Raw genomic sequence first — 72,089 nt, forward strand, 5'->3', positions numbered from 1 at the left:
GGTGTGGCAATCGAGGAACCTTGGTCAAAGTAAAGTGTGGCGATCGACGAACGTTGGTAAGAATAAAGTGTGGCAATCGACAAACCTTGGACAGATCAAAGTGTGGCAATCGACGAACCTTTGATGGATACTTGCAAGAACAATATTCTATAACGACAAAGGTAAGGACCATTATTTTCTGTAACCCAAGAAATTTGATTCTATTTGAGTGAAAAAGTATTATTTTAGACCATCTGAAATTGCATGAAACGGTCCATTTTTTTAGACTTTTTTGGAAAGTCTACTTTTTTTTTGGAATGGGTTATAAGTTACCCGCGTTTGTACATTAGACCATGCGAACTGGCGGCCATTTTGGATTTGACCTTTCCGGGTCATCAGAGGTCAAATAAAACTGTGAAATATACTACCTGAAAAGGAGTAAGGTGTGGGACCATGCAGGGGAACCATTCCTAAAGAAATTTGAGAATATAGGGGAGAACAAATGACAAATAAATGGGAAAACCTTTGTTTCCATTCAAAACTTGCAATTTTTTGGTCAATTTCGACCTTGACCTAAATGCAAAACCCTGAGTACTGGCATTCTCAGAAGTATTACCAAATGAATTGGCATCCCCAATTTAGTTGGAAATGAAACCTTAAACGTTTTCTGGACTATTTTGTTCAAAAGTTAAGCGTGTTTATACATTATTATTAGACCATGTGGACTGGCGGCCATTTTGGATTTTACCTCTCCGGGTCATCAGAGTTCAAATCAAACTGTGAAATAAACTTAATTAAAGGGATTAAGATGGGGCACTATGCAGGGGAACCACTCCTAGGGAAATTTGAGAACAAATGACAAATAAATGGGAAAACCTTTGTAACCATTCAAATTTGCTATTTTTAGTCAATTTTGACCTTGACCTAAAGACAAAACCCTGAGTTCTGGCGATCCCAAAAGTATTACCAAATGAAATGGAATCCCCAATTTAGTTGGAAATGACACCTTAAACGTTTTTCTGGACTATTTGGTTCAACAGTTAACCGTGTTTGTACATTAGACCATGCGGACTGGCGGCCATTTTGGACTTGACCTCTCAAGGTCATCAGAGGTCAAATCTGACTTCCCTCCACATCTGAAAATAAATCTTATGGTGAAAGCTAAATATGCTAGAAGTTTCATGCTTTTCTCAAAAAGTGCACAATTTTCTTGCTAAGCCGCTTCACGTTGTAGAGTGAGAGAGAAAATTTGTTAGGAAAAGACAGGTAAATATGATTTTTTTTTTCTTTTTTTAATGGCGCTCCTTCCAGTTAAACAATCCCTTCAATTTATTGGTCCCTGAAATAATATTTTTAATATCCTCTCCCATTCGCCTTCTTTTTTACCAACTATTAATTTTCTTCAAAATATCTCAACCCCTATTTCTCTATCTGTCATGATCTCTCACCATTTTACTTGGTAAGAAAGTCATTTGGAAATGGAACTTACTTTATAAATATTGATGTATATACATTTTTTTTTTTATATGAGTTCATTCTGCTGTACATTTATCAATGTTATTTTTATTATTATCTACAGTCAAACCTGTATTAGTGGCCACCTCTCTAGGAAGTCCACCTGTGTACAGTGTGAGTAAAAAAAGTTTACACCTAGAAAATTGCTAATTATTTTATAAATCATCTATAAACAGTAAATTATTATACAACTTATGAAAGAGTGTTTTATCCCGAATTATTTAGTATAATTTTTGTGTGGTATGTGTTCATGCTTGGATTAACAGGAGGCATTTTTGGCGAGAGTGCCAAAATCGACTTGCGCCAAAGTTGCTTGATGTTTGAATAAAACAATTGGGATTTGGGTATTAATTCGGTCATTGCAGATCCAAATAACATCCCTAACAAAATTAATCATGCCACACATATCAAAAATCGAATATCAAATATCAATGAGCATGTGAGAATGTGTGTTTGACACGCCAGCATAATCGTGTTTTTTCTTTCAAAAATATAAAATACAATGGTTATACTTAGCAGTTTTGTTTATCTTGTTCCCATAGAAAATATTCATGTACACTGTCTTTTATTAGCCTATTATCCTGCTTAATCAAATAATTCAATTTACTTGAAAGCCATTTAATTTTATTGTGCAAAAGTTCAGGGACTAATTCCAGAGACTGGAGTAATAAGACAATCATTGGAACAATTTACGACTGTTGTTATGTTCCCATAGAAATAAGAGCTCTACTCGTTTCATTTTCATCCATAAAGTACAAAACAAGGGGCGTGCGGTGGCGCCATGTAGTTTTATATGAATTAGTCACTGCATTAAAAGTGATTGCATTGGCCGACCTTTCTTCTGATAAATCAAATCAAGTGTAATCGAATGATAAACTACAGTGTCAGATCTTCAGCATGAAACACATGCACACACTACCCCACATACAGATACACTCTCTCAGAATTTGTAGATTAGTTCTATTAGTGCTTCACTGGGTATTCGTAATCCTTGAAGTCAGGATGTGTCTCTTTAGCGTACGTAATTTCATGAGGAAGCTTTTATTGTATACAATATAAGTGGATTTTATAGATTCGAGAAAAAAAAAATCGAAAATTTCGGTGAACCGTGTTCTGGCTACATATAATCCGGGATTTATTGCGTCCGAGATAAAGGGCTAGGGTTAGAGTTGTAATCGGGTTAAAGGTTAACATAGGGTTAGGGTTAGATATCACTTTTGGTCTAGGGTTAAAGTTAGGAATTTTGGTTAGTGTAGGATATTGACTGCGAAACAATATTATCATCGGAACAGTTTTCTAACAACCGATATATCGGGCATAATGTTATTTCAAGGAGATAATAGGGAGGTCTTCTTGTTTAACCAATGAATTGATATATCAGCATCTTGTTGTATTGAATTTAATGTTTGATAAAGAATTTCGTTTCATCATCAAAACCCTTAAAAGTTCATGTTCATTAAATGTTTTAGTCTTTGTATAACAAACGGCTCTAGTACGGTTTCCGTACATAGCTTCTCCCCCAAAATCAAGATTTGAAATTATAGTTTCGTCTAAGTTAAGTATATATCCCTAACTTGAGTTGTAACGACATGCAGGATATATAAAGGTAGGAAGTAAAATACATGATTTATACATTTCAATCTCAATAAATAATTTCAAAAAAAATACAAATTTAGAACAAATATGACTGTATTCTGGGGCAATGTATTGTTTGAGTTCGGAATATTATCTTGTTCTTGTTCAATCTATTTTCTGGATCAGATTTACTACCCAATCGTGCTCACTGTGATAAATGGAACCGGTCTACCAGGTAGGTCTTTACTATTCCTATTTATTTATCATTGTTATTGACTGCTGAATATCGGTCGGTCTGCACCTCTGCTACTTTAATATAAGGAATCCTTTTATTAATAACCTTTTGAAATGAAGTGTTGAACTAAATTTTTCCAAAAGAAATTGCCGAAAATATTTAAAATAAGCAGAAAGACCAATATATCACTTCATATTCAGAAAGATAACACGTGACCCCTTTTCGCAAAATCTCTAAAGATCATATACAAACACAATGTCAATATGAAGTGACTTTAAGAAATTCAAGATTTATCATTCAGGATAGAAAAGTTGAAGCATTTTGCTTGACTAGCGCTAATTGGAATAACTCGTTATTGTTCGATTTCGAAGAACCAATAGTCTCTTAACCACTGTTGATCAAAAATTTATGCTTTATATTTTCAGATCCCACCCTTTTTTGAATTATTGATATACATGTCAACAGTTGTAGGTAATATAATTACCATTAATATCTACTTTGTATATTTGAAATCAGAGTCATGTGGCGGATAAAAGATTCTTTAAACAGGGTAGGTGGGAACATAATTATGTCTCTAAAGTAGCCAAGAAAATTCGATATTCTACTCATTTCACCGTGCATTCCATTTAAAATTATTATCAAAACCCCCCAGAATGGGGTATAGTTTATTCTTCGCAAGTTCCTACCGCGGTGCCCCCCCCCCCTCTCTCTCTCTTTCTATTTCTCTCTCTCTCTCTTTCTCTCTACAGGTGTACATGCCCAGTCATGTCACGAAAGACGTGAGGATGCGTTAACGAGATTCTTTCGTCTCCGATGTCGAAGTTTTCTCAGTAATGACTTGATGATCGCGTCTGAGCGCGACCTAGCACCCTGGATTCCAATAGGGTGGGGAATAAGAAACAGAAGACAGCACGACATTTGCAGCGCTCTCGGTAAATACAGAATCAGATATGTCGGATAAATTAACAGATTTACCCATTCAAGAGCTGGATGTATTACAATAAATTTACTTCAAATGAAATATTGACTAAAGAGAAGAACTTCTTCTAGTGCCTGATCCAGAATTCTCTGTCCGGGGATAGGGGTACACTTCTCAGAAAGCATTCTGAAAAGACCAAATAAAGAGCTATGATCACATGTTACTTATTTTCTTGATAGAACATAACATTATACTCTAACCCAGGTTCCGTTCGGGCACAAAACGGCGTCCGGGGCACCATTAAGGGGAGGTTTGTGTTCAAAGTAAACGTTATACTTTACTTTGGCCTCGATTTTCCAATGTCTATACCTGGCATTTCTCGACCCACTGCCTACATGGTTACTGAAAAACTGCATCGAAATAGTTGTACCTGTCAAAAGCCAGATTGTGAATTCGTCCATCAGTTCTGGCGTATTTTCAGATAAGTTGAAGGAGGCTATCGTCCTCCCTCTGCTGAAGAAGTCATCGCTTGACGATCGTCCGGTATCGAATATCGCCTTCTTTCTTGAGCTTGCGGTGTCTACCAGACTATCGTCATATCTTCGTGATCATGACCTTTGTGAGCATTTCCAGTCAGCATACAAGCTCTTACACAGCACCGAAACAGCCCTGCTTCGTGTAAAGCAAGCACATTCTTCAAGAGATTGACCAGAAGAGGGAAGTACTTCTTGTGCCTCAAGATCTGAGCGCTGCCTTTGACACCATAAATCATTCTATTCTGCTGTCATGACTTCAGACTAAGTATGGTATAAAGAAATCTGGGCTAACTCGGATCAAACCAACTCGACCCAGCTGCAAAACGGTCATTTTTTTGTCATTTTACCCTAACCCTAACTCTAACCCTAAACCTAAACATAACCCTAAACCTAACCCTAAACCCTACCCTAACCCTAAAACTACAAAAACTGACCGTTTTAGCAGCTGGGCCGTGTTGTCTTTGGTCCGAGTTAGCCCGACTCCGGTATAAAGGATAGAGCCCTTCAATGGTTTACATCGTATCTCACTGGACGTAATTCCTCACGTGTCTCTGTGAAGGGGAAATATTCTGAAACTCATTACACGAAATACAGCGTTCCGCAGGGCTCAGTACTCGGCCTCAGCTCTTCACGATGTACATCCGACCTGTTGGAGAAATCATCAAACGCCCATGGTCTCCAGTATCATTTTTACGCAGACGATACTCAGATTTATTGTAGTTTTGATCCACGCAATCAGGCTACACTATGAACATGACTGGCAAAGAAAGCGGACAAAAACACTGATATTATGTAAAAATGTGTAGAACAGGTGTCACATGCATATTCACCTTTTTACATATTTAGCAGTGAAGTATTTTCCTTTATCTACCTGAGGAACTGTATATTTTGTCCGCTTTCTTTGTCCATCATATTCATAGTGCTAGTCTCGATAAAGCCAAATAAACTGGAAAATGTATAGGCGAGTCAGTGAGTCGATGAATGACAAGCAATACAAACTTAGTGAAGACATATCAGAAATCATCCTTCTGTCATCGCGCAGATTACGCCCTTCAGGTGATTTGAGCCTGCAGATTGGAAACACCACTACTGATCCATCAACAACTAATACAAATCTTGGTGTTTTAATTTGACCAGAGTTTATTAATGTCAGAACATTTTCCTAGAGTGTGCCAGTTGGGCAAATACCATATGAGAAACATATGTCATGCATGTGAGAAATTTCTTTACAGGTGAAGCTTTTAGTCGTGCAATACGTTCTCTATTTTTGAGCTGGCTTGAATACGGATATTCCCTTCTGGCAGATGTGAATGCCGGGAATCTAAAAGGACTGCCAACACACACAACAAAATCCAAAATCGAGCGGCTCTTCGGGTGCTTGGTGAAAAGAAAGAGTGCCAAGTGCTCTTCTGTTGAAACAGCTACATTGGCTACCCATCAAAGAACGAATTGAATTTAAACTAGCACTTTTATTGTAGAAGTGCATGACGCATACTGCTCCACTCTATCTGTCTAATATGCTAACTACTCCTCCAGCTTCCAGATACCATCTGCGTCCACGGAACGATCAGACACTGTTACTGATCCCACACATGTTGGACCATCTATAATATATGTTTTCAGTATCTAAATTTCATTCGTTCATAATATCTTAATTAATATTCCTTATTTGAATGTTATGTTGCGGTGTTTATTTTCATTGTAATAGCGCTCTGATCAGTTTTCAGTAATAGCGCTCAATAAGAATCAGTTATTGTTATAATTATTATTATCATTTTCTTTTACATGCAGTGCCCCAAAAAGCATCAACGCCACCTTTAGATGACAAAGACTGTAATGGTTCTCTCGCTCGTAGCGGTAACTTCACATGTAAGTAAAGTCATGTGTTTCTTGGGCAAGTCGAAGCTAGTCAGTGACGTATACAGATATAGACTTTAGGAGGGACAAGCAAAGAAACAATGGGGGCGGATACCACCCCGACCACAAGTGTTTGAGGGGGGAGAAAAGGGGTAAAAGGGAACTGATAGATTGGCAGTTTTAAATACCTAGACAAACGATTACCTTAACATGGGCGGGTTGTTTTTCTTCCCCCCTTGCCCCTTTTTCAACTACTGAACGTATTGGTGAGTTGGTGTCTCATACGTTTCCACGTATTGTGTTTTATTATGGCATAATAATTACGATATAATTCCCTAAGCGCTTTACATTATAAACTTGAAGGACATAAACATAATACAGAACAAATGCTTTGTTTGTTGTTTGTAGAGCATTTAATAAAACATTTATTGATTGAATGAGTGAGTGATTGATATTCTCCATTTACTAAACAATAAATCTGCAACAAGTTATATCATGCCATTTCTTTAGGTGATATCCATCTCCGGACTACGCCAGGTCATATTGGAGGGTACACTTTTGACCAATTGCCGCCTGTCCCAGCCGATAAATCCATGAATTTGAGTATTGGGCTTTCTACTCGGTCGGTAGGCACAACCATTATCGCGCTTGCAGAACGATCTACATACCATTCGTTTTACAGAGCAGATGAACCGATATACGGCATATGTAAGATGATCAAAATGATAATGAAATTCTCGATTCATTCAAAATGTATCATAATATTTTGATACTTCGATCGTTCATGTCAGTCTCGGGTGTTGCATTACGTAATCCTGTCATAGCATATGCATAGGATTTTGATCAAGGACACGACATGAAGAATAGAACGATACCACCTTTTTTCCACAAATAATGGTTGTCCAAATTTGATAGAAATTATGGGAGGGCACCAAAATCATCCTACCCCACCCACGGCAATGCCTATGTGGATGTTGATAAATACAAAGTTCAATCGATGAAGGGTGGTAATTTTGTAAGTTCTGTATATTTGCCCCCCCCCCCCCACCCCCGAAATGAGTATTTTTTTATGATTTACAGGCATCTACTATCTACAGTCAAATACATTGGCGTAGGTACGGTAGGTGCATAGGATCCCCGATCAAATGGTAAAAAAAATCCCCAAGAAAACTAAAAAGATAGCAGGAATATGAGGGAATGAAGACGTTGCGACACCTCCCATACCCTCCCTATGGCCCTCTTGAATTTCATTTCATCCATCGAGTAAGGCCTGTGTAGCCGCCGCCGCCGCCCCCACCCCCCCCCCCCCCCATTATGCCAGTTCCCGTATAGCGGTGGAATCGTTTATGGACCTATTGGTTATTGGCTTGAAAGGACTCAAATGTGCCCTCTGCCCCTCTGTTTATAAATTTCTGGATACACCGATGTTTGTTTAATGCGCATTCATGTTAGGCCTATCTGTTTTTGCTTTGTTCCCGCAGATATAGGGGGAATACCTTATCATCTTATTTGTCGGTGTAAGGCTAAATGTGTGGTAGCTTGGCAACCCAACCCATCTTATGGACTGAGTAGCAACAGAACGCTGTCAATCCTCGTCACGTACGAGCAGGGAGTCATCAAGGTGTTCAAAGATCACGACCGAATCCCGTTCATGACATACACCGATCCTCACCCGCTCACTATTCGTCATGTTGCAATTTGTAAATACACTACAGAGGGAAGATTTGTTATTCACATCTGTGATTCTTATTAATTCACATACAGTTAATCCGATCGCAAAGACTTTCGAAAAAGTCAACCTAAGGCAAATTCAATAGCCGTGGCCATTACCTATTGAAATGTGCGAATATTACAACGATTTCTTTTCCTTCTCATCCTCTTTCGAGGTATATATAAGCAGTAACATAATTATACACATACACTATGAAAAAAAAATCTTTTTTTTTTTTTTTTTTTACAGAAACCATTGATATCATTTTTTTTTTAATTCACGATCTTTTCCTTTTTTGTTCTAGTTACTTACACTTTCCAAAAATGATCTCACAATGAACTTAAAATCAACCCATCAAGAATTTGCGTTGTATGTTTTTGTTAACCTCTGAATGTACATTTTATATAATTTCGATAGACTGTATATTGGGCTATGTTGCAAAAAAGATTTAACATATCGTAAGTTACATCTTTAACTTTATAGCCACATCACTACAATAATTCTTAACTTGTATATATATTTATCTTGAAAAGGTGATATGACAGCCTTTGAAGGAATTTTCCAAAATAATCGTACGAGTTAACAGTGTAATAAACAATTAAAGGTTATTTCAATCTCCTCACACTGTCTACAAAATGTTGCTGTCATTAAGAACACACCATTTTAGCAAATTTTCTTTTAAAGGTAAAATATTGTTCGGAAATTTAAAATTAAATTGCTGATCCTGTTATCTCTAATTGTATACATTTTGAACTGAAACACCATATTCCAATTGAAAGAGCCTGATAATGAAAAAGCATTGGACCTAAATGATATAGTTGACGGTTATTGAGAAGGCATGCACTCAGTATTGAATATACCTTTTTTGTAGTTATAGAACCAAGAGTTATAGGTACAATTAGATCATCTTCCTTTCGTTTGCAACTAATTTTTTTTTCTTCTAGATCTCATCTCAATAAAAGATAAATTGCCTAATTTGAACTTGATTTATTTGGCGAAATTTTTGCAATTGTCTCTTTACTTCTCAAAGAACGAAACCAAATTTCCTCCAAATTTATATGTCATTAGATACGCACAACTAAAATTGTTAACATCACTAAAAGGAATCCTCTTTATCTTTTCTCATGATATCCCATTTGACCATCGTAGTAGAACGATAAAATAAGCAAAATCAGAATCGATTTGCGCACAAGGGTAGGATATATTCATCAAAACAATGAAATGCAATTCGTTTGTAAATCAAGTTTCATTTGATTCGTTTTTGTCTTTTTATGGACTCTTATCTCAATATAATTAAGGTTGAATAATGTATAATGAAAAATCATAAATAACATTTATCTTTGTTTCGATTTCTTTTACTTAACTTTTATTTATTAATTAATGTATATCCGTAACTATTTACTTGTGAATGTGCTTAAAATAATTACATTTTTAATTACTTCTGTGCGCACAATACGTTTGGTAATACTCATTTAAAATCCTTCATAATGACTTAAGTGGTGGGTTATACTATTCATATATATTAAGGTCGTAACCCCCTTATGTACATAATGATTGTTATTCAGTTTCCAGACTTTCTTGTAAACTTAAATCGGCCCAGAATAGCTGACTGTGTGTCACTATGAATGTAATAATAATTATTATAATAAAGATAATAAAAGTAATAATTATGATAATAATAATAAAAATAATAACAAAAATAATATTGATACGTCGCAATATCGCATCACTGGCGATATATATTTATCGGAGGATGGCAAGTGAATATTTCGATGCAAGCTACGCGATAGATAAGGTCAGAGAGCAATGGTGTTGCTCGTCGTATTGAGTCTTAATCATAATGATAACCTTAATCCTAAATCCTAAACCGTAAACGCACCCAAAACCATATTTAACCTACATCATAAATCTCGAAACCGTCATTACTACAAGGTCAACGACATATCGACGCTGTTGCTCAACTTATCCGCTGTTTCACAAAACTGCCTTTGCCAAGATGAGCGACAACTCCCCCGACAAAAGACATGCCGTGACATATCTCTTAAAAACGTCATCAAATTTTAAGTTGGTCTAGCGATAAAATTGAAACAAGGGAAACGCTCTCGGCGGTCTCGCCTGCATAACGCAATTCAATATGATAAACCAGAACGTCAATGACGTAGCGCTCATCCGCATCTCGCAACAACAAATATCGTAAATTTTATGTGGTACACTTTTGAACTGGTCAAAAAATAGAAATTTGATGCCCTGGAAGGGACATAATTTCATTTCATTTGCATAAAGTACCATAAATAATCAATGGAGCAAAATCTCACAATTCTGTGTAGAAGTTTATTGTTCCAAATTAAGCTCTACCAGATAAGGCAAAATCGGTCAAGAAATGAGGGAAAAGAAGCAATTTTTGTTATTTTTGGAATAAATTTGCATAAATTACCATAATTAATTAATGGACAACAATTTCAAAATTCTGTGTAGAAGTTTAGTGTACCAAAGTTAGCTCTACGATATAAAGCAAACCAAATCAAAATCGGTCGAGAAATGAAGAAGAAGCCTTTTTTGTGATTTCGAATAAATTTGCATAAATTAGCATAGATAATGAATTTCACGATTCTGTGTATAAATTTTAAATCCCCTCCTAGCCCTATCATATGAAACAATCAGAATCAAAATTGGTTGAAAAATAACGAAGAAGAAGCATTTTGAAAATCTTAATGTTGATGCCACAACAAAGTCTAAGTTTGTTGACCTTAAATGGCCTTTGACCTTAACTTAGTGACCTGAAATTCTACTCACATGATTGGGGAGACTTGATAACCCTATAGTCCAAGTTTCATTGACTAAGAACTTATACTTTTAAAATTATATCAAAAATTCAAAAACTTAACCTTAGGTTAAGTTTTCGATGATGATGCTACAACATAGTCCAAGTCTGTTGACCTGAAATGACCTTTGACCTTGACTTTGTGATCTGAAATTCTACTCACATGATTGGGGATACTTGATTACCCTATAGTCAAAGTTTCATTGACTAAGAACTTATACTTTAAAAATTATACCAAAAATTCAAAAACTTAACCTTAGGTTAAGTTTTTGATGTTGACGCCGTCGCCGTCGCCGTCGCCGCCGCCGTCACCGGAAAAGCGGCGCCTATGTCTCGCTTTTTGCTACGCAGGCGAGACAAAATTGGAGTACATGTAAGCACTTATTTGATCAGTTCCTATTGGTGTTAATATGATTATACAAGCATACAAACTGTTCTCATGAGGTAATAACGTGTACATACATCGGTCTACCATAGAAAAGTCACTGAGAATCGAAAAGTCTGTACTTACAGACAAATGAAAATGATGACAATTTTCGTGCAAGTCTTTCTCTAGATATTTTCCATTTTTAAGCATAAATTTGATACAAATAAAGTCACATTATTATTTAATAAAGTCATAAAATATCTTGTTTTTCATTATTTTTGAAATAGAAATACAATCAGGGCCTTCTTTCAAGTGAAAAAGAGTTATGGTTATATCTTACTTGCTGCAAAAGGGACATAGTATCTTTAAAGGCACCCCACTCACAGCGCGGTGTATCGTCACCCGATCCCCCAAAATATAGGGGCAAAGGCACAGAACTGGTATTATAGAACGCTCATCCCAATTCACAATACGTAGATCGACGTGTGGCCGTCGAACGCTCTGGGGAAATGCTCGGGTGGGTTAATTACTCCCTGGACAATCACCCCACAGCCTATTTCCGGCCGGACACTTACCCCCCGGAAAATGACGCCGGGAACAACCCCCCCCCCCCCCCGAATAAAATTACCCCCTAGTCTTCAAGCATAAATTTGATACAAATAAAGTCATATTATTATTTGATCAAGTTATAAATTATCTTGTTTTTCATTATTTTTTAAATAAAAATAAAATCAGGGACTTTTTTCAAGTGAAAAAGAGTTATGGTTATCTTTTACTTGCAATTTTCCATTCGCTCGTCGACAAAGTAACCTCCAATTTCAGCAATTATTATGAATTCTTCGATGTTATTAGTATCACATGTTTTCATGCAAATTGATGGACTACAGGGAGAGAGGAAGAGAGAGAGAGAGAGAGAGAGGGGGGAAAGATGGAGACAGTTACTCCCTGGGCAATCACCCCCTCCCGGCCATTTACCCGCGGGACAATAACCCACAAGGACAATACGCCCCCGGAAAACTACCCACCAGAAATTTACCCCCGAGGACAATCACCCCCGGAGGCAATTGTCTCCCGATAAATCAACCAAAAGGACTATCAGCCCCGTGGACAGTAACCCCCCCCCCCCCCTCCCCACTCCGAGGTCAATAATTACCCCTCGAAAAACATTTGCTTTTATAAAAACCAACTTATTATCAGGGTCTTCCCCTTCAATAAATGGGGGTCATTTTAAGGGGGTGTGGTAATTGTCCTAAGGGGTAATTTTTCCAAAGATTAATTGTCCTTGAGGGGTGGTTGTCCTCGGGGGGTCATTACCCAGGGGATATTTTTCTAGGGGATTATTGTCCTGGGGGGAGAGTATTTTTCGAGGGGGGTGATTGTCCAGGAGTAAATATTCTGAACCGCGCGGGGACAATTACAACCCCCCCCCCCCCCCTCATAGGTTATTACTCCCCGAAAAAATGTGCGCTTATGAAAACCAACTTATTATCAGGGTGGGCTTCCCCTTTAATGAACGGGGGGTTGTCCTTGGGGGTAATTATCACAGGGCGGGGTAATTTTCTAGGGGTTATTGTCCTTGGGGAGGGGGTAGTTTTCCGAGGGTATTTCTCCGGGGGTGATTGTCCAGGGGAAAAATTGTCCTGAAAGGCCCTGGGACAATTTTCCCTCTGAGAATTAACCTCTTGGACAGTCATCCCCCCCCCCCTAATTCTCCTCCGGGGTGATTGTTCTTGGTCGATCTGGGGGATTGTCCTAGGGGTTATTTCAGGGATGTGGCGTAATTGTCTTCGGGGGGGGGGGTAATTGTCCTGGGGGTGGTTGTTCTAAGGGGGTAATTTTCAGTGGCTAATTGTCCACTGGTTAATTGTCCTGATACGTGTGTGCGTGTGTGTGTGTGTGTGTGTGTGAAGTCGTATGTGTGCGTGTGTGTGTGTGTGTGTGCGTGTGCGCGTGTGTGAGTGTATGAGTTTTGGCGTGTGCGAATGTTTGAGACACCAGCATAATCGGGGTGGGTTTTTTTGCTTTTAAAAATATGAAATAAAAAGTTTGTACCAAGCAGTTTTGTATTTCTTGTTCTCATGAAAATATTTATGTTCAATTTTATTAGCCTATATTTTCCATTGACCTGAAAGCCATTACATTTTATTGTGCAAAAGTTTTCATGCTCTCATAGAAATAAGAGCTTTCCTCTTTTGAAACGCTCGTTTCATTGTCACCCATAACATACAAAACAAGGGACGTGCGCTGGCGCCATGTAGTTTTATATGAATTAGTCACTGCATTAAAAGTGATTGCATTGGCCGACCTTTCTTCTGATAAATCAAATCAAGTGTAATCGAATGATAAACTACAGTGTCAAGTTCTCAGCATGAAACACATACACGCACAATCCCACATACAGATACACTCTCTCAGAATTTGTCGATTAATTATATGAGTGCTTCACTTGGTATTCTTAAGCGTACGTATTCTCATGAGGAAACCCTTATTGTACACAAAATAAGTGGATTTTATAGATTCGGATATTTTTAGGAAATTTCGGCGAATCGCGGATCTGGCGACAGGATTTATTTCGTCCGAGATTAAGGGCTAGGGTTAGGTTAAAGGTTAAGATAGGTTTACAGTTAGATATCACTTTTGGTCTAGGGTTGAAGTTAGGAATTCGGTTAATGCTGGATATTGGAACGGTTTTCCAACAACCGATATATCGGGCATAATGTTATTTCAAGGAGATGAAAGGGAGGTCTTCTTGTTAATATTCAATGAATTTAAATACCAGCGTATTTTTTGTATTGAATTTAATGTTTGATAAAGAAATTCGTTTCGTCATCATAATCTTTAAAAAGTCATGTTCATTGATTAAATATTTCAGCATGTATTTATCTGTTTTTCCAGTCTTTGAATAACACACGGGTCTGTCTACGGTTTCCTTACTTTGACTCTCTCCCAAAATCTCGATTTGAAATTATAGTTTTGTCTAAGTTAAGCCTACATCCCTAACGTGAGTAGTAACGATATGCAGGGAGGATGTATAAAGGTAGGAAGTAATATACATGAACATGATTGTACATTAAAATCTCAATTTTTAAAAAAAAAAAAAAAAATAAGTAAATAATTACAATTATGACTGTCTTCTGGGGCAATGTATTGTTTAGGTTTGGAATATTATCTTGTCGTTTTGAAATTAAGTTCATGTTCAATCTGTTTTCTGAATCAGATACTCAATCGTGCTTACTGTGATAAATGGAACCGGTCTATCAGGTACGTCTATAATATTTCGATTTAATTCTCAGCTTTATTGACTGCTAAATATCGAGCGGTCTTCACCTCTGCTGTTTTAACATAAGGAATCCGTATATTAATAACCTTTTGAATTGAAGTGTTGAACTAAATTGTGCCCAAAAAATATTGCTGAAAATATCTTAAAACAAGCAGAAAGACCGATTTGGCACTTCATGTCCACCCTCGGCGGCCCCCTCCCTCAGTGTTGATAATGACCTGTCAATAGTTGAATTGACCCTTTTTCTGGGGGCGGGGGGGGGGCGGTCGATGACGCCATAAGTGTGAGAAAGAAACATTATAAGTTCATTTCCTGTTCATAAAGTGGGCCCTCTATTGAGAAATCTTAGTGGTGTTGTGGCCATTTGGACGCCATATTGGATTTCGTGGTTTCATGAGCCACTGCTTAACGTTCTAACTTATCCTAATGGATTCTATGACCCCGAAAACCATAGCATAGACACCCCAATTATGTCTCTCGGATGGATAATAAGTGACTTATGGCCATTTTTATGTTGTGGCGGCCATTTTGGACGCCATCTTGGATTTTGGGGTTTCCTAGACCATCATAAAACATTTTTACTTGTCTCAATGGATTCTCTGACCCCCGAAACCATAGAATAGACACCAAAATTATGTCTGTAGGATGGATAATAAATGATTTATGGCCTTTTTTAGGTATCGGCGGCCATCTTGGACGCCATCTTGAAAATAACAGCTTTCTGAACCTTCGATTTTGGTATACTTTTAGTATGTTATTCCTGATGTCAAAACCATGAGTCAAGATGAGGTGAGGGCTGATGAGGCGTCTTTTACCACGGCCTATGCTGTATGCCTGGTCTTCTAGGGAAAGTCTGCTGTGCATGTAGCATGCATATAGCCTGTGGCTGTAACATTCACCTTCGTGGCCAACACTCCAAAATCAGACCAAGATCAACAAATTCTGATACTCTCGAGATCTCCAAAGCATTTTGACTAACAAACTGCACTAAATCTTCAACCCACTTTGGATCTCTCAATAGTAAACTCCTTACAAATTATTCGTACTCCTCTCACTATGAACATGGCGGACAAAGAAAGAGGACAAAATATACAGTTCCTCATTCTACCCTCAAGAATTGCTGAGGTAGACAAAGGAACATCTTTATTTTCAATGTTCTGTATTTGGTTTTGTAGTATTTTCCTCATTTCATCTTTCTTTATTTCCCAATTTCATTTGTCACTTTGCAAACCCAATTTGGGAGGACATTGCCCTCCGACATTATGCCAGGCACTGCCACCCTATATGTGTCAACAAGTGTCAGCTTAATGGCGTAATGGCCCTGGTCACTGCAGTTATCACCAGTGACTCGCCCTAACTTCCCAGAATTCAGTACAGAACTCTCTTTGTTTTATCCTGCCTCCCAATTAGAAGGATGAAAACAACATCTTCTATCTAACTTTCTTTACTAACACACTTCTCATAGTTCTTCGATGAATTAACACGTCAATATGAGAATGTCACCTCTACCATCACAATTTGCTCAATGCATACACAAGGAGCAAATCCTTCTACAATTCTAACTCTCCTTCATTTCATTTGGAGAATTCTCTTCCGTGCCTATCACCTCTTGTATGGCACATCAACTCTTTATCCTGCCCTCTTCAAAGGACTGGCAGTCTTGCAGTGGAACGTCTAAATCAGGAACCGACATGGCTCCTGATTCTCCACTGGGAGCTGCTAGCTTCTTCGCTTCGGTAGCTCTTTTCACACACGAGCTCGATTCACTGTAGCTCGCCTGAACTTTCATCAATGAGTCCATCTCACTGCAACTCTGATGATTTCACTTCAAAGTCCGGCTCATCGATCCAGCATCGAGCGACTCACTGCTCTTCACGATCACCACAAAACCGGCTTTGATGTCTACATTTCAACCTGGGCCTCCGACATCGAGCGACTCACTGCCTCGTCGTCGAGCGCCATCATCTCTTCTCTTTTCTTCTCGCCCGAGCGCTACATTCATCATCATCATGAGCGCCGGCATCGACATCGCGTTCTTCTCGGCTCTTCAGCCACTTCAACGAAGTCGCGCTTCCATCATTTAAGCCTCCGCACAATCATCGCGTGAGCCCCTTTCTTCGTTTCATCCATCATCATCTTCATGGACTTTCGACGTCATTTCTACCATTGTCGTAAGCTCTATTCATTCACTGCATTTATTCATGTCCATCTCATTCATGACCATTTAAACTCCGTGCAATATCCACGATCCTCATTAATGTGATTCTCATTCTGAATCATTTATTTGCTTGCATGACTACACTTTGCAAGTGTTGTGTCTGCAAATCAGTACCCAATAAAATAACGAAAAGGGAATACTTTTTATCATGTATTTTATTGCCAGTGCAACCTTGTTTCCTCGTAGTTAAATTTAAAAGAGAGTTATGTTGTGTGATCAGTGAACACGCCTTTACAATTTCCATTCACAAATCATCTACACACCAATAATTCTTCAGTTAATTCATTTTCCACTGAGTATCATTATCAAGAATTCTACGTCAGAAATTGAAAGAAAAGAAATAAAATAAAAGATGCTGGGATTTTTCTTACATTTGAATAGTTAGCATATTAAGAGTACGAATCATAACGACTAATATCATGATACTGATTGCACAAACACGAATTTGATCATTACATTCTGCAGTGGACCGCGAAGAAAGACGAATTCGAATGAAATAACAAGCGCTGAAAATTGATTACACATCGACCAAATTGAATTATACAGGACTTGTATATGACTTGATTTCTTGCCATTTGGTCGTTCCCGGATTTCAAAGACGAAATTCAAGTGCAAAAGGTTGAATTTGAATGAAGAAAAAAAATGTTTAAATGGACTGGAAATTCGATATCACTTTTAGCAGCTGAAATTCTACAGTACCTTTTCATGTAACAAAAAGTCAGGAATTTGTTGCTGTTACGATCAAAAATTATCGCATTGATCGTTCTAATAATAAAAATTTGATTAAATATTCAGAAAGATATTTTGCAAAGAGTAATGCAAGAAATAACGAAAAAGTTAACCTAACATTGCGCTAATCTCAGTTTGATGAGGATTTTAACTTTTTAGTTATTAAAGGTAATACAAAGTTTTGAGACATTTTGAAAATTGGGTGGATAGTGATTCTTTACAATTTTGATATATTTGGATGCCCCTCTGGATGTATTACAAGCACTAGAAAATTTTGCCCCTAAAACACTTCTGCTTTTGAGAAAAATTGAATATAAAAATTTACCGGTGCTCCCGGTAAATATTGATGAATTTCAAATAGCGCTTACGGCCGTGTAATGGTAGCTGCGATCATCAAAATATCAGAATATCGGAATAGCTAATCGGTCGATTTTAGTCAAGAAACTTTGTTTTATAGCTTCATTAATATCTCGACCTTGAGAGAGAGCTATACAACATACACAGTTTAGTATTTACAATTTCATAACTTTAGACTCGATTTCAACCGCGACAACGATAACTGAATATTGTAGGATCGTATATGCTTCAAATATGATAATTTGAACCAAATCCATGACCCAATACCAAAACTCTGCATTACCTCTTAAATTTAGTACAAATATTTCAACCAAAGAACGAAATGATAAATACATGTATACAGGAACTAATGTAGATGTTTTACAAGCGACGTTGCGAATTTCTATCGGCAGAATTAAGATTGAAATACATGGTTCAACATGTTTCAACTATAAGAAGCCCTAATTTCAAAGCTTATGTCTTGGAATGTTGTAATAGGCTTGGGGTACCACGATATCAGACGGTATTGAATTCACATCACAACAACCTATAAGAAAGAAGGAAAACAAATTGTGAATGTTGCACCTACGAGCATTCAATTTTATAATACTTCATAGAACAATTTCTTGTTTAAAATCAAGAAAGGGAATTCTCCTCTTTTCGTTTTTTTTTTAGCTTAGACCCGAAAACTCCTTTTCATAATTTTGTTGTTGGAAACGTCCCAATAGTGAAACATATTTAAATATTTTTTTTAGGAAATATTAGTCTCTCGATTTTTCAGGAAAAGTTTGGTATAATGATAAAATAATAAGTTAATGCGTATAAATTCCAAGAACTAAATTCCCACTATTGAGGATTTTAAGGCTCAGCTGCGATCCAAAAAAGATTTAGATATATTAAATAGTTAAGAAGAAAATCACCCGCTCTCTACAAATCACACAGTGAAGATTTGATCTTTGTGTTTAGTATATACATTTTAACTCTATGAAATGTTCCTGATTTGTATAATTATGTAATTAGTTTTTATTTTTAAACTCTGTAATTATGTAATTTTATTTTTGTTTAATAAATATAGATTTAGACAAGAAAAAGAACTGATGGTATAGTTTGGTAATGTTAAGATAGATTTGGCTAAAAAGATATAGAAAAAAACCTGCCAGTTCAGGGTTATCTTTATCTGAACATACTATTCTTCTAAACGTATATTCATATTTATGAATCTATAAGCGAGAGGCAGAGGGAAACACAAAGTTAATTTGAGGGGGACACAAAAGAAGAAAAAAGACTCACCACACAATCCCATTGCGAATTCAAGCTCGCTCCGAAGTATGTTCAGGACTTCCTTTACTCCTTCAGCCCCCTGTACATACATATCAAGCACATGATGCACAAGTCACGTTTAAAAACACAAAAGTGAGACAATCATGAATTTTGAACTATAAACGTTATAGAAGTTTATTTCGAGCTAAATCAGGACTAATGAAATCGCAAACATTGTCGTAAAGGCTAAAGATGCAATTGTAATCAAAATCTCACTAGCTTTGTTCCAACATTTCCTGTGTTATCCCAATTGAATGTAATTCTATGCACCCTAATACATAATACATATAAAGACAAAAAAATGCATCGGATAAACAGATCGTTCATTTGCTCCCCAAGTAATCTAGAAAGTGAAATTGTTTCTAAACACATTGAGGCACATTCATTAATAATAATAATAATAATAATAATAATAATAATAATAATACTCAGTTCTTTTATAGCGCATAACACATAAGAGGATAGCATGTCCCTATGCGCTTCAAATAGAAAGGAAATAATTACAAGAAAACTAATTCATACAAATTCGAAAATCCACTTAGAAGTAAAAAAAAAGTACATGTAGTGTTGGACGCTGAGTTCATGGGTGTACACTTTTAACATTGAATGAATACGTTTTAAGAGAAACCATAAACTTGTTTAAATTATTGTGATTTCTCATGGAATCTGGAAGTGAATTCCATAAAACTGAGAAGGCGTGTGTGTAAAAGAACGTTCACCGTATGTTTTTGTTGAGGTGGGAGGGACAATGAATAATGATTTTGAGCTTGATCTTAAAGTACGAGTAGGCCGATACAATGGGGCAAAGTGTTTAAAATTTTGTTTTGTTGTTGCTGTTCTTATTGTTGTATCTTACAAGATATATCAAAATATCTTCTCCCAACTCGTCATTTTCTGCCACCCTTGTACACCTTTGCAGTGTGATTCCACTCGACGAGTTAATGTTCCCCTCCCAGTTAGTTCTTGGTTTCCCTCTTGGTCTGCATCCCTGCCCCCCACTCCGTGAATGGAGGGATATCATGCGTGTTCCCAAACTCTCCGGCTCGTAACAAAAGAAAAAGGTCGACCCGTATTGACTTTACACACCGGACTTTTGCTGAAAGTGGGGGGGGGGGTGCTGAAAAAGGCTCGTATAACAAAAGAAAAAGGTCGACCCGTATTGACTTTACACACAGGACTTTTGCTAAAAAAGGTGGGGGGTCGCTGGGAACACGCATATGCGTATCCTAAATAGCACTGAGTGGGGTGGCGAGGTATGCATGGTATCTTCTACTTTTCCTCCATAGAAATCTTTGTTGTTGTTGTTGTTTTTGTTTTTGTTGTTCTACATTACCTCACAAGCTAGACCCCAGAGGACAGGTCTTCCAACAAATACAGCCTTAGCACCTCTGGCTAAAGCCTTGAGGACATCTGAACCAGTCCGTATTCCTCCGTCCATGTATACCTCAAGGTTTCGATCACGAACTGCTTCCACGACTTCAGCCAGAGCGTCAATCTAAGCGATCAGAATTATCAAGAGAGAGGCATTTTAAGCTCCTAGCACACGGGGCGTAAATTCGATTGCGTTATTGCCTGCGCTAATATCGAGCTTGGGAATACAACTGCCCCCCCCCCCCCCATTCATAGCAACGAGATATTACATTCACCTGTTATATACTATCGCATTCCAATAGTCAGAATACGAATATAGACTGGTTTACTAAAATATTTAGATTATATGCATACCATTTAAACAAAGTTGATCTTTACAACCTGGAACCTAGCCCGAATGTATGCAGATTGGATTCCAAGTATTGTAGTCCTTTCATAATAATTCATGAATAACCGGTTTATGGAATCAGGCGCGGATCCAGGATTTCTTAAGGAAGGGGGCCCAACTTTTCTTTTTTTTTAGGCTCCCGGAAAATTTGAAAATCGCGCCGGCCGAAAAGTCGCTCAGTGGGGGGGGGGGGTGGGGTAAGCGGACATTTTTTTTTTTTCTTTGGAGTCCCAAAAAAAATCGCAACGACTCAGCTAGCCGAAAATTCGCTCAGTGGGGGGGGGGGGGTCCTCGAAAATTTTAAAATTTGCATCCCCCCCCCCCCCCTTGAGCGCCAGGGGGGGAGGGGGCCCAACCCCCCAAAAAGGTAAAAATCGCGTGATTTTGCATGATTTTTTTCTCAAGGGGGGGGGCCTGGGCCCCCGGGACCCCCCCCCCCCCCCCCCTGGATCCGCCGCTGTATGGAATAACTCGTCGCTAGGTCACAAGGAAAGAAACATCCATATATTAGAATATGTTAGTATTAAACCGTTGATAGTCTTGTTCAGACGGAGGCAAATTAACCTGGGGTACATGTCGTGTTAAGAGCTAGTCGTGGTAAATATGGTGAGGTAGGTATAGTGACGATGGTCGTGTTATCTACGCCTACCTTTACCCCGACATATTTACTCTTAGATTTATCCAGGAGTAATTCGCTAACACGACTAGAGGGTAGCGTAAATTAACCGTGTGGATGCTCTCATTTATACACGGGAGTATAATTATGTGACCTTTCATGAGGGTTGTTTGTGACAATCGAAAATTAAAATTAGATTTTGGCACGGTTTAGATGCGGACGGCGGGTTGAGGTCGACTAGTACGGGCGCCACCACTTCCGTTACGCTGGTCGGTGGAAGGTCGTGTTAGCTTAATCGTGGCAAGTTGGTCCGAGTACGAGCGTGTGGACTAATGGTATAAGTGAAATATACATGAGGTATTTACTACTGCAGGGATCAACTTACACCGACTATCTATACCCCTATACCCTGGCTTATAGCACACTATTATAATATATAGCTAACATCACGAAATGTATGCAATTCGCATTCCGATTATTGAAACACAACTATTCTTAACAGGTAAATGAAATAATTTTTATCGAGGAACTTCACAAAGATGTTTGCATTACGAAAATGACCGAAAGAAAGTGTGACGCAATATGCAGCACTCATATGGTCACCTTTCCATTTAGACACAAAGACGGAATTTTCTCTAGAATATCTTCTTTTTGTACAATTACATTATATTTTATTTATTTATTTATATATTTTTATTTTAAAGCTGCAGCCTTTTAGAACCAAACAAGAGAATCTACATAACATCAAAGAAGCCCACCCCTTACCCCACGAGTATTTTAGAATTACTAGAAATGACATGATTTTCCGCGATTATAATCTCACTTTTGCCCGTTATATGCCACCTAGTGGTGATGCAGACTGATTTTTAACCAGCCCCACCCCTCCACCCACGTTTTTGCTCATTACGCCACTGTACAGCAAGGTTGTCTACTTATTATATTCATGTACATTCCAACAAGGGAATCATAAGACACACATGATTTGTATTTCATACAATGCAACAAAAGATGCGCCTCACGTCTTTCTTGCTTTCTATTCTCACTGGTTTATTTTGTCAAAAAATCCAGAAAGCCGATATTCGGACAAAAGATGACATCTCTGATATTGTGCCCATTGTGTAAGCCAATTTACTCTAAAATGTATATTCAGTAACCCTTGCACGGCATGTATTGTACTTCGTTCTTCTAAGAATGGACTTCATACATGTGATATTTGAATATCTCTTGATGGCCTGTGTCATTCACTTTTATTGTTCACCTTTGGCTTATGTTCACAAATGTAAACATACTATATGATTATATTGCAGTGATAACATTGTATTTATAAAGCATATGAAAGACTGTTGTTAAAATCATTATCGATGGCATCGCATTTTCCGGAAAGATCACATATAATTGTTTTAAAGAAAATACTTGGCTTGCACCCATTAATTGAGGATCGCGTGCTCGACCTTCTAATTGAAAACCAGTCGAAAAGTTAAGTCAACAAAGATAATGTGGTATTAGATTTTGAAGAGAGCAAACAAATAAAGTGATGGTTTTTATTTGAAAAAAGAGAGAGAAGAGTCGGAAATAAAAAATAAAAGGATTTTCTGGAGAACTGGAAAAACAAATAAGTATACTACACGCGTACAGTATTGTAATCAGGGAATGCAGATGATAGTGCATGGTTCAATTGCAATTATAATAAAGGGCTACAGCCCGGTTGACCGAAGGCCCGCGAGACCGAAAACCATGTGTGCAGTTATACGACACACAGTACATAATTATGCTTGTGCACACATATTTGGTTTTTGGTTGTCATTTTTGTGATCGTATATTAGCTTGATGCTTATGATCCCTTCACCTCATATTCACAATGTATTATTTCATCGGCCCCTAGGCATTTTCAAGTTTAGAATGCATATCGTAGAATGATTCGGGCTGCTAAATTTGGGGGCAAACTAGGATGAAAAATCCGAAATCTGAAACTAAATTACTCACTTTTCATGTATGATTTAAAAATCACTCATCATTCAGTAGGCCATATTATTTTGATAACAAGTTGATGATTATAATTTCTAAATGTACCCAGTAGAATGTGAACTCCATTAGACCTACTTGTTTGCGCCAGAAAAAAAATCGTGTGCAATAGCTTCGAAGGAAGGCAGAAGCGGATCCACGATGGGGGCCCGACGGGCCCGACCTCCCCCCCCCCCCCCTCGAAAAAAAACAGGTAAAAAACTGAATTGTAACGTAAATTGTACCCTTTTTAAACAAAAAGGTAAAGCCCCCCCCCCCCCCCAATCTTACCGCCAGCTGGCTGATTGGCTGCTAAATATTTTCTCACTAATTTGAACACCCCCTCCCCCTTCCCTCCCCCCCCCCCCCCAAAAAAAAAAAACTTACTGGAGCTGGTACTCCATCAAGCTGCCGTCCTCCGTGGGCCGATACCATGATGGCATCAACACCAGCATCGGCTGCCTGTTTCGCTGCCCTGGCTGCAAAACGAAAGAAATTATAATCATGTAATGCCCCAGTCACCTCAATGAGACAAGCAACAGATCTACTACAAACATTATCGAAATGCCATGATCGGTTATCGAACGGTATGGTTTCGGGAGGTGGAGGTATGACCGAGTTATGATATTGTTTCATGAGTGTGTGTATTGGTGTTTTACAGACGTGTATCAATCAGATATGACTATTTACGTCTGGGGACCGAACTTTAAACGTCACCATCCGAAAGGCGTGACTCAGTTTCGAACCTGCGTCCTCGGCTGAATCATTTTGTAACTTCCATTGTTAGTTTGATTACAGGCGCACGCCACAACGCCTAGCTAGAGACAACATTGAATCGAATTATGGCTTCGATTGGGTTTTTTTTTTTTTTTTTTTTTTTTTCTTTGCCTCATCAGAGGATTTATTGATTATATATACATGGTTACATTCAAAGATACAATACTACAAATCAAATTTACATAATCGCAAAAACATTATTGTCATAACAAAGAATTGAAATTAAGTTTTGCTTTGCAAAGCAATTGAATCTGAATTATCATACAAATTATATTGATAGTTTTGATTCCCTTTCTTTTGTTTTTCTCTTTTCTTTTTTTTTTTTCTTTTTTTTTTTTCTTTTCTTAAATAACACCCAACAGTTCTTTTGGTAAAAGCTTTCTGTTCATATTTAAGTTTGATTTACTTTCCATTCTTTTTATAATTTCTCTAAGGATATTTTGTTTAGAAGCAACTTTTCTCTTGTCTATCCCAGTTATATTTCGTTTAACAACCAATTTATAAATGGTCCAAAATGCTATTGTAAAGAATAATATACAATGACTCTCACAATCTATTTTGAGTAGGTGATGGATATTGAGCGTCAGTATCCTTACTTTGTATATATCTCTTAATATTTCTTTGATATGTTTAATGAACGGCTCAATTAGTTTGCATTCTATAAATGCGTGATTCATATCCTCTTTTATATTACATGTTAGGCATACATCGTCATCGGATATTCCCATTTTGATTTGGTTATAGATCCCTCGATCAGTGGTGTATCCGAAGGAGGGAGGGGGTGTCACTGTAAAGCGCAGAATGGTTCCTTCAGTTGTTAAATGGGGGGGGGGTAATTTTTAACCTGTACATAATGTTAACATGCTATGACGCGCATAGCTTTCAACCCTCCATCTATGAATATCCCCAGTCATTTACAACCGAATTTACTACTATATTACGTCGTATCTGGTTACAGGTAATGTTTCGCTGGATCATCACTTATCTGTTAAATTTCACTTTATAATAATAATAAGAAGAATACTCTCTTTAAAAAAAAGTGTGAATTTCACTCTATTTTCACTTTCTTGGGAGTGACGTCCGTGATCACTTGTTTAGGAGTGAAAATCGATTGATTTTAGAGTGCTCTCTAAGAAGAAAAGAGTGAATGTTCACTCTATTTTCACTACATTTTCACTCTCCAGAGGAGTGACGTCCGTGATCACTCGATTTTTTTTAGAGAGTACATTACATTTATAAAGCACTTAAAGCCCATCTGCACTATAGTTTGGCAAGGAGGGATTAGACCTCACTGACACGTGGTAATTGTCTCCTCAAATAAGCTCTCAATTAACATAAGAAAGGGGATCATAAGGGACTAACGGGTACCGCTTAGGCATTGTTTGCTATCTAGAGGGCGCGAGTAGCTACAAGTAGTGCAGTGGGGCTTTAACACAATGTTTCAAAGCGCTAAATCCGTTCTTGGGATTCATCTGCTTCCACTCACATCAAATTAAAAAGAGGTTAATCTTGTCTTTGATTTAAGTACCTGTAAGGATTCCCTTGCACACTACTGGAAGGGACGTTTCTTCTCTGACCCACCTAACATCATTCCATGTAAGCTTCGAGTTGAGCTGAGATGAAAAATATTTTATTAAATTCAAGTCTCCGTTTTTCTTTGCTTCTATTTGTCCAGGTAGACCTATTTCCAAATTAGGGTATCTGCAATTGAGATTTAAATAAATGTACATGAACGTTATTATCATTATAAAAGCAGAGATTTTGTTGTGCTCTTTTGACTTTATTTTTAAATCATTGAATCTATCGCAATACTGCAAATATAAGTGAGGCCACATTGAAAACCTTTCTCCGGCTTTACTGTCTAGTTGATTTATGCACTGAAGGGCTTTCACACCAGGCTTTGCGTAGAGTTGCGTAGTGTTGCGTACCGACTACGCCAAAGCGTACGCTACACTACGCCGGCCTACGTAACTGTACGCGGAGGGACGCAAATGGGTACGCGAGATGGACGCAACAAATTAAACATGTTTAATTTTTTCGAGTACCTTCGGTGTAGACACTATACACAGAAAGTACGCAATTTGTACGCTATTCTACGCAGCACTACGCTAATGTACGCCAAGCCTACGCAACAGTAAAAGCTTGCTCACACAGTAATCAACCGTACGCAACCGTAAGCAAACCTGTAAGCCAGGCCTACGTAAACTCACGCAACCCTTATGCAGAAGCAACATTTTTAGGTACGGGTTGCCTATGCACAGGGTACGTAACCATACGCCATCGTACGCCAGCATACGCGTAACCTACGCAGGGACTACGCCGAAGCAACATTTTTTTCATGAATGCGCAGCCCAATTTCGCCGTAGTCGGTACGCCACACTGCGCAACTCTACGCAGGTCCGGTGTAAAAGGGGCTTAACCTCGTGTGTATTTATTTGGTCATGTCTTTCACACCAAGTCATCACCAAACATAATAATATAATACGTACGTAAACATCTGATAGTTTTTTTTTTCAAATAAAGTAAAGGCTTTAGAGTAAGAGTATTTATTTCATTAAAGAGTGGTGCAACATTACATGAATCGCATACATAACTATTCAAACATACCAGATATGGCCTGGGATTATGAATTCACTAAAGCAGTGTGTAACGGATAAACATACAACTTAAAGGTTTTACAAGGACAATATATTCAAATGAGATAAAGGTATAAATTAACATTTCAGAAAATTATATAAAAATGAAAGCGATAAACATTTAGATGTTTTTTTTAACAAAGGACTAGTAGAATATGGTATGTAACGTGAAGCATATTGGCATGACATATTTAATGATAAATTATATAATTTTTTTAACAAAAAGATCTTACATAAGCAGTCTGTCGTTACCAAACTTCTCCTGAAATTCGTCTATGTTCCAACCGGTTCCCGGAGAATCCACAGTAACTACGATGGCACTGTACCCAGCCTTTTCGGCCTGCTTGATGAGGCTTCTAGTCAGTTCTCGATCATTGAAGATATACATCTGCATCCAGCGAACCCCGGTTGGTACCGCGGTTGAGACCTCGGCCACGTGTGTGTTTGAAAAGCAGCTCTGAACCATCACTGTGCCAGCAGCCGATGTACCTAATATGCAACATACAGGTCTATATCGGGTAATCAAAGGTGCTTAAGGGAACAGAACAATCATAGAAAAGTGACGAATGGTATTACAGCACAATTTTGTTGTATCCCTCTCGTATGACAAAATGTATCTCTTCGTGTGTTTTTTCCCCTAAATTTCTTCGTACCTTTTGGAGTTGTTATCTCAGCCTTTTGTGTAGGCCTTATACTCTTCTTCTACATGAATCATTAATAAAAAAAAAAAATAATAATAATATTCAATTTTTATATAGCGTTTAATACAAATGTCTCTAAGCGCTTTACAAATATACTTTTACTTAATCTTTGTGTTTTTCTTCTTCTGCTTTTCCGTTTTTCTTTCTGTCTTATATGTTCTTCTTTCTTTCTTCCTCTCTTCCACCGTCTGGTGTTGTTTTTTTCTTTCATGTTTATTCCTTATTTCTTCCTTTCTTTCTTTTGCTCATCCTGTTCTAAGACATACCTTTAGCAGTCCCGATCTCAGCCTCTTTGTAAGCAAAGCGGTGTAACGCAGAGGGTGCCACTCCGATGGGTGAACTGATTGGCGTACCAAGCAAGGTCGTCGAAAGACAAATCGAAGACACATCCGCTAACACGCGAGGACGAAACCTATATCTTCAAGGTTAAGAAGGAATTGAACAATCCAGAAAAAGGATAACAAGTTTCAGAAGGAGTGGGGCAAGCGAAAGAGAAATGACTTTGAAAAAGACAAACCTGTATGATGCCAGCTTAACATTAAAACGATATTTCAGAAGTAGTTTGAGAATGGCGAACGGAAAAGCATGTCAATGAACAAGATCCAAATAACTTTGAAGAAATGAAGTTAGGAGCATTGTGGAAACCCTATTTAATTGCCTATAGAGTCCAATAATTAAACTGTATGAATATATAAATTGTTACGTAAGCTCAATGTACAAAAGGCAAGTACCTCTATCGGTTTTCCAGTTTGTATAATTCGTGAGATTGCATTTGAACTGAGCACATCATTGACTAAGATATTCACTTCGGCTTTTGAACTAAGAATTTCTCCTTAAAATGTGGAAATATGCAGAGATTAAACCTGTGCCAAAGCCTTATTCACCTACAATATGAATGTGTTAAGACCAATTGCATTAACTTTATACTTTGCGAAGATTGCAGAATCGTTTATAGCAAAATGATTGTGGGAGAATATTTCTAACAAAATAGATCGGAATCAATTTGGAAAAAGACGAAACCTGTCTACATGTCACTATTTGATTGGATTTCTACATGCTTTGGTTAGAAATGCTGACATCCTTTAACTAATAGACAATATAAACAAAAATTAGACTGACTTTTCGAAGGTATTTGACCGAATTAATCATAATGTACTTTACACTAATTTATTTTAATTTCATTTTTGACCTAATGTCATCAGTAGTAGACTTCCTACAATCGTCAGCAAACTGAATCAAAGGTCCTAATCTTTGGCCCAATCGATTTTTTTTCGTAATGATTAAAGAGAAGGTTGAGTTCTGGGAAGAGATGAAAAATAATTTGTGAGCATTACTCATTCTTAGTATGCAAGTGTGGAAGAACATCAGATAAGACATGTTCCCTGAAAAGCATGGCTCTTCAAATGCCTTCATATTCTAAATATGCATGTAACATCGTAAAAATCGGGGGGGGCGGCTTTTTACGCCACGTGTTCTTGTAGTCCCATATACATCTTTCTTTATACAGTGTTTGTAAATTTACCAAGACTCGGCCAAATTCCTTATCATTTTGATGATTCCACAACCTTGCAATACACACAAATTCTTATATGCTGGATGATCAACCTTTTCTGGTCGGTTCCACAACGTTTCTTTCACAATGCAATCGCATGACCAGAACTCAACTTCATCTTTAACGATGCCTGTACAGATTCATTTATGTCATATCTCAAATACACAAAATACACAAACATCTCATTTTCAAAGCAAACTTGAATCGCTTGAATCATGGACTCCTCTCAATAATATTAAATTGAATGTATCAATATGTTGTTCGATGTCACTTTTATTTTCTAAGCAACCTGTACAACCACCTCTGTTATATAAATCATCAACCAGTGTGTACATACGGTAAAGTTTGTTGGTTTTACCATTCGAAATGACCTTAAATGAATTGTTCATGTGACTAAAATGATAAAGTAACAGAAGAGTATTCATGCTCCGCAGATTGAAAGCTTATAATCTACCTGATTATTGAGTTTGTACAGTGCGTCCCAGAAAAAAACGAAACCAAGAAGTATCGATGTTCTATCATAACTTAATCACAACTATAATTAATGAATGATACATGTCATTATACAAGTCTGAATTTAAAATACTATAACACTCTAATGTGTACCAAACTCTTTAACGGGGTCTGACAACTTGACAGAAGGCCCACGAGGTCGAAGTGACGAGATCCACTACTTTCAAACAAAATATGCTATTGTACTTGTTTTTTCTTTTTTGTGTTATATTTTTTTATATTTGCACGGTTTGTAAAATGTATAGTTATCTCTGTTATTGACAATTTTAATGAAATGAAATGTGAAAATGAGATTTCCGCTTCGATCTGCTAATTATATGCTTTGCCTCTATATTAAATAAAGTTTTGTGACTACTATTTAATAAACTCTTCAAGATATCTGACATTTGGTAGAAAACCAACGTCTTCCCTTCTTCTTGACCATGATCAACAACTTCTTCGATAATTTGTTATGTACAGCGCTGTGAAACAACAGTTAGTTTGTAAGAGCGCTATAGAAATGACTTTATTGTATTGTATTGTATTTCTTGACTTGATTTTATTTGGCAATTAGTCACACTTGATTGGACAGTTTGGGATAACAAAATCTTGCGATCATGTTCAGCTTTCTAAATAAAAATGGGTTCTTCCAATAATCAGTCCCCTAACAATATTTCATGGGCTAAATTTCTAAATTTCTGCGTGATATTGCATACTAAATAGTGGGTGACGAGATCCATTAATAAACTGTTGTGGAGTTTGTCCTGACTTTTCTGCAATCGACGTCTGAATTGAGGCAAGTAAATCTAGACATGATAAAAAAAAAGTTGCATTCTAATATCGGTATTTTAGCCAAGCAGATGCATTATTTGTTCATTTAGAGCAACCAATATAACCACAAAAAAAAAACATTCTCACTATATATGAAGGGATATATTGCCATTTTTCCTCAAATTCTACTGGGTACATTTTGAAATAATAATCATCAACTCGTCATCACCATGAAATGACCCATTGAATGAGTGGCTTTCTTATCATAAATGAAATGTGAGTACTAGTAATTCATTTTAAGATTTCAGATTTTTCATCCTCCAAGTTTACTAGCCCGAATCATTTCATAAAATGCATTCTAAACCTAAATATGCCTAGGGCCGATAAAATAATATATTGTAATTATTTATAGGTGAAGGGATCATAAGCACCAAGCAATACGATCACAAAAATAACAACCAAAAGCCTCATAATTATGTGTGCACAAGCATAATTAATCGGTCTTCGGTCTCGCGGGCCTTCGGTCAACTTGGCCGTAACCCTTCATTATAATTGCTACTGAACCATGCACTAGCTAAGTTCCATGACACATGCTCCGCCGACGATTGCTCCGCCGACATTTACTCCGCAAAACGCGACAATTGCTCCGCGACATTTGCTCCGCGACAGTTGCTCCGCCGACAGTTGCTCCGCCGACATTTGCTCCGCCGACATTTGCTCCGCCGACAATTGCTGCGCCGACATTTGCTCCGCCGACAATTGCTCCGCCGACAATTGCTCCGCCGACATTTGCTCCGCCGACAATTTCTCCGCCGACAATTGCTCCGGTGACAAATGATCCTCGAACGACAGTTGCTCCGCCGACAATTGCTCCGCCGACAATTGCTCCGCAAAACGCGACAATTGCTCCGGTGACATTTGCTCTGCCGACAATTGCTCCGCCGACAATTGCTCCGCCGACATTTGCTCCGCCGACAATTGCTCCGCCGACAATTGCTCCGCAAAACGCGACAATTGCTCCGGTGACAAATGCTCCTCGAACGACAGTTGCTCCGCCGACAATTGCTCCGCCGACATTTGCTCCGCTAAAAAAGTGCCCCGTAAAATACAAAGGCTACTACGACAATATTATTGTTGCTCCTCCCCAGAAGTACCCCGCAAAAGACAATGCTCCGCCGACAATTAAATTGCTCTCTGATCCAAAAGTGCGGCCTCGTGGAAGACATGAATGCTCCTTTGGCAATTAGTGCAATAAATGCTCAACAGTTTTGTGCTATTCCCCATAATGTTTGATTTAAAAAAAACATCAAGTTTTAGCTCCTTATATATGCAAGTTCTCCGGAGAAAGATAATTACTCCGCTCAAAATCTGTTTCATTTATTACTCATTAGCCGATCCAAAGCTCAAGGTTATCTCTCTCTCTCTCTCTCTTGCTCTTCCTTTTCCTTTTTATACCCTTTTCTTGTCTTCTTAGCTCTTTTCTTTCCTCTCGTGCTATTAGTCTTCTTTCATTTTCATCACTTCTTCTTTTTTTCCCCTCTCGAGTTCTATTTCTCTCGTGAAATTCTAACGTAATGTAGTACATGTAGTACATTCTTGTTTAGAATAGTATTTTCAATAATATCCAGTCCGTTTTCTATAGTATAGGTTTCTTTCCTTCAGTTAAGTGTATGTAGCTTTATATTAGTGTGTAAAACACCCCGCCTCATTCGAGTATTTTGTTTTCACTGACTTTAAGGGGCTCACGGAACCACCGGAAGAAGAGCAATTGGCTTATCGTGAAGAACTGACATCAAACTGCAACAAAATGATTTGTATAAATAGGAATAAGCAGAAAGGCTGCCATCTAATTTTCCCGTCTGAATGGGTTCTCTTCTTTACGTATAAGTGCCCTTCGAAGCTTATTTTGATCCCTCCCCTGTTGCTTTCTAGAACTTCCACGATGACCTAATACATTGTATCAGGGGCGTCGCTAGACCTTTTTCAGTGGGGGGGGGGGGGTTGGGTTGGTGTAGAGGCCAACGATTACCGACAAAACTAGCCACCAATTACCGACAAAATTAAGTGTCTCAATATCTACAAATACCCCTATAAACCCGGGGCCGAAGGCTAAATTGTTTTTCCTATGGACTATAGTACTTGCGTATGCGCAAATGATCAATTTCCTCGACGACACAAATATTATTATTAATTATTTTGTCAACTTAGTCAACATCATAGCTATATATTTTAATGCAGGCGCGGAGCTAGGATCTTATTTTAGGGAGGGGCGGTAGTGAGCAAGCGAAGCGCGCTCGTTAGGGGGTGTCGGTGTTAGGCCTTCCGCGCGAAGCGCGGAAGCTTAGACGTTTCCCTAAATTATTAGGAAAAGAAGACGATTTATTGTACCGTTCTCGACCTGTCTAAATGAAGTTTTCCCCTCCCGCGCGAAGCGCGGAAATTTTGGCGTTTCATCAAAATATAGAGAAAGGAAGACGATTCGTCGTATCGTTGTTGACTCTTAAATCCTTGTTTGAATTTAGTTTCCCTGAAAATATTAAATCTCTGATTTCTTTAGCTGATAATTATAGGAAAGTGAAACTTCGAGAAAATACAAGTATTGTAGTTGTAGTCACTCTCGAAGTCGTCACAGCGGATACAAAGTCACAGTTCGTAGGGGGAAAAAAATTGTCGGCCGACCGACAATATACATTTCACCGACTTCAAACTTCTGCATTGATATAGTACACGAGGATCGAGCAAAAATACCGACACAGCTGACCCGACACAGCAACATACTTACCCGTGTCTTTTTTGATTCCTTGACGAGACGACTCCACCCAACGACCCCCCTTTCTTTTACCCCCACTCCTGCTTTCTCAGGCTCTTACCTTCCCCCTCCTCTCTTTCACACCCCCCACGTTTCTTTTGTTTCCCTTTTCTCTGTTTTCCTTTTTTTCCTTTTCTTTCTTTTCCTTTCTTTCCTCTCCTCCCTCTTTTTTTTTCCTTCCCTTTCTTTCTTCTCTTTTCTTTCCTTTCTTTTCCTTTCTTTCCTTTCTTTTCTTTACTTTCTTTTCTTTTTCTTTTCTGTTTTCTTTTCTTTCCCTTGCCCTCTCTTTTTTCCCTCCCCCTTTTCTCTTTTTTCCGACGGCAGCGCAATTTTACCGATAATATCCTGAGAGGTGGGGGGGTGTCGCACCCCCACACCCCACCCCCCCCCCTTTGGCGACGCCCCTGTAATGCTTTACTTGCAGATGGTTTACCTAGTAAGATGCATGTGCTTTATTGCATTGAGGTCATTTTTAGGTCTTACATATTGATGAGCTAACTAGGAGGTATGCGCGTATTGGGGAATGTGGCTTGCTGCTCTACTTTTTAAAAAAAACTTCCCACGACATGGAATGAGTGTTCAGTGTGGGACGTACAGTGATAAATGGAAAGTTATTTCAGTATATTCGAAATGACTTCTAGGTAACTCCTTTTTCCTCCCACATCCTTATCCTTTATTCTTTCTCTTGCGTTTAGAAACATTGTATGAAGCGCATTATAAGTGAAATGTATTATCAGGTGGGCTGTATATAATACAGATCACCTTGTGTTTTCGTTAGAATATTTTTCTTATTTCTAACCACTTTTTTGTTAGCACGATAACTTGAAAATGGCTCAATCAAATGCCTTGATATTTGTAAAGGCATGAGGAAAGAGCACAGGTTTTCAACCTTGACCTTGATTGATAACGTCATCCAGGCGCAATTTTTTGAAAATCGAAATATGATCATATCTTCATAACGAAAAGACATTTCTCATTCATATTTACCAGGATCAAGGTCAATATCAGTCCGGTCAATTTCATGTCAAAAAACGCGAGCGTACGCCATTATTAGCAAAAGCATTTCATAAAGAATCGCGCGCGCGTTTTCGTTTGTCACGGCCGAACGCAAATAATTCATCCTGGATTTTTTTTGGACACAGTATTCCTCATGTTTTCCCGAACAATTTGATACCATGTTTATCTCTCTATGACTATTAATAAGGGAATGAGCGTCCGTTCAAGATAAACGTCCGTGCGCGCGTGCTCATGTAATACATAGCATATATGGGCAACAACATGCCTACACAAAACCCTTATGACTCTATGGGATTGACGGGAACCCTCAATTCTTTTTCATATTCGGTTAGAGTATGAGTCGGAGATTGTGATTCCATGTCTCATTTTGCCATTAAGTATATCTTGTCATCATCATATTGACCTTGGAACTCAAAATACGAATTTGCATATTATGACGTCAGCATATTTATGGAAAATTGATTGTATCTCTGTAAATATTGATTGATTCTCTTCTTAATGTTGATATCTTGTAGTTGAGGCAATTGTCTACAAGTTAACTGCATATTATTTTTCATTTTGATGACATCATAGTGAAAATTGCGATTAAAGGTAACTTGACAGATTTTCTTAATTTGCGTGTTAAGCCTGTGGAAGGTACCAATTTAGTTCAAATCATGGATCTACATGACATTAATCTTTGAGCACTATCTAGCTTATTTTGTGCTCTATGTAGCTGAGACTATGGGCTATAAAAGTTGTGTCTTTTGTTCTTTGATCAGATGGTGGGATCATGTTGAAATTTTCAACTGAAAGTTAAATTCGCAAATGTTGTAGAACATTGTAGGAATTATGCATATGTCACGTTTGTCCTATTTGTGAAATATAAACGTTAGCAGTTTTCTAGTATTCAAATTAAACAAGGAAACCCCTTTACTTTATATACTTTACTGTCAGACACTATTGAGTGACTGACCAATTTTTTTCCTCTGGTAATAAAATACATTATATGAGCTTAAAGGGTACATGAGCATTTGTCCACATCAATAACCCACTTCTTGTAATGGCCCAAAATAATCCGATTGAATCTATGCGCAGCACAATCTAGGTAAACATGACGGGTAGAGCATTTCATGGAAGAAGATGAAATTGTGAAAATGCATTCTTCGTTATGTCAATTAGGGTCAAAGGTGTAACTGCTTATTGTATGGGGTCAATTGTCATATATCGTCTCAATCTATCTTACATAGATCCATAATGTTCAATATACTACACAGTTGAAACTTTTCATATGGATAGACCTTAAAGGTAAAGACCAGTTATGGTCATGCGATTGCATTGTGACAGAAACGTTGTGGAATCGATCAGAAAAGGTTGATCATCTAGCATATAAGTATTGGTGTATACTGCGAGGTTTTGGAATCATCAAAATGATAAGAAATTTGGCCCAGTCTTCGTAAAGTTACAAGCACTGTGCACAGAAAGATGTATATGGGAATATACGCACACGTGCGGGACATGTGCGTTTATCTCTCACAGACCATGTAGATAAACTAATTTACCAAACATATCAATTAGTAGGCGGTTTCCCGGCAAAATTGTTATCATCATGTATTAGTCAAAACATATTCTTTCACTTGATTGGTAATAAGAGCTTCCATTTCATTTTTTGAAATTGGGGCGTTTTCCAATACTGGTTTTTACCTTTAATAGGAAGAGCATTTTAGAAGATAATATAAAATCGTGAAAATACATTCTTCATTATTTAAAACATTAGCATACGTATAACCTAAATTGTCAAAGTGACAAATTCAAGTTATTGTTATTCCCATTCATTATTCTGCCATTAATTTGTTCGCAGGATATCTCATGAATGAATAAAACCATTATCATGAAACTTGCCATGATGATTAATATTAGCATAACTTAGAATTGTGACACTTTTCAGTAACTCAAAATCATCGTGACGTCATCCAGGCGCTATTTTGTGGAAATCGACTTTTAATCATATCTTCATAACGAGTCATCAAAACTGAACCATATTTAAAACACACGAACTTCAGGTCAAGGTTCGACATAACATCTCATCAAAATCCGCGCGCGTCTGAATTTTAAAATGCTCAAATTCACTTTTTAATCAAAACAGAGTATGTTCTAGGCCATTTAAAGAATTTCGAAAATTATGCTCGCGCGTTTTTGCGTGTAACGCCATTACACAACAATGAAACGCAATTTTTTGTTCTTTCATGATATTTCATAACGGAATGCGCGTCCGTTTAAATTTGAAATTCAAAGAAAATCCCAAATATGTCAACTAATGTATGACTAGAAACTGGTAATCTAACAGATGGCCATCGTACAAGTTATAGGTCAACTACAGATCGGGTGATTTATAAAAAAAAATACAAATACAACCACCTCCATAGCAGCTGGGATATACCAGAGATTCGCCGGAAAAATAACGATGTTTTAATGACGTCACTATATGGACCAACATTGCCCAAGCAGACGACATCCCATAGAGAATGAACATAATTGCAAAGCTATTATTTGTCAAATTATAATGAGTTAAGTGTATATAAATGTAATGGCATGTCAAACCATTCAAAAGGGGATATGACCCGATTCTGATAACTAAAATATTTTGCTTGTAAATACACAGGATTGGGGTTAATTAACAATCAAAGAAACCAGACTTTCAAATTGAAAACCCCCTGGAATGATATTAAGGACGGAATTGTTCCCTCTTGAAACGCCGAACATACCCCGATGTGTACAGCTGAATATACAATGGCGTCTTATTTTGTTTACAAGCGACAGATTCCTTTATTTTTGTATCGCTGCATTTGTCATCAAAATAAAACCATGCGCGGGGTTAAGAGTGAGGCAATAGATTATACATTTAGCCTGACGGTAGTGAAGTAAGCCTGAATCCGATGACCGGGGTAATAATATATCTGTAAAGCGCTTAGGTACATCGTTGGATCGGTGTATTGAGCGCTATATAAAAAACCGGATTATTATTATTATTAATGACACAAGAAAAGATGAAAACACAGGCACTGAAAATGTGTGAGATGTCATGGGGCATCGTCTGCTTGTGCAGGTCATGTCCATACTGTGATCTCACACATCTCAGTAGCGTTCGGAGAGCTCTTCCGGTGCTATGCCCATGCTGTATTTAAGCGTTTTGTAATTTATAATAATCGTTACTTCGAATATTTCCAAGCATAGAATTTTGATAACCTTGTCGAATCAAAGTTTCAACTTTGCAATAATTGAAATAAATTTAGTTTTTAAAATCAATGAATATCAACTTTAAGATAAATTGCCGTGTGCACGAGGACATGTAATACAGAGCATATATAGGCAAAAACATGATTACACAAAATTCATCACAGCTCTTTGGGATGCACCTAGACCCCCAATTGTTCTTTTATTTTGATTATATGAGTCGGAGATATGATTTCATTTCTCATTTGGCCATTAAGTACATTTCAACGTCATCATAATGGCCTTGAAAGTCAAAATACGAATTTGCATATTATGACGTCGACATATTTACAGAAAATGATTGTATCTCTGCAAATATTGATCAATTTTCTTCTAAATTTTGATACGTTGTAGCTGAGACAATTCTTCACAAGATTATTACCAATATCTATTCATTTTGATGACGTCATTAGATTTTTTGCTTAATATGCGTCTTATGCCTATGGGAGGTGAATGATACTACATTCCAGTCTAGACTTGTTCATTATGTTGCGTATGTAGTGCGTCGAAATATCAGTTCAATGATTGGTAGGCTCTGCAATCAGGCGAAAATTTGAGCTTGTTTAGTAAATTAATCATATAACAATTGTCTATCGAATTCATGAAGGGGGCGCTATACCACTTTTAATCATTTTCATCGTCATTTAAAACAAATAAATCATCATCATCAATATCTTTATTATCGTATTTATGAATATTATCATTAGATCATCATCGGCACACTTTCATGATACAAAAATAGCATACGGTATCACCTAATTCGTCAAAGTGACGAATTAAAGTCTAGTTATAATTGTTAATCATATCATTATGATCATCTGTATTATCAGCATATTCTACAATGGCAGTAGTATAGTATAGTCATGTAGAAGTAGGCCTAGTAGTAGAGGTATCATTCTGATCCTTATTATCCTGATTATCTTTTGCAATACGTCTATATAGACGATAAACTCACGACAATTTACAATTGTCATGAATCATTGTCTTTAAGCTTACCATTAAATGCATCTGGTTCGAATTTTGCTCAGGTATTTGGTACGTGATGATTTAAATGGTAGAAATGAACTTGTGTCCTATTCATTCTAGTCTTATTCATTTGCATTATGTTTTATTCATTCAAGTTCTAATGTTTCTGACTGTTTTAAGACAATATCTTTTGTGTCGATCATAGATTCTTCCTCTTCCCCTCCTTCTTCCTAGTACATGTAGTAGGAGTAGTACTAGAAGCAGTATCACAATAATAATGACAACAATGATTATTATGGTTGGTGGTGTTACTAATGTTATTTTTGTAATTATTATGTTTGTTATTGTGATTATTATCCTTATGATTATTATTGTTAATATAAGTTATTATTGTAATTATTATAATCATTATTATTGTTATCTTTATGATGAATATGAACGTGATGATTTTGATGACGATTAGTATAAGTATATAGTATTATTATAATTGTTATCATATCATTATTATCATCTGTATTATCAGCATAATCTACAACGGCAGTAGTGTAGTATAGTACATGAAGAAATAGGCCTAAAAGTAGAGGTATCATTCTGATCATTATTATTCTGATTATCTTTTGCAATACGTCTAGACGATAAACTCATGACAATTGACAACTGTCATGAATCATTGTCTTTAAGCTTACCATTAAATGCATCTGGTTCGAATTTTGCTCGGGTATTTGGTACTGGATGATTTAAATGATAGAAATTAACTTGTGTCCTATTCATTCTAGTCTTATTCATTTGCATTATGTTTTATTCATTCAAGTTCTAATGTTTCTGGCTGTTTTAAGACAATATCTTTTGTGTCGATCATAGTTCTATGTAGCTTGATATCTCACGGTAATTTTGAGAGAAAAGCAATGCAAGCAATGATTTCTGAATTGTAGCGACAATCGCGTTCGCCTTTGCTGTCCTTCAATAATATTTGACAAGCAGTATTAATTAATTTTTCAAGGACTCAAGATACATTCGTTTAACAGTTGATTACCCTCAGTTGATTCTTTTGTTCGGATTATTTGGCGGGGAAAATGTATTACTGAAAATGTATTAGTGAATGTATTATTATTCTTATTTGTTCATCGTCTCTACGATGCCCTTTGAATCAAAAACAGATTTTATTTTATTTTTGTAATTATTATGTTTTTTATTGTGATTATTATCCTTATCATGATTATTATCGTTAATATAAGTTATTATTGTAATTATTATAATCATTACTATTGTTATCTTTATGATGAATACGAACGTGATGATTTTGATGACGATTAGTATAAGTATATAGTATTATTATAATTGTATGGGACATGACTTTTTTCAAAACTGGATTCTACATTCCCGTCTTTCGCGAGCAATATCTCCGTCGTTTTAGCTTCGTTTACGCTGAAATTCGAGTATGTTGTAGCTAAGACAATAAGCTATCTTAAATTTGCCCTTTATTTTGTCTCAAATTTTAGTTAGACCAGCCCACCTATTCTTGTTCAAAACAAGTATTACAAATCTAGTTATTATTATTGTCATCAACATTCATTCATTTCATTTCATGAAATGCATTCAGAAAATGAAGAAAAAAAAACGAAAATAACCCGTGAAAAAAAATTTTGTCGGCGAAGCATTTGTCGTAGTACTAGTAGCATTTGTATTTTATGGGACACTTTTTGGGCGGAACAATTGTCGGCGGAGCAAATGTCACCGGAGCAAGTGTCGCTTCAGGCGGAGCAAATGTCGGCGGAGCAACTGTTGGCGGAGCAATTGTCGGCGGAGCAAATGTCACCGGAGCAATTGTCGCGTTTTGCGGAGCAATTGTCGGCGGAGCAATTGTCAGCGGAGCAAATTTCGGCGGAGCAATTGTCGGCGGAGCAAATGTCGGCGGAGCAACTGTCGTTCGAGGAGCATTTGTCACCGGAGCAATTGTCGCGTTTTGCGGAGCAATTGTCGGCGGAGCAATTTCCGGCGGAGCAAATGTCGGCGGAGCAATTGTCGGCGGAGCAATTGTCAGCGGAGCAAATGTCGGCGGAGCAAATGTCGGCGGAGCAAATGTCGGCGGAGCAATTGTCGGCGGAGCAAATGTCGCGGAGCAAATGTCGCGGAGCAATTGTCGCGTTTGCGGAGTAAATGTCGGCGGAGCAATCGTCGGCGGAGCATGTGTCGGGTTACCACTAGCTATCATCTTCATTCCCTGATTACAATACTGTACGCGTGTATATACTTATTTGTTCTTCCAGTGCTCCAGAAAATCCTTTTCTCTTTACTTCCGATTCTCTACTTCTCTCTCCTATTTTAAATAAAATCCACCACTTAACTCTGTTGCTCTCTTCAATAGACCAGTTCACGGTTAGCACATTACTGCAATGACCCTGAATATCCACAGATCTTCAAAACATGAAGAGGTCCCACTTTGTACATTGTGAAATAATCATTCCTACAGCGATGAAGGTGCTATATAACATAGCCTTTGTTTTCCCCTTTGAAAGAATACTTCCACCTGTGTATCATGGATTGCACTGAATGTGCAAGAATGAATAACGATTACATAACTTTCATGAGCACGTATCCAGTATTTCGTCTCCGTGTATTTCACAATTTGTTCTGCAATGACCTTGATCTGCTCATGCTCAGACTGCAACCGTGAACTCGCTTATATCTATACCACATTATCTTTGTTGACTTAACTTTTTGACTTGTTTTCAATTAGGTCAAGCACGTGACTCTCGTTAACTGGGTGCTAGCCAAGCATTTCCTTTACAACAAAGAAACGTGATCTTTCCGGAAACACGTTTTTATCATCGTGCACTATTTTTTTCCTTGAGAACCTTAAGGACATTGTATTCCATGATAATGATTTTAACGCTAACAGTCTTTTATACCCGTTATAAATGCAATTTTATCAATGCAATCTTATCATGCATCTTTTACATTCAATTTACGTTTTCTTATTGTTGCGATGTGATTATATATATATATATATATATTGTGACTGCCACTCATGTTTTAATAAACCTTGAATTTATGCCATTATCATGTTGGTAGCAGGGGCGTACGCAGGAGGGGGGGTTTGGGGGTTCAACCCCCCCCCCCCCCCCTTGGTATTTTTATGTGTGTAAACCCCCCTAAAAAAACCTAAAACCCCCCTCCCTTTGTTTTTTTTTGTTTTTTTTTAATTATTTAAAAAAAATAAAAATAAAATAAATTATACCCACGGCTAACCTAAAAAAGGTGACCTTACCCCCCCCCCCCCCCCCCCCAACGATGAAAAATGTCAAATTTTGAAATTTCGAGACCAAAAAAAAAAATGTGTCCGCTTTTCAAACAAAATCCACCACTTTATTTTTTTGCTCTCTTCAATATCTATGCCACAATATCTTTGTTGACTTAACTTTTTGACTTGTTTTCAATGAGGTCAAGTTCGCGACCCTCGTTTACTGGGTGCTAGCCGAGCATTTCCTTTACAACAAAGAAACCTGATCTTTCCGGAAACACGTTTTTATCACGTGCACTATTTTTTTCCTTGAGAACCTTAAGGACATTGTATTCCATGATAATGATTTTAACGCTAACAGTCTTTTATACCCGTTATAAATGCAATTTTATCAATGCAATCTTACCATGCATCTTTTACATTCAATTTACGTTTTCTTATTGTTACGATGTGATTATATATATATATATATATGTATATATATATATATATATTGTGACTGCCACTCATGTTTTAATAAACCTTGAATTTATGCCATTATCATGTTGGTAGCAGGGGCGTACGCAGGAGGGGGGGTTTGGGGGTTCAACCCCCCCCCCCCTTGGTATTTTTATGTGTGTAAACCCCCCTAAAAAAAACCTAAAACCCCCCTCCCTTTGTTTTTTTGTTTTTGTTTTTAATTATTTAAATAAAAATAAAAATATTAAATTATACCCACGGCTAACCTAAAAAAAGTGACCTTACCCCCCCCCCCCCCCCCAACGATGAAAAATGTCAAATTTTGAAATTTCGAGACCAAAAAAAAAAATGTGTCCGCTTTGGTAAACTTTAAGGACACATTTCTCACAACCCTTAGCTTCAAATTGGGGTCGGTTTGGTAATTTGCCGGAGGTATTAAAATTTAAATTCAAACTATAAATGTTTAAAAAGGGGTACAAAGAGCAATAATTATGTACCGGTAATATTGAAATATGTTTACGTTTGAAGTTTTGAACACATGCCAAAGGTGAACAATAAAAGTCGATGACACAGACCATCAAGAGGTATTCAAATATATTCATGTATGAAGTCCATCCTTAAAAGAACGAGTTACAATACACGCCGTGTAAGGGTTTAGTGAATATATATTTCAGAGTAAATTGGCCAACGAAAGAGAAGTTCATTTTTGCCCAAATATCGGCTTTCAGTGTTGTTTATATACGCCAGTGACAGAAGAGGGCGAGAGAGACGTGAGGCGTTTTTTGCTTTGTTCCTTTTGATGCATTGTATGAATTACAAGACATTTTTTGTCTCGTGATTTCTTTTGTCGAAATGTAAATGAATACAAGTAGACAACCATGCTTTACAGTGGCGTAATGAGCAAACAAATTTGGGGGGCGGCTGGTTAAAAATCTGCATCACAACTAGGTGGCATAACGGGCAAAAGTGAGATTTAAAACAAAACAGGAAATCTTGTCATTTCAGCAACATTCGTAAAACACTGGTATCGAATTAGAATTAAACCATGTTTTAATTTTACTTGGGGGGAACTAACCCCGGAACTAACTATATATTGCGTCACACTTGCTGTATGTAGGCAATGAGTTGTAAGAGCTGGAGTCCCAACTGGCGACAAATTATTTCAAGCAGCTGCCGTTTTCTAAGGTTGCACAATAGAATATACAGGTATAATGTTACCTTCGATGTCAGAGGTTCGAAGCCGCCAACATCATTGGAAAGCGAGTAGTAATTTTTTCACAAAGAAATATCGTTAATGTTTTATTTTTTATTTAAACTAACTAAATCAAACAGATGATAAAATATGAATACAAAACATAACTGTGTCAACATTGTATAATAGCCGTTTTTATTTGTGAAAAACCTGATATTTGACACTTTTCCGATTATTTCCGGCTAACGAAATAGTGAATTTGATCAAGTACAGTTCTTTGTGATGTCAGATTAGTGCCCAAACATGCTCAGTCGAGTAATTTTGATTAATATATCAGGAATTTTGCTCCATTTCCTTTCGCTTGCCTCCTATAAAGTTAAGCACTGTGTACTGCTCGTATGAACAGACGAGTGGTAGCAAAAGTAATTATCATTACAAAAGCATATTTCCCTTTGAAAGTGGCCCGTTAGTTTGCAGCTAGGCAGGAATCTTTTGTCTACATATCTGCATAAAGATCCAGTTAAGCACATGCCTGATATATTTTCTCCTGGCGGCATCGCAGATAGTACAAAGGGAATGAGCTTATATGACTCCATCTCTTAAAACTCCTTGCTGAAGGCCATTTCCGTGATGCAATCAAAATAAAGGCATAAATCTCTGTGAATGCTATAGACCGGTTTAGTAACATATTCTAATTCATGGATGTTTCTTTCTGGCGGCCTAGCGACGAGTTATACCATAAACCCGTTATTCATGAATCATAAATGACTATACTTGGAATCCAACCTACATACCTTAATTGTTGGTATGTCGGGCAAGCCTAGGACAAGCTTCCAGGTTGTTAAGATCAATCTTTGTTTAAAAGTATACATGCAATCTGAATATGCTAACCAGTCTGTTCGTATTACGACTATTGAAATGTGATATTATATAACAGGTGAATGTAATATCTCGTTGCTATCAGTGAACTTGTATAAATTCGAATACATTTTGAAAATGGTTTATTGATTCCTTCACGAGCACTGATGTGTGATGGCAATGGACATGGGTGTCGATACTTACGTAATACCTATTCATCAGGGGGGATGAATGAATAGATCATCCCCCCCCCCCCCTGATGAATAGGTATCAGTTACGGATCGACACCCATGGCAATGGACCATTTTCGCAATACATTCAAATGTACACACGATTGCCTAGCAACGGAATTTATCGTTCACCTGTAAGTAAAGTTCAAAAGTCAGAATGTGAATTCCAATACATCATGCAGCTAGATGTATGCGAGTTTTCATTCTGATGTAAGTAGATTTAATCGTAACAGCTAGTGAATGAAATAATTTGTAACGAGGCACATTAAATTATGCATTAAATTATTGATTATATTAGCATGATAAGTAATGACCTTCAATTCGTAAAAAGCGAATGTTTATCACAAGGCACAAGGGGGGGGGGCTTGGGGGCGCGTGCCCCCCCCCCCCAATAAAATTCAACCATGACTTATTTTCAATTCCATACAAGTGATTTATAAATGTTCGTGATATCACATGATTTTCAACAAAATGCGCGTTTCTCCATTTCTGTTCCAAACTAACACATTCCCAAATAGCCAGGAAGAGCATCTGTTTTTTATAGTCAATAATGGGCCTTAGTGGCCACTAACAGTAACACTAGTAGAAAATTCCTTTCCAGAAGCTATAATGCAACAAGCACTGCCGGGAGAAAATCATGCTATCCACCACTCGGGCTGTGCATGCACAGATATGCGCACGAACGTTCCATACGTACATTTATTTATTTATTTATTTCATCTCATTCAGATTTAAAAAAAATTGGTCTTCCATAAGGCCATGTCTCATTACCAATACACACAATATACAAGTCATGTAACACTACACGTGTACCGTTAAGGGGCCGAGTGGGGAAACTAAATTCAGACAAGGATTAAAGGTAGAGAACGGTACAACGAATCGTCTGCTTTCTTTAATACTTTAATGAAACGGCAAAGCTTCCGCGCTTCGCGCGGGAGGGGGGTCAACTGAATTCAGACTAGGATTAAATTCAAGAACGGTACAACGAATCGTCTTCTTTCTCTAATAATTTAATGAGACGTGAAAGCTTCTGCGCTACGCGCGGGATGGCGGAAAATGATTTTAGACAAGGATTAAGAGTAATAATTAAGTGAAACGTCAAAGCTTCCACGCTTTGCGCGGAAGGGGGGAATCTGAATTCAGACAAGGACACGATACAACGAATAGTCTTATTTCTCTAATAATTTATTGAAACGTGAAAGCTTCCGGGCTTCGCGCGGGATGGGCGAAAATTAATTCGGGCAAGGATTAAGAGTAATACTTTAATTGAACGTCAAAGCTTCCGCGCATAACGCGGGACATTAATGCGCCAAATATGGTTCTCAAATTGCCAAAGATCCCTACTCTTGGAAGGGGTAGGAGAAAGCAATTTTACGTCATGTTACTCCAGGAAGTGCCTGAAAATGCATCTAATGTGGTTTTAAAATTTCAAATGCTTCCTACTCTGGGAGGGGGGTCAGGACCGCCTCCCAGACCCACCCCCGCTTGGTCGCTTCGCTCACTCGCCGCTAAAGCCCCGCTCGGTCGCTTCATCGTTTTACATATATTTCACCCCCATTTTGTGCCCACCCCGTAAGAAAATTCCTGGATCCGGCACTGATGCCCATACCTTTTGAACTTCGGGGGCTCCGCCCCTAGTCCCCCGCCAGGCCTTTGTCCCTAGACTCCAATTTGAAAAAAAACGCTCAGCGGGGCCTGCATGTAAGAGTGGGGTGATGCGGATTTTTTTTTTTGTCAAACGTTTTTGCTCATTACGCCACTGCCCATTTCTAACCTTTTGAAAGCGGCGACGCTGTCAGCATATGTCTGATAATCCTCGCCAGGTATATCGTAATAGTCCCAGTAGTTGGCTTGCATTCCTTTCTTGGCATTAACTTGGTACTCCCGAATGTTCTTTGGTCTTCCCGCCATGTTTGCTTCACACTGGTTACCGCTAAATCTGATGTGAAAACCACGGCTATAAGGCATGCGCGTGTTGAGGTCTTAAAGTGTAACATGGTCTTAATGTGTAACACGACTCCCTAGCTCCTGGAAAAATAGTCCCTGTGTTGAACATGCGTACGTGGAGCTCGCAGACGCACTTTGTACTTTGAAACCTAGCTAGCTAGCACATCAAACAGCTGCATTACTATCCTGGCCAGTGTATTAGAAACTCTTTTTAGGCCTACGTTTGTCAAGAGACGAGGACCCTTTTCTCTTTCTATATAATTCCTTTTTTTTATAATGACTTGTTTTCGTTTTTCACACTCAGGCAAATTTACAGGTCCTATTATCTTAGGATCTGTGTTTTTCCTACTTTTTCCTTGCTTGTCAGTACCTCGCATCCTTACTGAAGTCATTCCCTGGGCCCTGCTTATTATTCCTACTTTTATCTATAATCTTTTTTTGACGCAAACCAATTCTCTTCCATCCCCTTCGTCTTCTTATCAATTTTATACCTTATATAGCAAAGATTTCGTTATATCACTGCTCTGCACAGCACTTGAAACACCGTCCTTTGCCATTTGCATTTTGTTTCATTCTTTCTACCTAATATTCTTCTCTTAATCTGTTTGCTGTACGTTTGCATTATCAGGTACTCCCAAATGTATGCATTTTGCTTGAACATCTACTTAATTGTCAGCGCTCACAAGGCATTAACATTTGTTTATCTTGGAGCACTGGCCAGTTCTGTTTAAAATATATTCATATTTCTTTATGTATGTTTTAATGTATACTGATGTTTTTTGTATTCAGAACTGAAAATGAATAAAAGAAATAAAATAAAAAGAATAGTTTCCCTTCTTCTGTCGTCTTCCTTTCATTCATATTATTTCTTTTCCTTTCATTTCATTTTTTCTTTAATAAAACATTTCATGTTTCTTTTTTTTCGTAGTTCGTTTTTCCCATATTCTTTATTTCTTCCATTAATTTTTTTTTTATAATTATGTGTCTTCGTTTTTATTTAACTCTTTTTACTTTCTTTCTATTCTTCCTTTTCTTTTCTATCTCATTTTCCCTCCTATATTGGCAACGTTTTGTGTATGGGATAAACAAAAAATACCTACTCATGGAACTACTCTGATCGGTCTTTATTCCCCTCTTTTTTAAGATGTTGAATTATTGCTGCCAACTAGCTAGTTAGCCCAATTTAAGCCTCGGTCACAAATGCCATTACGAACGATTTTCAGACAATGGAAATTCGAGAAGACAATGGAAAAACAGGGAGATTCGTACGAAATTATCGTTCGTACGAACCATTTTGTGACCGTAGCATAAGCGAGAGCGAGCATATTACACATTACAATCATGTATAGCTAGCTAGCTACAGCTGTGCGTACGCGCCGCGCGCACGCAGCGACTATTTTTTCAGGAGCTAGGGAGTCGTGTTACATTTTAAGACCATGTTACACTTTAAAGGTATTACAAAGTTTTGGGAAATTTTGAAAAATGGGTGGATAGTGATTCTTTACAATTTTAATATATTTGGATGCCCCTGTGGATGTATTAAAAACACCAGAAATTTTAACCCCTAAAACACTTCTACTTTCGAGAAAAATTGAATATAAAGATTTACCGGTGCTCCCGGTAAATTTTGATAAATTTCAAATAGCTCCTACGGCCGTTCAATGGTAGCTGCGACCATGAAAATCTCAGAGTATGTAGTTGTGGTATATAATTTCCGAACGAGAATAGCTAATCAGTCAATTTTAGTCAATACACATTGTTTTATAGCTTAATTAATATCTTGACCTTGAGAGGGAGCTATTCAACATAAAGAGTTTATTATTTACAATTTCATAACTTTAGAGTCGATTTCGACCGCGACAACGATCACTGAATATTATAGGATCGTATATGCTTTCAATATGTTCATTTGAACCAAATTCATGACCCCATACCAAAACTTTGTATTACCTTTAAGACCTCAACATGCGCGCCCCAACGGAATGATCCAAATAATCCAAATTTCAGAGATAATATCTGCACATTGGGCAGATACCTGTCATTCGTACGAAACTGTTAAACCACATCGACTGAACATGACAGTGCTGTAAACTATTGTAACAAATCAGTGTTTTAGTATTGGACGAAGGTTAAGCATTTTCTGTTGTACGAGCATGCGCTATAGCAATATGGTGCATCGTTGATTTAGCAATTACCAAACTGAAGGAAAATGAGCATAAATTACATATTTTGATCATGTTGGTGCAATTATCATGTTTCTTTTAGGGATATTACTTGTATAGTAGTGATCTAATCAGGAATAAGGGGTTATACTGAAGATTATATGTGAAGATTTTATGGGATTAGTAGAAATGTTGTGTTGAAGTGTTGTTTTACTAACGAGGACATAATTGTTCTTTTATACGGTTATGTATAGGGAAATTTTTAGGATGGTCAGGATTGTGTGATTAGAACTTTCCACTGCACTGTATTCGATACAGGCCAGCCTCACCGAGGCCGGCCTGGCCTTATAGTTGGCGCTGGCCTTAAGCTTAGTCTTTAGTTAAGTCTTACATCAAGTCTACACTTGTACATGTGTTGATCGAGTTTACCCTGAATGCTGGTTGGTTCGCATTAAAGGAATTTGATATGCAACTCATGATTGGTCCGTAGTTAGACAATGAGATCGAGAATCAGTGACAGGAGTTGACAAAGCATGATTGATTGATTGATTGATTGCTCGAAGGATGTTCAATTGACTGTTGCTGTGCACAACGATTGGGGTGACCGATTGCAGTCGAAGGATGCATGATTATTAAATACGCCCTGTGACGTGAGCAGTGAAAGAACTCCAGCCATCAAGCTACGGGCATATATTTTGTCCAAACGGACGGAGAGCGCCTGGCCGACACGGGGCATCCTGACAAATATTCCATGTCAAGCCAAGGTGGCAGAATCCTGTCCGCTACACATGGTGGCAGCGGTGGGATAGCTGATGGTGTGGAGTGGTCGAGCTGACGGAGCTGGGGGACCATAGGCAGTAAGTCTGACGGCGTCACAAGCTGGTAGAGCTGACGGAGCTGGGGGACGACAGGCAGTAAGACTGACGACGTCACAGCTGGTTGAGCTGGGGGACGACGGGCAGTAGGTCTGACGATGTCACAAGCTGGTAGAGCTGACGGAGCTGGGGGACGACGGGCAGAAGGCCTGACGGCGTCACAAGCTGGTAGAGCTGACGGAGCTGGGGGACGACGAAGGGCAGTAGGTCGGACGGCGTCACAGCTGGTCGAGCTGATAAAGCTTGGGGGCGACGTGCAGTGAGACTGCCGCGTCACAGCTGGTCGAGCTGAAGGAGCTTGGGGACAACGGGCAGTAAGACTGACTGCGTCACAGCTGGTCGAGCTGACGGAGCTTGGGGACGACGGGAGGTAGCATTGACGGTGTTGCAGCTGATCGAGCTGACGGAAGTGTAGAACGACAATGGAGAGAAAGAACAATGAGCCCAGGGGTGCCTAGAAGGACAGGAAACGAACTAACTCTTGAACAGTTGAACACTTTTGCGAGCCATTTTGAACTGTCAGAAAAGACTTGGATTTTAGTTTTGATATGTTTTGATAACATGTTATGATTTGTTGTTGTTGCATAAGTTAGAGATAAGTTAGCTTGGGGACCAAGCTTGGGAGGGAAGGGAATCGTGTAACAAATCAGTGTTTTAGTATTGGACGAAGGTTAAGCATTTTCTGTTGTACGAGCATGCGCTATAGCAATATGGTGCATCGTTGATTTAGCAATTACCAAACTGAAGGAAAATGAGCATAAATTACATATTTTGATCATGTTGGTGCAATTATCATGTTTCTTTTAGGGATATTACTTGTATAGTAGTGATCTAATCAGGAATAAGGGGTTATACTGAAGATTATATGTGAAGATTTTATGGGATTAGTAGAAATGTTGTGTTGAAGTGTTGTTTTACTAACGAGAACATAATTGTTCTTTTATACGGTTATGTATAGGGAAATTTTTAGGATGGTCAGGATTGTGTGATTAGGACTTTCCACTGCACTGTATCCGGTACAGGCCAGCCTCACCGAGGCCGGCCTGGCCTTATAGTTGGCGCTGGCCTTAAGCTTAGTCTTTAGTTAAGTCATACATCAAGTCTACACTTGTACATGTGTTGATCGAGTTTACCCTGAATGCTGGTTGGTTCGCATTAAAGGAATTTGATATGCAACTCATGATTGGTCCGTAGTTAGACAATGAGATCGAGAATCAGTGACAGGAGTTGACAAAGCATGGTGATTGATTGATTGATTGCTCGAAGGATGTTCAATTGACTGTTGCTGTGCACAACGATTGGGGTGACCGATTGCAGTCGAAGGATGCATGATTATTAAATACGCCCTGTGACGTGAGCAGTGAAAGAACTCCAGCCATCAAGCTACGGGCATATATTTTGTCCAAACGAACGACGGGGAGCGCCAGGCCAGACACGGGCATCCTGACAAATACTCCGTGTCAAGCCAAGGTGGCGAATCGTGTCCGTTACACTATATTCGTGGCCGGCGGTATATTTTATGATAAACAGGCGGGTCGAAGTTGTTTTTTTTTAATACCCACGTAGGACGCCATCTAGTGCTAGACAAGTTTTCAAAATATCGTGTAAAATTTTACCCGACACATACATGCATGTTCTCTTTTTTTCTCCAAATATTTGGTAAATTTCTCCCAACCATTGTACTTCTTCTCTACAGAAGCACATATTTTTTTTTGCTCAACGGGGGGGGGGGGGGGGGGTAGTGAGCCACCCCCTAGATCCGCCACTGGTAGTAAGACAGCCCGAGAGAATGGGAATGTACCGTGATGATAGGTTAAGCGAACCAACTTCGCAATGACATTGTTGGGAATCTCAAGAACGCCAATTCTCTTGAGTCCAACATCACCAGCCAGGAAAGGAAGGCACTCAAAGATCTGACCAACAAGGAAATTACCATACTTCCCGTGGACAAAGGAAGGGCTTCTGCTCCGTTGGACACAGAAGATCACAAGAACAAGGTTGGTGATATGCTTATATAGTGACACAAAAATATTTGTTTAAAGGCTCTAGAAAAAGATTCCATGGCATCTGGGGTAATGCATGGCATCCATGCTAAAATAATGGCAAAACTACTATGAATTAAATAGGGCTGGATTATTATTTTGTTTACTAAAGTTTTTTTTCCTCTTAAAATCTGAAAGAAGGTAAACATTCATGGTTTTTAATTTCATGATCAAATATGTTTCATATCTGATAAAGAAGTTTCAAATGATATAAATTTCTTTATGAGTTTGAAGTAATAACATGTTTATAATATACATTTCAAAGTTGGATAGTACATAACGAAAATATGTGGTTATAAAAAAAATCCTATATTTTTAACATACCATAAATCTGCCCATTTTTCATGATTAAACAAATAATTAGGTGATACGTAACGAAGTCTACGTATCACCTATTGATTTCGTCAAGATTTTTAGGTGATACGTACGTAGACGTATCACCTTTTGATTTCGTCAAGATTTTCTTTATCAGGTGGGCTGTATATAATACAGACCACCTTATGTTTTCGTTAAAATTGCCTTTATTTCTTTATTTTATTTCTAACCACTTTTTTGTTAACAAGATAACTTTAAAATGGCTCAATCAAATGCGTTGAAATTTGACACACATATGAATAGGCATATGGACAAATCACGGTAAGGTTTTTAACCTTGACCTTAACTGATGACGTTATCTAGGCGCCATTTTGTGAAATTTTCTGAAAATCAACTCATGATCATATCTTCATAACCAAAAGGTATTTCTCATTCATATTTATCATGATCAAGGTCAATATCAGTCCGGTCAATTTCAGGTCAAAAAACGCGCGCGTGCGCGTACGTCCGCGCGTCAGTGCGCGCGCAAAATTTTTAAATGCTCAAAATCGTCTCAAATTTATTTTGCATACGTTTCAGGTCATTTTAAGCATTTTATAAAAAATCGCGCGTACGAGCATGCGCGCGCGTTTTCGCGCGTAACACCATTACAAAACATAGAATCGCCATTTTTTTTTCTTTCATGATATTTCTCATATTTTTTCAAGGAATTTGATACCATGTTTATCTCTTTATGACCATTATTAACAAGATGAGCGTAAATTCAAGATAAATGTCAGTGCGCGCGAGCTCTTTTAATACATAGCATATATGGGCAAAAACATGCCTATACAAAATCCGTTATAGCTCTTTGGAATGCACCGGGATCCTCAATTTTTTTTCATATTTAGATAGAGTATGAGTCGGAAATATGATTCCATGTCTCATTTGGCCATTAAGTGTATCGTGACATCATTACAATGGCCTTGGAACTCAAAATACGAATTTGCATATTATGACGTCAGCATATTTATGTAAAATTGATTGTATCTCTGTAAATATTGATCAATTTTCTTCAAAATTTCGATATGTTGTAGCTGAGACAATTCTCTACAAGCGCAGTAATAATTTTTTTTCATTTTGATGACGTCATCATAGTGAAAATTTTGATTAAAGGCCTCATGTCAAAAACTTCATAATTTGCGTGTTATGCCTATAGAAGGTGAATTTAGTTCACGTTATGAATCTACATGATATTGTTTTTTAAGAATTTGTAAGCAGTATGTCGCTTATTTTCCTCTATTTTGTCTCAAATTTTAGTTGACCAGCCCACCTATACTTGTTCCAAACAAGTATTATATGTCTAGTTATTTTTATTATTCTGCCATGAATTTGTTCGCAAGATATCTCAAGAATGAATTAAGCCATAATCATGAAACTTGCCATGATGATAGGTCTTAGTCTAACTCAGAACTGCGTGATTTTTCAAAGACTCAAAGTTATCGTGACGTCATCCAGGCGCCATTTTGTGAAAATCAACTTATGATCATAACGTCATAACGAAAAGTAATTTCTCATTCATATTTATCATGATTAAGATCAATATCCGTCCGGACAATTTCAGGTCAATGCATGCGCGCAAAAATGCGCGTACGCCTAGATGTGCGCGTTTACGCGCGCTTAAATTTTTAAATTGCTCAAAATCGTCTTAAATTTTTTTTGCATACGTTTTAGGCCATTATAAGCATTTCATAAAAAATCGCGCAAAACACGCAATTTTTTGCGCGTTTTCGTTCGTCACGGCCGAACGAAAAATAATTCCCCCTTAATTTTTTTTGACAGGATATTCCTCATATTTTTCTGAAAAATTTGATACCATGTTCATCTCTTTATCACTATTAATAACGGAATGAGCGTCCGTTGAAGATAAATATCCGTGCGTGCTAGCTCATGTATTACATAGGATATATGGGCAAAAACATGCCTTTAAAAAGTACATCGGGATGAATAAGGACTGCCATTTCTTTTTTCATATTTAGATAGAGTATGAGTCGGAGAAATGATTTCATGTCTCATTTGGCCATTAAGTATATTTTTACATAATCATATTGACCTTTGAACTCAAAATACGAATTTGCTTATTATGACGTCAACATATTTACGGAAAATGATTGTATCTCTGCAAATATTGATCAATTTTCTTCTAAATTTTGTTATGTTGTAGCTGAGACAATTCTTCACAAGATTATTACCAATATTTATTCATTTTGATGACGTCATTATATTTTTTCTTAATATGCGTCTTATGCCTATGGGAGGTGATTGATACTACATTCCAGTCTAGACTTGTTCATTATGTTGCGTATGTAGTGCGTCGAAATATCAGTTCAATTTATGGTAGACTCTGCAATCAGGCGAAAATTTGAGCTTGTTTAGTAAATTAATAGTTTAATCATATAACAATTCTCTATCGAATATCTGAAGGGGGCGCTATACCAATTTTAATCATGGCCATCGTCATTTAAAACCAAAATTTCTTCATCAATATCGTCATTATCGTATTTATGAATATTATCATTAGATCATCATCGGCACACTTTCATGATACAAAAATAGCTTCGTATCACCTAATTCGTCAAAGTGACGAATTAAAGTCTAGTCTTTTTTTTAATTTTTATTCTTCCTCGAATTTGTTCGCAGGATATCTCAAGACTGAATGAAGCCATTGTCATGAATCTTTCAATGATGATAGATCTTAGTCTAACTTAGAACTGCGTGACTTTTCAAAGACTCAAAGTTATCGTGACGTCATCCAGGCGCCATTTTGTGAAAATCAACTTATGATCATATCTTCATAACGGAAAGTAATTTTACATTCATATTTATCAAGATTAAGATCAATATCCGTCGGGTCAATTTGAGTTCAATAAATGCGCGCAAAAATGCGCGTACGCGTAGGCGCGCGCGTAAATGCGCGCGTAAAATTTTAAATTGCTCAAAATCGTCTTAAATTTTTTTTGCATACGTTTCAGGCCATTATAAGCATTTCATAAAAAATCACGCAAAACACGCATTTTTGCACGTTTTCGTTCGTCACGGCCGAACGAAAAATAATTTCTCCGCAAAAGCTTTTGACCGAATATTCCTCATATTTTTCCGGAAAATTTGATACCATGTTTAGCTCTTTATCACTATTAAAAACGGAATGAGCGTCCGTTCAAGATAACCGTCCGTACGCGCGATTTTTGTAATACATTGCATATATGGGCAAAAACATGCCTATGAAAAGTCCATTGGGATGAATAGGGATTGCCAATTTTTTTTTTCATATTTAGATAGAGTATGAGTCGGAGGTATGATTTCATATCTCATTTGGCCATTAAGTACATCTTAACGTCATCATAATGGCCTTGGAAGTCAAAAATACAAAATTGCATATTATGACGTCATTGTATTTATGGAAAATGTAGTGTATTTCTCTCAATATTCATCGATTCTCTTTGAAATGTCGATATGTTGTAGATAAGGCAATTCTCTACAAGATCACTTTTCACTAAGTTTCATTTTAATGAGGTCATCATAGTACAAAATTCAATTAAAGGCCACATGTCAGAATTTTCGTCATTTGCGTGTTATGTCTATGGAAGGTGAATTTCGTTCACATCATGAATCTACATGGCATTCATCTATGAGCACTATCTATCTTATGTGTGCTCTGTTTTCTCCCAAATTGGGGTATGTTATAGCTGAGACCATGGGCTATAAAAACGGTCCTTTTAGTTTTTCGATCAGATGATGAGATCATGTCACAATTTTTAGTTGAATGTTTATATGATGAATATGTCACGTATGTCCTATTTGTGAAATGTAAACGTTAGCAGTGTCCTCGTATTCAATTCATTTAAGGAAACCCTTTTACTTTCTAGACTTAAAATGCTTACAATGAGCGTTATAGGGAACATGAGCATTTTTCTACAACTCTGTAATCATTCTTCATTTCCTTTTCATGACTTGAATAATGACGAACGTCATTCAAAATTTGGTAGTAATACTACAGATACTCATACTGATATCAATGATTTAAACTATTTATCCGAAAAAGAAGATGAGTTTCATTTCAGTAGGTTTCTGAACTGTAAATATTATATTGATGAGGATTTTACGACTGAATTCAGTAACATTGACTCTCATTTTAGTATTTTACATTTTAATTCCCGCAGTTTTAACATAAATTGTAATGCTATATCCAATTTCATCTGTACTTTATGTACAGATTTGTCTGAATCTTGGATTAATGACATTACGCAACTTTTATTCAATGTGTCTGGTTATTCATCTATACCATCTAATCGCCAAGTAGGATAGGGTGGAGGTGTTGGTCTATTGGTCGCTGACAATTTAGAATATGAAATACGAAATTATATATTAATATTATACCCATCATACAATTATGAATCACTGTTTATTGAAAGCAACTTGCAGAGACATAAGAATATTAATGTAGGTCTCATATATAGGAAACCTCAATCAAATATCAATGATTTAATCCCTGTCTTTGAAAATGTTTTACAAAAAACTTATACTGAACATAAACAGGTTTATATAATGGGAAAATTTTAACATTGATCTTGTAAAATTTACTGGCAATGCTGTATGTAAGTTCTTGAGCGCAATACATTCAACAAACATTATTCCTTTAATTGATATAAGCCTTCGAGAAAGACTGACAGATCAATATCCCTCATTGATAATATATTTACAAATAATTTTGATCTGTATGATTCTTCTGGTTTGTTTTACAATTTCCCAATATTTCAAATAACACAAAAACAGTTTCCTATTTATAACACTCGTATTGTTAATGATGTATCTCTTAATGTTTTCAAAAAGGATTTGTTATGTAATGAGTGGATAATCGTGTTGCCAATACCAAGTTCTTGTCTATTCTTATTGACGAAAACTTATCCTGGAAAACACATATCTCATATTAATACGACAGGGTCTAGGAATACTGGTGTCATCACCAAACTCCGCCATACTTTGCCTCAATCTGTTTTTCTTATGTTATACAATACACTTACAGTACCGTTTCTTAGTTATTGCAACATTGTTTGGGCAAATGGATGGGTTATGGATGGGTAAAATATTAATATCTTACTCATGTTTTATATTAAATCAGAACTAAATAAATCACCATGTACATTTTGTAATATTGACAAAAAGAAGTGTTTTGAGCTTGTTTAGTATAGGTAAACAGTTTTATCCTCTATTGAAAACCTGAAGGGGGCGCTGTGCCACTTTCAATCATGGTCATCATTCTAATATCGTCACATGAGCATACGTATCACCTAATTCGTCTAAGTGACGAATTAAAGTCTAGTTTATTTTGTAACGCACACCAAGAAAAAGAAATAATCAGAAAATGTGATGGATGATCGAGTCATTTTGTAATTTTCCAAGGGATTTTTTTTTAAAGGGTGTACATTTTGAATGGATAACACATTGAACATGTAGATGTACATGGCAATTATCACCATTATTAGCAGTATTAATCCATGCAATGCACCAAAAACCGAAAAGGCCCCCGCCCTCTTAAACATAATCTTAAGGGATAGTTTTCAGTTTGTTAGGATCTTTAGCTATCAGAATATGCTTGTTTGCCCAAAGGTTAGTGGTGGGTATTAAGACTACTAGGGATATTACCATGATAATGGATTAATAAATATTGTGATTTTAGAAAATGTAATATTTATACATGTATTTTTGTACTTTTAATTTTAAAATTAAAAACGCATTGCAAGCAAGTCAAAATATGTATTTAAAGCATTTCACCTAATTACCACCAACATGCTAGTCATTACAAGTGTCAATGATGATTTAAAATGGAGCAGTAAGATAGAGTGACATTTGTAAATATAAAATATGAATCGCATCCACATTTTTAAAAGAATGTTTGCATCATTGTAAATGATTCTATTTTTTTTTTTTTTTTTTTTTTGGGGGGGGGCTAGGACCCTCAGCTATCATAACAAATGACAATAATAACTAATCAAAAAGTATTAGAAGTTCAGTAAAATTCTATAACTGTATTTCAATAACATGAAACAACTGGTAAGCATTTATTAACTTAAGCTACACGTTTGATTATAATCAAAAATTGAGTCATTGGAAGTCACGGTTATGTAAAAATGGACCTTGCCATGGAAACGGAATGTTAAAGAAGTCGATATCTGTGAACCCAAAATGAAATTTAACTAATCAATACAAAATATGAAATTAGCACATCTCTTGAAGAGCTTTTAACTGTAACCTCGATCAGCTATCAGAATCTGCTCGTTCTGAAATAAAGTTGGTTGTGGATGTGATCACTGATGAGTTTGAGGGTCTTGGTAATAGTAGAAAACCGTGACTCAGAATATAAGAAAGTCGGCAGACTGGTTTGGTTATGGTAGCCATGTTATTTATGCAACTACGACGGATACCGGATATTTGGAAATCGCATATCGTAACAACCACCGATACCACATATTTGTAATCGAACACTATCAAAATAAATGTAAGCATTAAAGTATATATTGAGCTTTCAGTTGGATTGCAATATCATCTGAGCCGTTTTAGGTTGTGATAATGTAGGAAATAATTGTTAATATTGAAAATGTATCGTAAGAAATTAAAATTTGGGAGAAAAAATGTAATAGAAAGGTAATCCTTCCGAAATTTCCACAATGAATATGAATACCTGCTCCTTGATTCAGTCAATATTTTGTAGATCGCCCTTTGAGAGAGGAATCGTAAAAATATCAGAGTGGTTTAAAAAAACTCTTTTTTTTTTATATTAACAGGAACAAGAAGTTCACGTGAATACATAATTTTCGTGTGTACATGCATTTTTAATTACATGAATGTAGATTTTAATATTGTTTACATATCAACAGCATAAAACCTTATGCGGTTGCAGTCTTCATGTGTGAGGACAAATGTCACAAAACAAGAAAAGGCAGAAAAAACGAGTGAATTTGGCAATAAATCAAAATAAAGCTAATTTATTTCAGAAGAACATAATCACGAGATATACGATTGCTTGAAAACAAGTGGGTGACAAAAAGGGTCAAATAATCAAATCTTTCATTTGAAATCACTTGATCATTTTCCAATTCTTGTCTAAGGCAATTTTCCTTGAGGCTGCACTGAATACATACATGTACATCGACCATACCTGCCAACATTTGAAAATAAGAATTAGGAATTTCTATCACGGTATGGGAAAAAAGAAATCTGTACCCTTAACAGTTGTTCGCACATGCAGCGGCAGTGTAACTGTCAATACGCAGTAAATGTCTGTACTAAAAAGGGAATACAAACTCGCTGCAATACGTGAACCCTCAAATCGAGGCACATGATAAAACAAGCTTAATTTGGCTTTAGCAACAACAAAATTATTTATTTACATATAATTTGTATGTGGGTACCTTGCTAACTTCAGTTAGTCAAAAGAAAAGAAGAAAAAATAATTTAAAAAGTACAAAGATGAAAGATACATGTATTGTTTAGCAATTCAAATTAGCAAGACAAGATTTAGGCCTAAATAGCAATTATAAGTTCCGAAATATTCAAAAAATGTAAGAGATCTCAGATTCAAATAATTCATAAATTTAGGGGGGAAATCCATTCAGACTTTGTTCGCATATCAGTTTCACCAAGATATTCAATCTTTCTACCCTCCTTTAACCCTATTTAGCCCGGGGGGGGCTTGAGAAGCCCCCCCCCTCGACATTTTTCGCGATAATTTTTTAACGCAAGAAAATCTTGCACTGAAATTTTGTGACTTTTTTCTTTCGAGTCTTGCGCATCTTTTGAAAGAAATTTTTCGAAAATCGGACCTACCATTACAAAGTCACATGACCTTTTGTCTTTGCATGTCAGCCCGAAAATCGCTCATTTTTGTGATTTGTGTACAAAACATATGGAAATCTCATTTTTTTCAAATAAAGAGATAAAACATTGGTTATTTGGTCTTGTTTATAGTTGAGGTGTTTATTTTGGGGTCAAAATAGTTGAATTATAGTTGGAAATGAAATAAAACAACAAAAACAATAAAAATACATGAGTTAAAAAAACAAAGAAATACATAAGAAATTATCAAAACAATAGATAACATAAAGAATAACCCTGGTTTTTCAATTTTTTGTGTTGTATTATTATTCCAAATGGTCTAACAAATATATGTAGTGAGAAAGAATGCTTAAATATGAATAATGTCTGATTTATGGGCAAAAATGTGAATTTGATGACCTTATTTGCATAAATTACCATAAATATGCAAATGAGTGAATTTTTCAAAAAATTGAAATTACCATAGTAATCTATACACTTCACTTGACATGTATGCAAATTTTCGCGGCGATCGGTCGTTTCACGGCCGAGATCATAGGGGGGGGGCCTGAGAAGCCCCCCCCCCGGGCTATGCAGTTTCAAAATAGCCCGGGCTAAATAGGGTTAAAGCAACCTGTCATCAGAAGACGATGTTTGTGTTTCTTTGATGCCGCTAAAGTAATAGCACATAAAATATATTCAAGGTAAAATAATGAAAGAAATTCATTGGTTTAACACCTTTTTTTTCATACTCCTTGAATGGAAATTAAGATGAAAAACGAATTAAGCCATGAATATAATTTAAATTGTAATCTAAGCATGATTGAAACATTAAATTGATTTCAGTGGTTACACAAATCTCAAAATAAAATACACGTATTCAAATCTACAGAAAATTATATTGACATTAATGGAAAATAGAAATGTGAAAAAAAATATTGCAAGAACTATTGCAAAGAGAGAGACACATATTTCTCAAACCAAATTGGCTCTTCATGAAATTGATGCTTGCCCATTATAGCAACAAGTAATAAGTGCAAGGTGAATTTGAAGTTACGGAGATACCCTATATATCATACACGATATATGAATTTGTTATCAGTGATTTTCAAAAGAAACTATCATTTAAAGTATTTAAAAACGGTATGTTGATAAGATATAAGTATGGCAAGATAAATTATTGCTGCAACAGGAATCAACTTATACACAAGTAAGGCTTCAGGATTACACATTATTTCGGTCCCTGCTGACATTCAGACACCATTTCACAAGATGTAGAAGGTGGCAAGCAACGATTACAATTTGTACAAAGCTTTTTTCATACATTTAATCTGAAAAGGGTGGTGAGACAAATTGTAACATACTCTTACATCTTCATACTTGGATATAATTGATATTACTTTCATTTCATGCAAATTATCATTTATAACATTTTGAAAACAGTTACTCAATAACATGTAGAAAAACTACTCTCTACAACGTCACTTAAAATGAGCTGATATGATAGCCCACATACAATTCAAGTAGAGAATTAAAATCATTTTAATATGTATTTTAAGATTGAAACAATCATGGTTTCAAATGTGTTAATACTTTCATTCATTTTTGATGGTGGTGGTTTTAGGTCCTCACAAAGGGACCTGGTAATAAGGATTAATGCCTTACCAATAAGCTACGCATTAACGACATTACAACAGGGACGTTTCTCACACAGTGTCATGCTGCATCTAAAAAGAGCCGTTGGGTAAAGTACTTTTGACAACAGCCGTTGGGAGAAAAGTGGCTCTGAAAATGGCCATTGGAGAAAAGTGGCTGCGAAAAGAGCTCTTGGTGGCTCTGAAAAAACCCGATGGGGTAAAGTGGCTCTGAACAGATTTTTTGGGGTTTCAATTTCCGTTTCATTTGGAGGATTAAAATAAAAATAATAATCAAAAATACTTCATTCCATTTTATTTTCTGAAACAAATAATAATCAACAAGTTTTATGAATAACTGTGAACGAATCTGACATCACGTATCGAACACAGAAAATATCATTGACAATGATCGCAAACGCTTATCCTCAAGCCAGGGGTGGATTAAGCCGGCGGCAGGGGAGGGCCCAATTCGTGAGAACTTATTTGCTCAGTGGGAGGGGGGGGGAGGGGTTAGGAGCACTAATTTTTTATTTTTTTTTGCTTCCGAAAATTTGAAAATCGCGCCGACCGATAATTCGCTCAGTGGGGAGGGGGCTTGGGGTAGTGAGCCCTCGAAAATTTGAAAAATTGCATCCCCCCCCCCCCCTTGAGCACAAGGGGAGGGGGCCCATCTCAAAAAAAAGTTAAAGTTAACATGTTTTTACACGTTTTTTTGGCCAGGGGGAGGGACCCGGGCCCCCCCCCCCCCCCCTGGATCCGCCACTGCCTCAAGCGCTTATCCACAAATGAATGAATGACGTAAACATCATTGTTTACGTATGTACGCTATGTGGATAACCATGAACAAAATGTGAGCTAAAAACATCCCATGTCAGTATTTCATTGATCATTAGAGTTTTTCGAGTTACATTATGTGATTGAACAGACGTTTTCTTAGCTATGATAGCCGTAGTTCACAGCCCAGACTGTTACCGTGTTGCGCCCCAATTCAGCTAAGAAAATAACACCCTTATGGTTAACCGGAGACAGTGCCTGCCTCTCATTCTTTCGACGGTTGTTTTGGGGGGTCGCGTGATGACTGACACAGCGTCTGGTGTGGGATACGTGTAAGGAAGGAGATGACTGGAGAATAAAAAATATATAAAATCAGACAGAATCTGGACTAAGATTGCCGCTGTGGCTGTGACAGGAAGCGATCCGCTAGTGACCACTAGTAGGCGGGTTAGTTAGTACATGAATTCTCTGCGGAGGAATCATGAGTGGTCGTTATGGACAGATAGGTGTTCGCTAAGACAGGTTTGACTGCACTTTGTTCCTTTGGTGGGATAGAGGTGAAGGATGATTCTCATTCATGCTGCTGTGATGATAAAGTCCCTGTGCCTTGTTCTGTTCTATTACTAACATATGCTTGATCCTTTAACCTTATCCTGAAGTTCCTGTTCTGCAAGAGCCATGGAACTCATTATGAAATGGTGTCCATTCACAAGGTCCTTTTTTTCTTGGGTACCTCTGAATCCATTGGAGCTGTACTATCACCTCCCGACAGACATGGCACATTTTCGTTGGCAGGATCAGGGTTGCTCTGGACTTTCCGCTTCTCGGAGAGCTTTTCTCTGTTGGGCTTAGCTGTTCAATGACACAAGGGATAAAAGACAAAAGAGAAAATGAGAGATAAGTCTTGAATAGTACTGTCTATTAGTTGATAAAAACAGTATAAGAACCGTATACCGGTAACCATCTTGTTCAGTGGTTTGACATCAAAATTCATCCTATTCTTCTGTTCAGTACGATCAGCCCACAAACATATCATTATCAGTCAGTGCCATTACCCAATGTAATACACCTTCACAAATTCAAATGGGACAGTTTCATGTAAGACTCATTCATTAAAGATAAAGTTGAGTTCTTGTCATGTGACTGCCTTGTGAAAGAAAAGGTATGGAATGGATCCACAAAAGTTGATCATGTAGCATGTAAGTATTGGTGTGTACTGCAAGGTTCTGGAGTCATCAAAATCACAATAAATTTGGCCCAGTCTTTGTTAAGTAACAAGCACTGTACACTGAAAGATGTATATGGGACTATGGTGTCAGGCTACTTACCTTGATTTCTTTATCTTTCTATGCTCATTACTCAGCCAGTATACTTTTCATACCAAAATTGTTTGGTAAATGACATTTATTTGTAATCTTGAACTTTCAGTGTAAGTTTTGTTTGATTCTGTGAGAATAAATTTTCTTTTTTTTACCAGAACGCAAGTTTAACTTTAAAGTAGATACTCATTGATTTTAAATCTAGCTTTATTTTCATTATTGCAAAGTTGAAACTTTGATTCGACAAGGTTATCAAAATTCAATGCTTGGAAACATTCGAAGTAATGATTATTATACATTACAAAACGCTTAAATACAGCCCCGGCATAGCACCTGAATAGCTCTCCGAACGCTGCTGAGATGTGTGAGATCACAGCAGGGACATGATTTGCACAAGCAGATGATGTTCCATGGCATCTCACACATTTTCAGTGCCTGTGTTTTCATCTTCTCTTGAGTTCTTTCTCTTACTTCACTACCGTCAGGTTAAATGTATAATCTATTGCCTCAATCTAAACCCCGCGCATGGTTTTATTTTGATGACAAATGTAGCGATACAAAAATAAAGGAATCTGTCGCTTCTAAACCAAATAAGACGCCATTGTATATTCAGCTGCACACACCGGGGTATGTTCGGCGTTTCAAGAGGGAACACATGTCGTCCTTAATATCAATCCGGGGGCTTTTCAATTTGAAAGTCTGGTTTATTTGATTGTCAATTAACCCCTATCCTGAGTATTTACAAGCAAAAGACTTTAGTTATCAGAATCGGGTCATGTCCCCTTTTGATCGGTTTGACATGCCATTACATTTATATACACTAAACTCATTATAATTTGAGAAATAATAGCTTTGCAATTATGTTCATTCTTTATGGGATGTCGTCTGCTTGGGCAGTATTGGTCCCTGTTATGACGTCATTAAAACATCGTTATTTTTCTGGCGAATCTCTCGTATATCCCAGCTGCTATGGAGGTGGTTGTATTTTTATTTTTATAAATCACCCGATATATAGCTGACCTCAAACTTGTACGATGGCCATTTGTTAGGTTACCAGTTTCTAGTGATACATTAGTTGACATATTTGTGATTTTCTTTGAATTTCACCTTTAAGCACTCCTTTCCCAAAATAAAACAATAATACCCTAATGGGTGCCATCATCCAAACGTGAGGTCTAATTCATCAAAGTGATTTTTAAACAGTACCAACTTGGCGTTATGTTGCCAACCCTGATCAAACCAACAAAAAGGACACCTAGTTTTCTATGGGAACCCATATTCTGATGACTTACATCCAGTAGAGGCACTTGCTGATGACTTACATCCAGGAGAGGCACTTGCTGATGACTAACATCAAGGAGAGGCACTTGCTGATGACTAACATCAAGCCTGAGAGGCTACTGCTGATGACTTAAATCCAGGAGAGGCTATTGCTGATGACTTACATCCAGGAGAGGCACATGCTGATGATTAACATCAAGGAGAGGCACTTGCTGATGACTTACATCAAGCCTGAGAGGCACTTGCTGATGACTTACATCAAGCCTGAGAGGCACTTGCTGATGACTTACATCCAGCCTGAGAGGCTATTGCTGATGACTTACATCCAGGAGAGGCACATGCTGATGACTAACATCAAGGAGAGGCACATGCTGATGACTAACATCAAGGAGAGGCACTTGCTGATGACTTACATCAAGCCTGAGAGGCAACTGCTGATGACTTACATCCAGGAGAGGCACTTGCTGATGACTAACATCAAGCCTGAGAGGCACTTGCTGATGACTTACATCCAGGAGAGGCACTTGCTGATGACTTACATCAAGCCTGAGAGGCACTTGCTGATGACTTACATCAAGCCTGAGAGGCACTTGCTGATGACTTACATCAAGCCTGAGAGGCAACTGCTGATGACTTACATCAAGCCTGAGAGGCTACTGCTGATGACTTAAATCCAGGAGAGGTTATTGCTGATGACTTACATCCAGGAGAGTCACATGCTGATGACTAACATCAAGGAGAGGCACTTGCTGATGACTTACATCAAGCCTGAGAGGCAACTGCTGATGACTTACATCAAGCCTGAGAGGCACTTGCTGATGACTTACATCAAGCCTGAGAGGCACTTGCTGATGACTTACATCAAGCCTGAGAGGCAACTGCTGATGACTTACATCCAGGAGAGGCAACTGCTGATGACTTACATCCAGCAGAGGCTACTGCTGATGACTTACATCCAGGAGAGGCAACTGTTTATCACTAACATTCAGCCTGAGAGGCAACTGTTTATCACTAACATCCAGCCTGAGAGGCAACTGTTTATCACTAATATCCAGCCTGAGATGCAACTCCTGATGACTTAAGATACAACTAGAGAGGTACTGCTGATGGTGTACACCCAGGAGAGGCTATTGCTGATGACTTACATCTAATTTCAAAAGTTATTGCTTACTATACCAAAACAATTGTATTTATTTATATATGCTAATGGGAAATATTTCTTAGATTTGATGTAAGTATATTGGAACAGTATTCCAAGCTGTATATCCAGACAAATATCCCAGTAAAACTATTCTTCCTTCCCCTTTAATTAACATGGTATTTCTCAAGGAATATTTCAAATTTTCATGTCAGTGATACCACTGGCTTAAATCCATTTCAGATTATTTATAAGGTACAACAAATCACAACTTGTTAGTATTGGGTAAAAAGGCTTGGTCAAGTTTACATTTCATAAAGTAAGGAGGCTAGTTACCTGTATTGGAGCTAGAGAAGTTTCCTGGTGCTGGTTTATCTCGTGTCCTGGGATCAACCTCTATAAGAATGGGTCTTGAGATCTGTAAGTAAGGAATCAATCATTGAAAGAACTTATAAACCAATCGATGAAAGCAGAAATGAAGTGATCAGAGGAATAAAAATCAGAATTTATTGGTATAAATTAGTACAATATAAAAATTAGAAATATCGCAATTTGTATTGCTGCGCAATGTAAATGTATACCCGCCAGTGGCAGAGATTTTTGTGTCATCCTTATGTTTGAAGGAGGTACAAAGATCCCCTCTCCCCTCTATTAAACAAAAGGATGACGTAGCGATTGCCACTAGTGGCTCTGACTATTGTCAAGACTAGGAGCAGCATCACCAAAACAATATGTGTGTTATGTATAATGCATCTCTGCAAAGAAATTGAAAGAAATCTGTCAAGAAATGTGGCAGTTAGAGCGCTGAAAAGACATATATCCTTTGACCATATAAAAAAATGAAGGCAGCATAGCCCAAAAGTGTAGATGTGTAGATTGTACCAAGATAAATCTCCATACGAAATTTGAAAGAAATCCGCCATAAAATATGACCTACAGAGCGCACACTAAACACCAACCAAAATATGACCATTGACTCTATAATAGACGAACAAAGGTGGTAGCATCACCAAACACTCAAGATGTGTAGATTTGATCAAGATACATCTCTATACAAAATTTAAAAGAAATTCATCAAGAAATAGGGTCTGCAGAGTGCACTCACACCATCGTGCCAAATATGACTTTTTTAACCTATAAAACACGGGACACTGGTGGCAGCATCACCAAAAATTATAAGTGCATAAATTTTACCAACATACACTTCTGTCCTCAATTTGAAAGAAATCTGTCTAGAAATGATGCAGTTTGACCGTACACTAGACTGCACACAAGACATTTATCCAAATATGACCTTTGACCCTATAGAAGAGGTGGGGGCAGCATCCCAGTGTGTAGATTATACCAAGATACATCTTCTTACAAAATTTCAAAGAAATCCGTCAAGGAATGTGGCAGTTAGAGCGCACACAACTACGTGGCGAATGCGACAGCAGCGGACGCGACGTTACGCTGCCGAATCCAAAGTACCTCTCCGGCATACTGCCGGGGGATAAATCAAAAGTATCCACATAGAAACTATAGCTTTGAGCATGTTTCTCCTCTAAAAGACTACAAAAGTGCACTAGGCCAAACTTGGCCTTGTGAACATGAAAACATGAAAAACAGAAACATGACGCTTTTGTGGTTCGTAAAGGAGAGTTAATTTCATTCTATGAACATTTCGGGAATCGCAAACAAAATCACTTGTTAATTCATTTCATGAATCTAAACCATCCTAAAACATGTTGTGTAGACAAAATTGAACTGTTTTAGAGTAACTTGCCACAGTTTTGTTTTTTGGTTTGGACGTTGAAGGTCCGTCGGTGTCTTGATTGGCAGTGGATGTGGAGGGTTGGTCAAGAGTGCAGTTCTTCTTGCTGGAGGACTTGGACAACAGAGGTGGAGCAGAATCTTGGTTGGTCGTACACTTGAAGAGATTGGGTGGTATCATACCGGCATTCACAAAGCCTTGGAAGACCTCTTTGGTACCCTGCAATTATTTGAGGATAGAGAAAGATCATAGGATTTATTAGGATGCTAATGACAGTTGAGTTTTGCAATAAAGGCAATCTTTAAGCACTTTTGCCACTTTTTTAATAATTTTTTTGGGTGGGTTCAGACAACTCATTTACTGCAATTCAGAATCAAGATAAACCAGTTTTATACTTTGAAGTGAAATTTCATTACCAGAACAATAACATTGCCTTTGTTCTACATTAGCAAAAATTTAATTATGACAAATATTATAATGATGGTGTCTCCTTATATAGCGCACAGGTCCGTGACACTCCTGGCATCCAACATCATTACCCAGCCATAGCCTAGTGGCCAAATATGTAGCACTCTAGCATATCAGATACCCATTTACACCTGGGTGGAGAGTGGCAAATCAGGGATTAATGTCTCGCCAATGTCTTACCATATAAAATTCCAGGTCTTCTGGGGATTTAGCCAGCACAGACTCCAGTCCTTGCAGGTCTCTCAATTTCTCTGTAGACAGGATAGAGAATGCTTCTCTCTCCATCAACAGAGGGAGCCCTTTGAAGAGTAGCGGACACTTGAAACATCTGTAGACGTACCTCAGATCAACTGTGTAAATTAATTTTTCAATGAAATGATTGTTTAAATTGAACATATCAATCTGAATGTATGATTCCAATTCGTTTCACAATCCCTAGTGCATCTAATACAGGGAAAAACAAGAACTTTCTTGACTTGAATACTTTCACAAATATTGGTCGTTATCACCAGAAGAGACTTTCGCACTGAGCAAAAATGCTGTGTTTTAATTCATAGGATAAATCTGAACAAAGATGATTTGCTGACTGTATACTAGAAAAGGACAAACAAGATGGACCCCGGCCTCCCCACCCTTCTGATATCTGTTGCATGTCCTTTTTGGGCAATGTGTGATTTGTATCTTTCTTTATTTCTTTTGAACCATAACATGCATGACCCTTTCGCATCCGGCCATGCATTTCTTATTTTTTTCAATCTGAATGCTCCAAACGTTGGTTAAAAACTCAGCATACCACAAGTTACATGTAGATGAATGTTATTATACAGTAGGCTTACAGTTGCATCATGTGGGAGAGGGAGAGGATTGGGGAGTCTTGAAAAGGACTCTCTGTATAAATCTTTCTTTCTTGAGTGTGTGAGTGTGTGTAGTCCTAAAAAGGACTTTTGTTGTAGTCTTCAAAAAGACTGTCGGTTATCTTTCACGATTTATATAGTTCGATGGAGAACTATATAGCGCCTGTTTGAGAGGATGGATGGTAGGAGTGGCTCTATTTTTCGAACAGGATGACTATCTGTCGTCAGGAGTGGGGAATAGCTGGCGTGCGTGAGCTTAAGTCACCAGTTGGCGGACATGGGGTACTATAACATGACTGTGTGGGCTTGAGTCACCGGTTGTGGACTTGGGTGAGCTGCTTGTCCGTCTGGGCTTGAGTCTTCAGGTTGCGGACTTGGAGGTGCTCCGAATCCATGAGTGGGGTGTGGTGTTATATAATATTTGCCATTTGTTTGTCATTCATCACAGATTCAGGGTAAGGGTTGTGATTTTAGTTTCGAGTTGAATATATATGACCTTCTTAGGTCCAGGGTTGAAGTTATAAATTTGGTTAGTGTAAGGAATTGAACATCAGGCAATAGTTGGGACAGCACATGTAACACAAACATTTACGGACATTAAACACAAATGTTATACACTAAATGCATCATTTTTCATAGCACTTGTTACTCACATTTTGGCTTCTTCTCCTCTTCATCTGTGTTGCTGGATGCGTGACTGAAGCATTCGTTAGATGGATCAAACCGCTGCAAGATTACCTCAGCAACCTGCATCATCGGTATCGCCGTTGTGTCGTTGGGTGTTGGCTCCTTTTTGAGAGCATCCTCCAGCGCCTTGAAGAACTGACAAAAGGTGTAGTCCTTCCGCTTCTTGATACCACGCCACTTCTCAAAGTAGTCCCAGAAGGCTTGCTTCATCTGATCCTCTGCCCTACCTGGTATTGGAAATCTGAACACATACTTAAGGAGCAGCTGGAGGAGATCCTCTCCTTTCTGCCCCTTCTTGTTTCGGAGTGTGTACGTTGGGATTCCCTGGCAGATGTAGACGTCCCCTTCCTTGACAGCTTTAAACGAAGCATTCCACCAAGGTCCATCCATCAGGAACTTACCCTTAACTTTGATCTCTTTCTCTTTACCCCTTTTTTTTTTCACCATCATGATTCCTGGGAAAAAGTCATGCATCGAATGTTATCTTTTAGTATACATATAACATTATCATATTGTCCTGCTTCAAATGTGATATTTCACTCTTCTGATTAATCTGTTTTAATAAGGTTTTCATTTTTGTTATTATTTAGTTTCTTTTTTTTTGCATTAAGATGTTTTTACCTCTAGGTTGTAACAGACCATACCGATACAATTCCACTGGTTACAATGGTGGGATTGACCAGAATAAAATCAATGGTTAACATGTTTTGCTGCAATGATTAATTAGGAATAATAATAGTAACCAACAAATTACAGTAATAGTAGGCAAACTTTCAAGGGGCTTTTATATACTTTCCTTTCATTGTTGTTTTCAACAACCCACTCAGCTCAATACTTCAATATTTGTAGAACAAGATGGGCTTACTTACGCTCCCTTGAAGGGACAGAGATGGCTCCGCTTTCAACTGCTATCTCTCCTTCTAGCTCCAGCAAATCCTCGAGAGCGTCCTCCTCTGCAACTGAATTCTGGACCCCCTCTTTGTCATTGCAATCACCTGCTTGGTGCTCCCGGTCTCTTTTCTCTGTAACGTAATACTTAGGGAAATATGCCTGAACTTGAATCACCTGCCGGTCCTGCACTTCTTTTTTAGGTTTAGGCATGTTTTCTTCAAGTTGTGGATCTAGGGTGGTCCCCCCTGACATAAAAAAAAGGAAAAAACAAAGATGGTAACCACAATTCTACCTTTAAAAAAAAAAAAAGTTTTTAAAAAAGATGTTAACCACAATATTTTAATATTTTTGCTCAGTTGAGCAAAAAAAAAAGTAGTGCTCAATAGTGCACAACCAATTGGACTTGATTATTTTTTACTTTGCCTCACTATTTATTATGTCAAAAACAGGAAGGAATAATTATTAAGATTCGAACCCTCTACTCTAGGATTATCGTACGTTGACCATTACCGACTGAGCAAACGATAGGTTGTTGGAAAATAGGTTTGCATGATTATTATAACCCTAACTCTAACCCTAACTCTAATCCTGACCTTAACCCAAACCAAAACTGTAACTAAACCCTATCCCTAACCCTAAGGCCTAACCTCTACACTATGTCATGAATATGCATGTGTGTGTATGTATGTGTGCAATACTGTACCTTTCTGTACACTATCAGCAAGTTGAACCAGCTCAATGCTTCCTAACTTTTTGACTAGTATCTCCCTCGCCTCGCTTTCACGCACTGTCTTCTGCCATTCGTAAAGCATCTGATAGGTAGCTTCCATGGACTTGCCAGCAAGCTTGTCTTTCTCAAACCACCTTAGTTTAGCCTCAGAAAATCCTAAAGCTAGTCCGACCTTCCTGAAATCTGAGGGATCCATACCCTCGGCAAGGTGATAGAGCTCGAGCTCGGTCAGACTTCCAGGGATAAATAATAGACAAAAGAAGAAGTATTAATTATTTAATTTCATGTGCGCGTCTATTGATATTTACAAGATTTTGTATCACAAGAACTTTCCTTTCATTACCCTTTGACTTGCGAATACACTGTTTTACTGTTTAATGATATTTATCAACATTGTCTATAATGAAAGCACTCCAACACTGCAAAATGTGCAAAGGTATGTGGAGCTGTTAAACATAATGAGTATATGCAAAACTTCTACACATTTAGATTTCATTCATCAGTTCAAACGATTAATATTGGCCGGCAAAGTCAAAGGCTGTTATTTTACGTAAATTCAAATCCGACGCTAGTTGCTTTGTTCAGAATCTAGTTTAACAAAGGAAATTAGTCCGGGGTCTAATTGAATTATCGTTCGG

The 72,089-nt window shown here is 37.5% G+C and overlaps 2 protein-coding genes across 3 annotated transcripts in view; both read right to left on the reverse strand.

The window, feature by feature from the left end:
* Positions 1-18,319: 18,319 nt before the first annotated feature.
* On the reverse strand, positions 18,320-46,694 carry LOC105446915 (hydroxyacid oxidase 1-like). Its single transcript, XM_030995375.1, has 8 exons — positions 46,502-46,694; positions 28,155-28,306; positions 27,421-27,676; positions 26,080-26,252; positions 24,162-24,253; positions 20,732-20,893; positions 19,369-19,438; positions 18,320-18,625 (listed from the first exon to the last, which is right to left on the reverse strand). Exons 1-8 carry the CDS (start codon positions 46,636-46,638, stop codon positions 18,546-18,548), a joined length of 1,122 nt encoding a protein of 373 aa, XP_030851235.1. The 5' UTR covers positions 46,639-46,694; the 3' UTR covers positions 18,320-18,545.
* A 15,595-nt stretch (positions 46,695-62,289) lies between these two features.
* Positions 62,290-72,089, reverse strand: part of LOC587241 — a 14,106-nt gene continuing 4,306 nt past the window's right edge. For both annotated transcript variants that reach the window (XM_030995251.1, XM_030995250.1), the window contains 7 exons: positions 71,425-71,684; positions 70,700-70,966; positions 69,797-70,285; positions 68,470-68,639; positions 67,834-68,040; positions 66,405-66,486; positions 62,290-63,182 (listed from right to left, as the gene is read on the reverse strand). In XM_030995251.1, the coding sequence (XP_030851111.1) occupies positions 63,037-63,182; positions 66,405-66,486; positions 67,834-68,040; positions 68,470-68,639; positions 69,797-70,285; positions 70,700-70,966; positions 71,425-71,684 (1,621 nt within the window). In that variant the 3' untranslated portion in view covers positions 62,290-63,036. The remainder of the gene's footprint in view (positions 63,183-66,404; positions 66,487-67,833; positions 68,041-68,469; positions 68,640-69,796; positions 70,286-70,699; positions 70,967-71,424; positions 71,685-72,089) is intronic.

The sequence above is a fragment of the Strongylocentrotus purpuratus genome, unplaced genomic scaffold (genome assembly GCF_000002235.5).
Source record: "Strongylocentrotus purpuratus isolate Spur 01 unplaced genomic scaffold, Spur_5.0 spur5_scaffold_21, whole genome shotgun sequence".
NCBI classification, from domain to species: domain Eukaryota; kingdom Metazoa; phylum Echinodermata; class Echinoidea; order Camarodonta; family Strongylocentrotidae; genus Strongylocentrotus; species Strongylocentrotus purpuratus.

Bases quoted from the DNA above. Each gene is read 5' to 3' on its own strand.
- LOC105446915 (XM_030995375.1), bottom strand. From the start codon at position 46,638: ATGGCGGGAAGACCAAAGAACATTCGGGAGTACCAAGTTAATGCCAAG. The intron at 24,254-26,079 runs GTACTTAAATCA...TTCGTTTTGCAG, and splicing joins GTGCAAGGGAATCCTTACAG to CCAGGGCAGCGAAACAGGCA. The intron at 19,439-20,731 runs GTAATGTAGAAC...ATGTATGTACAG, and splicing joins TCTGGGGTCTAGCTTGTGAG to GGGGCTGAAGGAGTAAAGGA.